We start from the raw sequence: 62,851 nt of genomic DNA on the forward strand, positions 1-62,851 counted from the left end.
GGACTACTGTGTCCAGTTCTGGGCTCCCTGGTTCAAGAAGGACAGGGAACTGCTGGAGAGGGTCCAGCAAAGGGCTACAAAGATGATGAGGGGATTGGAGGAACGGTTGAGGCACTTGGGCCTTTTTAGTCTGGAGAAAAGAAGACTTAGGGGGGATCTCATCAATACTTATAAATACTTAAAGGGAGGGTGCTGGGGCAATGCCATCAGTCTTTTTTCATTGGTGCCCAGTGATAGGACAAGAGGTAACGGGCACAAGCTTGAACATAGGAAGTTCCATCTAAACATGAGAAAGAACTTTACTTTGAGGGTGGCAGAGCACTGCAACAGGCTGCCCAGGGAGGTGGTGGGGTCTCCCACTCTGGAGACATTCAAAACCCGTCTGGATGCTGTCCTATGCAGCTTGCTGTAGATGACCCTACTCTGTCAGGGAGGTTGGACTAGACAATCTCCAGAGGTCCCTTCCAACCCTGACCATTCTGTGATTCTGTGGTATGAATGCTGAGAGACATCCTGGAAAGTCACCAGAGCTGTGTCTGCACTGCAGGAGATGAACTGAGAGGAGCAGCTAGGAGAGGTTATGTTAGAGAGGCATGAATGTAAACAGCAGAGAGGAAGAGAAATCCACTAAAGTTTCTGGAGCGTGAAATTGGTATTTGAAAATAACACCTGAAATGTTCATGTTGGTGATCAGAAACTGCTGTGTAGTGCTGACACTTGAACAGCCTCTTGAAGGGAATGACTAATGCTTTAGCAGTCCAGCTACTATGCCGGTGGTAAATGATCCACAATAAATAATCTGGGATGCAATCCCCAAGGAATACACAAGTCTCCAGAGGGGACCAAACTAGGAATTTGTGGACTTTTTGCTCAAATCAAAACACTGTTATGGGACTGTGATTTCTTATTTCAACCTGACTGTCATTGTTCTACAGAGATGTGGAGGGAAATATTTTGTTCATTAACACTGCTTGGGGCATTTTCACTATGGTTGAGTTTGTAGACCCTTGCTCAGCACATTAAGTTAGTAGTATGGTGTTCCAGGAAATACCCTACAAATACATAAAAGGAGATTCTGTTCATGCCTCTGACAGAACCCTAGCATAACTCTTGCAATAGATAAAAAAATTATAAAATTAGGAAAGTAGAAAAGAGAAGCAGAATTATTATGGGGATGGGGTGGTGGTGGTGGAGAATTAAAAAGAAAAGAAAAAGAAAAAGGTGAATCAACACTACCAGAAGAAGTATAGAGCCTGGAAGAGAGCTAGACATTTATAGCTGAAAGGGTATCTTCTCCGGTGACACATGCACAAGTCCTTACAAGAACTATGAATCCCTGTGCTCCAGAGAAAATATGATTATTAATACAGTTCAGGAACACTTTGTCTCACTTTCTGAGGATAACTGTGTGTATGGTATACTCCAGCCCACTAGTATATTAAAACAGTCAGATCAACAAGACATCAGAAGCGTCTCCTGTATGGAAATGTTTAATTCTCATCAGTTGTGTTATGTTACAGCTGTACAGTTACGAACTGACAAGTGGTATTAGGACTGTATCAATGGATGCTGGGAGAGGATCAGTATCTTTACATGCTTGCCTTGTCACTGTGCTTTTTTTTCCTGGACGCCTCTTCCGGCCATTTTGTCCATCATTTGTGTTGGTTAAAACTGAGTAATCACTTGGCAGTTTTGGATCTGCAACGACAGATTTGGGTTGCTCCTGGAGCCTGTGACCATACTCATTTCCTTAGTATGAACATAATTTTACATATGTCTAAAAGAGAATGAAAACAGGAAAATGGTACAGGTCTGATCCAAAATATTTATTTCTTATGTGATAGTTCTGAAAAAAAAAAAAAAAACAAAAACCAAAAAACCAATCCAACCTTGCAGAATGTCTTCTCACTTCTCATAATCATTTTGGGCTGACAAACCAGTCCTCCCACCAATGGTTGTTTCCTCGCTGTAATTGGATGGTGGGCTTTTCACAGATATAGTAATGTTGTTCTTCACATTTTGTGCTATATATGGCAGTATAATAAAAATATCCACATTTTCTGATGGAGTTTATATCTTCTGTCCTAAGAAAGAAAAGTATTTATTATTGCATCTCACTCCATTCAAATGGTGCATCCTTGCCCCTTCCAAAAAGAGCCATCTTTGCAAGAATTATGTGGCTTTCATGAAGAATATGTACACCCAACAAAGAAATAAAGCATTTAGTGACATTGTGCACCAGCTCCCAGGAGTCTGACCCTGTCCTGAACATGCCAACAAGCACTCCCAGCAGACTCTAAGGGTGGATCCTAAGCCATTTCTTGTACATGACAGTAAGAAACACTAATTCTTGAGTACCGACTGGAGGGTGTCAGTGGCTGTTTCAACAGAAATATAGAGGAGACTGCCAAATAATGAAAAGGAAAATTGGCAAAACAGGTTTGAAAGCAAGAAGAAAAATATATCGTATTTCTGAAATAACATGCTAAACCCGAGGGAAATGCTTCTAGCGAATAAATAGTGTCTTATATAAAAATAAAAAAAAAATATAAAATCAAAAGCATGAAATGAAACAGCTTTCCATTGGAGTTTTTCCTTGTGTCCTCACTGAAACAAGATGTCCAATACAAGAGAAACATATGACATTTATGGTCAATCTGAAACTACAGTGTGGAAATAAACTTCCTGGGTTTTGCCCAGTAATAGCCCATAGATCACCCTCCAAGCAATTCTGGGTAAGGCCAAGAAAAATCTGAAATGAAAAAGTGAAACCCGAAATCCAGAGAAAGCTGCATAAAAGGTGGCTGTTTGATGTGGCCTTTGTGTCAGAGAAGCTGGGAGTTGCATGTGGGTGAGGACCAACTTTATGTAGCGTGGGAAAGCTGCCTGCTTACCAAGACTTTTGTTCTTTCGTAAGAGCTGTGTTGTCCGCCCAATACCAGTCTCTCTGGTCAGTTCTAAATGTTAATCCAAGCCAGTATACTCTTCTATGAAATGTTTTTACCAATTCCTATGCGGAGTAAGCACAATTCAAAACAGAATAAATATTTAGGCTCAGAAGTTGAAAGCATTGATGGAAATTGCTTAAAGAACATAAATAACACAAACTGTTAACCCGTCAAGACAAGTTCTGCACTTAAAGGAAAAACCTAGCATCAAAAGAGAAAGTGCAGTAAAGCTGTTTTTAATCGGAGAGAAGATAGATACACTTCTCACTCTGAAGAGCAACATCAGCCTCATCAACCTGATTTAGGCCCCCTGGGTGAAACACTGAATAGTTTTCCCCACTTAGTCATGAATCATTCCTCCCCCTTTACTCTGTTCTTAGCATTTGTCAACAGCAAAAAGGAAGCCTCTGCAGGGACCTGTTGAGTTTGATTTGTTGAACTTTCACACTCGGCTCTAGCATCGTTAACTTATTCCCAAAAGCTGCACCATGACAAGTAGAAGACGTCTTAAAGTTAAGCATTTAGTGATATGCTGTCCTTAAAAAATGCTCTGAGCAGAACAGGTAAGAATGTAAACTTTAATAATGCTGCCTTTCTCACTGCTGCTTGAGGGAATCTCTAAAGATTTGAATTCAATTTTTCTGTTCTCTTCCTTCCTTCACTTATCATTGCCACTCCCAGTGCACTTCTGAGTTTTCTCTTTTTCCTCATACCTCTCACTGCTGTGATTAAGGCAGCTAGAATAGACTGCACTTCGCAATCTTTGTTGTCGTCAATTTGGGAGGGTGAGAATAATGCTGTCCCCCTTTACTTCTGGGAGAAACCTTATGGCCTGCAGCTCAGGGAGAGGGGAACTGGCATTTCAAAGAACTACAGAATGGTCGGGGTTGGAAGGGACCTCTGGAAATCATCTAGTCCAACCCTCCTGACAGAGCAGGGTCACCTACAGCAGGTTGCACAGGATGGCACTCAGGCGGGTTTTAAATTTCTCCAGAGTGGGAGACCCCACCACCTCCCTGGACAGTCTGTGCCAGTGCTCCGCCACCCTCAAAGTAAAGAGGTTCATTCTCATGTTTAGATGGAACTTCCTACATTCAAGTTTGTGCCTGTTACCTCTTGTCCTATCACTGGGCACCAATGAAAAAAGACTTACCATCTACTTGGCATTCTCTCTTTAAGTATTTATAAGTATTGATAAGATCCCCCCTAAGTCTTCTTTCCTCCAGACTAAACAGACCCAAGTGCCTCAACCTTTCCTCGTAAGAAAGATGCTCCAATCCCCTAATCATCTTTGTAGCCCTAAGCCACTAAGCACTTTGTTGAGCGCTGGAGAGCAGGCAGGCTTAGCCACGACTGCTAGCCCTGGGGACATCTTTCCTGCCTTCAGTCTTCCAATATGCCTGCTGGCATCCAGAGGCAAAAGCATTATTTCACTCTACACCTAGCATTTTCTTTTCCCACCTCAGTTTGTTTTCATTTACTAAAAGATTAGGCCTGATTTCAGCAACTTGCTGCCAAAAGTGTTTTAAGTTTGATTGAAAAGATGAGATCCACTTTTGCAGAAAGAACTTCTACAAAATGGGAAGGACTATGATTTGCCTATGGGGAGGCCAGGTTAAAAGAGGTTTTTGCACTAATATCTTAGCAAATCCTTGTATGGATCTGTATAACTTGTTAAATTAGTGAAATCATTACCCACAACTAAACAGCTATGAACCCGCTTTGACCAGTCATCCCAGTAAGTAGCCAGATATGGCAAGCTAAGGCAAGATGGGCTGTCTCTCAACACCAGCCGCTCAAAGGGCCGCACTTTGTGTGGCAACGACCAGCCCTATGCCTTAGCACTACCCAGGACACCCAAATCACTGTAGAAAAACTCCTGCTCACAGTGCCATTTAAGAAAATTATGTGTGGGGTGAGTAGCTGATCAGGTGCATGAACTTCTGCCATGAGTGAGAAACAGAGTGAGAAACCAGTCCATACCAGCTTTGCTGCCTGTTTTATCAGAAGAAGAGTGGAGTTTTGTGAGGAACAAAACTGGTGACTCTGTTCCATAGACTTCATTTCCTCAGAGTGGTAGTAACATGTATCACCACCTTCCCACTTCCAGTTCACGGGGCAGAGTGCACAGTTCTGGCCTGGAAAAGGAAAACCATCACCTCGTTTCTGTTCCCAGACTGTCCCTCACAGAACATCACTGTTGGCCCGTGATGACAGGGTCTGTAGGGACTGAGAGTGTTTGAGGTGGCCCTCATTCAATCAAAATCCCACTGTGGTCCCAGAAGGTTTAGATAATGACAGAGATAAAAGCGGATTCATCCCCCTACCTCTCCCATTCCTTTAGCACTGGGAAGAGGTTGAGGTGTTGCAAATGGGATTTATTTAGCCTAGTTTTAGGAGTCTTCAAAGGCGACATGAGTCAACCTATCTGGATTCCCATTTAGTCAATGAACAGAAGTCGGAGTGTCTCATCCATGCTTTTTCTGTCATTTCAGGTGTCTTTCTTGTATCCTCGCACTACCAATTTCTCTTCATTGACTAGAAGGGAGACCTAGACAGTTAGCCTGTCTGTGGAACAATATCCAGACAAATGACAGTCACAGTAGGATCCCTTTGCCCAATGCCCCTACTCCTTAGAGCATAATTTCTGAAGAAAACTATTGCTCTGGCTGGCTCATTGTCAGGTGCCAGTTAAATAACTGAGATGTGGCAAACTAATTTCAGAAACAGCCCTGCACTGTACACCGTCAGGAGACAAGGAGTGAACTCCCAGACAGTTTTAGCTATGCTTCACCACACTTCACTTCTGACTTTAGGAGTTTCCTGTCTTATCTGGGGTCAGTTCACTGTGTCCTGCGTGTGGACTGCTGCTCACAAAGAATGCAGTAAGGTGTTTAATTCTCAGGCACCACTGTGAAATTGTCTATTAGATGCAGATGAGCATGTTGTAGAGATCCCTGAATTAGCGCTGATGGGACCTGGCATGTCCAGAAGGCACCCCAAAGAACCCTTTTCTTCTAGAAACTAAATCCTGCAACCCTGGCATCACTGCCAGGTCCCACACTAGTGCACATACGGCCGGGCTGGGTGCCGCTCTCCAGGCACTGCATGAGGCAGACATGCTCATTGCCTACTTTCTAGGTGGTCACGTCTGAGAAGACACAAGCTCACCTGAGGAGACAGACCTGAGCAGACATAGAAGACACATCATTTACCGTTATTTTTAAATTTTTTTTTCCCTTCCAAGCACAGCTGATTTCCTATTGCTTGCAGCATATTTGAGAAATTTGTGCGCAGCTCATTCTTTGTTATGTTGAGTTCTCTAAGTTGTGTCCTGTAGTCCTTGGAAATCTGGAAAACTGAAATTCACAATAAAACATCTTCCAGTGCTGTTCTTCAGAAAGGGTGGGACACAGATAGGGAATGTCTTAGAAGATCATTAAGGATAAATAAACTATTTGGGATAAATGTTATTCCTCCTTGAACAGTTGCATGTAAGGGCTGCTGAGAACATTTGCATAGTGGATTTCTTATTATTTGGCTATGAATGAACAAAAAAATTAAAGTGTTACTTTTTATCATATATTTCCATTGTGTATCTTTCTCTTATGTGCGTTTCCAGGCTGTGCTTTTTTCCTAAAAATGTGAACTTCCATTCTGGATTGCAGTGGAACTGTTGCAGATGGGAGGTAATGGACACAACCTGTTTACTGCGACACAAAGCTTTTCCCTTCCCTTCAGGCCCAGCATTATCAAAGAGAAATTCCCTCCATCATTAGGCGGTACAGCAGAAATGCAGATACAGTTTTTAGGAGACCAGACAATGGCAGCCAGAGCGAGCAGTGAATCTCCTGGTCCACCCCTTTCCAGCTCCCCTCCATGTTGCTCATTTCTAGCCTCATCACACTGAGGACAAAGATGCTGCGGCAAGGGAAAATATCTTATTTGCCTGGTTGCCTGTTTTCAGCTGAACCAGAAATTGCACCTGAAGGACATGTCAGTCTGATATTACTCAGTAGCTTGAGCACCCCAGCAAACAGAAATGCATTAGTACTTACATAAAACTGCGAGGGTCACCAGCGCCATCAGCAATGCCAGGCACAGCGTGAACAAAACCAGGACTACTGGCCAGCAAGAGCGGGATGAAGTGGGAGGCCCTAGGAGGAATTCAGTCATGAAATGGTGGTGCGATACTAAGGGAATGGTGAACACATTAGCCTCATTATATTGCAGCCATCTTTGTCAATAAATAATTGCTTTTACTTTACAGTTGTATATCCCTGCTGTAGAGTCTTTGCACACAGCAAAAGATACCCAAAGAAAGTAAGAGAGTGAGAGATCACAACAGCTCAGTGGAGAATGTGGACAGCTTTGGTCCTTTCAAAGGCCATAGACTGTGGCAAGAAATATATTAAGAAAGCAAGATATTCAAAAAACTAGAAAGTTGGTTGCTCAAAGCTGAAAACAAATATGCACTGTATAGTTCTGGTAATTTGTGATGTGTGGCATCTATCTGTGGTAATCTGGTTAACTTGAGTGCTACAGTAAACTCCTCTGGTATTTTATGGTAGTTTGAGACTTCTAGCTAGCAATTTATAGAGAACTTTTTGGTAATAAGTGTTAAGCCTAGATACAGAAATGAGTGCTCAATGACAAGAAAAAGGAACAATCTTTTCCTGAGCAAAGGAAATTTTAAGCATGTCGGTCATCCAGAAGAGACCTTATTTATAGGAGCTGGAAGATTTCATGGGTTAAGGTGCATTGAAGGAGGAAGAAAAAGCAATCAGTTTGTCAGGGAAGCACTAAATCTAAGGCAGATATTAAAGTTGTCACTATACGGGCTTTGTGGAGAGCTGCAACCAGCTTGACTTAATCCAATAAAGGCAGTGGGAATGTGGAGAGGAAATTGCTAGTCTAGAAAAGGGAAAGGGGTAGTCAAAACTGGGGAGCGAATTGCTGAAGGAGTAGGAACTGAAATTTAGTGTGCCAGGCTGAAGGAACAGGAATGGAAACTATGCAGTGTGCCTCTCCCACAAATAACCCGCGGTCAGCTTCTGTGGTGAAGAATGTTGTACAAGACCTCACTCTATAGAGATAAGAGTTGATGAATATTCAGGTGAAAGAAGACTGAGCCATGGATGTTGTCTTGAACTGGTACACAGATCACTGCTGGCTTATATTCAACTGCCCATTCACCGTAAACCCCAGGTCCCTTCCAGCTTCCCCAGCCAGACTGCTCCCAGTCTCTACCACTGCCTGGTATTAGTCCAGCGTCAGCGCACGACAACTTGTGGAGCTTCATGGGGTTTCTGCTCACCCAGTCTTCAAGTTTCTCAAGGTTCCTCTGTTTTGAAGCTCTACCACTTGGTAGCATCAGCCACCACCCCTAGTTTAGTATCATTATAAATTTCACGGAATCACGGAATCACGGAGTTTTCAGAGTTGGAAGGAACCTCTAGAGATCATCCAGTCCAACTCCCCTGCTAAAGCAGGATTGCCTAGAGCACATTACTCAGGACTGCATCCAGGCGGGTCTTGAAAAAAAAAAAGGGGACTCCACAACCTCCCTGGGCAGCCTGTGCCAGTGCTCTGTCGTGGTTTTTTTGCTGAAGCCGTGTCATTTTTCAGGCCATTGATGAAGATATTAAATAACATGGGCTCTGCATCAACCCCTGAGGGACCCCTGGGGGACTCTGCCACCAAACAGATGTTAAGCCGTTAGTTACTCCCCTTTGAGCCAGGTAGCCAGTTTTCAATGCACTTCACAGTCCGCCATCTAGCCCATAACTTCCTCAGTTTTAAAATGACAATACTGTAAGAGACACTGACAAAAGCCTTGCTAAGTATGTATTACATCTGCCGCACTCCCTGTACCTGCATTTCATCACAGAGTGCAACCCCAGTCTAAGGAAGTACTCTAACTGCTTGGTATTGCATAAAAGAGAAATACCCTGGCCCTTCACAAAAAGAAAGAACTTCTGCGTTATTTTCCAGAGTCTGATCTCACAGGCATACGACAGATACACTCGGAGATCAAGCCTGCACAGGAGAATTGCATACCTTATAGATCCTAATAAAATTTAAGAACGCGTTGACTGCTGGTACATATGAATATTTTTAAGGTCAAAGTGCTTCTGTGCATGCTCCGAAGCTGAATATTAGGTGCCTGGAGAACTTCAGTAATAGAAATTTGAATCCATAAGGCAGGCTGGTAAATAGATTCATATGAGTTGGAGTGAAAGGGCAAACATAAATTGTTCCTACCCCTACAGAGTCACAGCCCCAAGCTGAAGACTGAAAGCATTCTAGTCTACACTTCCTGGAGCTTTTAGATGAGAAGAGGCAAAGATTTTGTAGTTTGAAAGTGTGATTTCATAAACAAATACAAAATATTTTGGGGGCAGCAATACGAATCAAGACCAAGCAGTAGTTTTAGCTTTGGCTGTTTAAATTAAAGTATTGCCTCAAGAGTTTCTTTAGATAATGGTTCCCTGTACTGTACTTTGTAAACTCACACTGCTTCTGCTACATCCTAGCACAGCTGAAGGGACATTGGGCTGGCTTCTCCTTCTTGTACAGTACTGCCATGGAATGGATATATTTATTCATTGTGATTGTTCCAATTTGATGTTTGCGAAATAATGCACAGACTGTGCTATGCACTCTCAGAATGGTGCTTTCTCATCACAAGATATGTGGTGCCTACTCTGGGACATAGAAGCAGGACATCTGGAGTCGTATGAGGATACTGGTGTCATTGGACATTAAAGGAAAAGAAGCCCAGAGCTTAACACAAAGACAGTTCAGATTTTTACTTTTTTGTTTTTTTTTTTTTAAGCCCCTGAATTATACTTTGGCAATGCTCAAAACCACAACTTAGCATATCAATGTTCAAAAAACATATTTGCAAAAAGCATAACATACATTCAAGAAACATAACAGCATTTGAAACCACTGTTCTTTGATACAGAATTCCCCAGAGAATTCCCTCTGAATCACAAGCAAGTTGTCCTCATTTGTAAACCTCTGCTCCAGAGCCTGACCCCACAAACAGCTAGTGCTTTTTATGTTCTTTGTTCCAATGAGTTGCACCACTCAAGTCTAGTATTCACCTTCACAATTTAACACAAATTAAGCAAAATCGATTTAAAATTAGTATTTAAAATGCATTCAGCCCTGTAACAGAGATAGTAATTTCAAAGACCTATGCCTTAACTCAGGCTAGAACTTCAGAAGTGAAATAAAGTGTGTCAGTTAAAGCTAACTCAGTTCTAAGCTTTGAATGCAAATGCTTGAAGACATTACATGGAACTGATCCACTTTAAAAATTAGTTCAGGTTAACTCTTTTGAGGTTTAAACAATGAGGACTATTTGTGGAGCTTAGTATAACTCTCAATAACATGCTTTTCTGAGAAATAATATCACTATTTCAGATATACCTTTCAAACTGCAAAAAGTTCAGGCAGAAATGACAGCAACAAAAAACTGGATACATTTATAACTAGCATAGCTTTTGTGACATTAACAAAGCTAACAAAGGCCCCTCGGGCATATAATTAAAAGTATTTCCCATCTCATCTACTTTAGCAAGAATAAATCATAAAAGCGTCATAGATACTACACCTTTTTCCTTAGTAACTTCAGGCTCTGTGATATTATCCACTTCATAGCTGTTTCCAAATTTCAGATTAGCATATGTTACTTCTTCTGTCATAGCTGGTAAAAAGAAAAGCGTCAGAACAAAAAGGCAGAAAAAGATATAGCATTTGCAGCTAGTAAACTAGGAAGAAAATCTACCCCTTTGAGGCGTTTCCTTATATCAGCAGATGCAAATGAAACAGCAGAGACATCAAGATACGTCTGAGCTTCCTCAATCACAGCACTGCCAAGCAAATGTTGCTCTCTCACTCGTTGCTATATTCTCTTTCTTCCTCTTTACCTCACTTCTATCCTCCCTGACTGGCATATATTTCTTTCTGCCATTATTGAAGACAACACAGCCACTTTTGCAGAACTCTTCTCATTAGAACTCTTCTTATTTTGGACAGACGACATTTAATTCCTGATTACACCAGGTTCGGGCTTGAAACCCAGAGTTGAATGAAATGTTTTACAGCTTTGAGGCTGTGTTTTAGTTTGGGCAGCTGTGTTCAGCAGCAGATTTGAGATCACACTTCAGGTTCTGTTTCCTAACAGAATCTGCTGAAAGCAAACCAGACGGTGGACTTACATCTTAAAGCTGGCAAATTGTGCTCTGATCCAAAAGAAGTAAGCACTTGTGCTCAAGGTTGGCACCTCAGCTGGGATATGTCAGGGTGTTGGCTCTTGCCTTCCATGCCACCTTCCCAAAGTGATTGTTTGGCCTGGGAGCTCTAAGTCACCAAACTAGAAGGACCTCTTGACAAAGGCAACATCTCAGAAGATATTTTCTTCCACTCATTTTCCTGGCATTTATGTTTTATTTCCATTTCTGGAATAATTTTCTCTGTTCTTCATTTCTTCTCCAGACTTATGGCACAAGGAAAAGCATACACTAAGACTCAGTTTTTGAGACTGCACAGTAAAGTAAGTCTTCAAGAAAACAAATGTCACATATCTCCCTCACAGAGATGGACACAGCTGTAGAAACTACCTTTCTCTGAGGTGAATAAACAATCCTACAGAGGAAAAGAAATGACAGGGAGACTTGGTTAGCCAAGGAGGGAATACAGATTTCATTGCACGAGAAATTGGCTACCTGCTCTCCTGCTGTGTCACTGCATTACGCTGGAGAGCAGCAGTTCTGCTTTGATGGACTGTTGCTATTATGCAAAGAGTTGTCTAGGGTAAATTTTCTAACATGTCACAAATTTTGTAAATGGCATAACTGACACCATGAGACAGGACCTTCTAGAGCAAGAGCAAAATATTCAGTTGGTGCCGAAACATCAGTGATTCTATCTGGAGTAGAAAGGCAGTCAGATACACTCCTTAATGAAAACAGAAGCAAGAGAATAGATTATCTGGGGAGTTTTTCGCCCCTCTTCATGATGTTTTTTAACACTTCCACAGTTGTGAAACCTTAAATGCGCGTGACATAAACAGGATGTCTGGAGTTTCTGGTACAAATTTTGCAATTTAGGAAAAATGATGAATGGAACAGAAATAGATTAGACATGCACATTACCACCTGAGTGATTAGCATAAGGCTTATGTACACTATTCTACCCTGTGTTAGAGTGTAACGTATTCTGAAAATAAGCAGGACTATAAACTAATCCTCCTTTGCACTTTTGGACCTGCATAACTGAGAGGCTTTAATTTTTTGCTTTACTGAGAAAATTAACCAAGCATTCTTTATATCAATGCTAAAATCAAAATGACTAGTCTAAATTAACAAAAGAAATGTTGATTGTTAAAGTACAGGATTGGCTATGTAGATGGAACATAAAAAAATACATTTAATACTAAATATCAAAAAAACAGCTGAGGTTTCAATAAATCAAACTCTACTAAAAATCAACTTGACCTGTTTTTTGGGGAATTTTTTTTGTTGTTGTTCTTTTCCCACAAATGTGCTTGCTTAGGGAAGCGTCATTGGTAAAACATGTTTATTTGTAAATACCTAAACTGATTCATTAGTTTTGTTCACCAAAATAACTCTGGAGCTTTTGAAAGTCCCACTCTACATCCCCTGCTAGGCATCTCAACTTTCAGAGTATCTTTATTAACTTAAAGGAGGCAAGCCAGCACCGAGCACCTCTGAATGCTGTAATGTTTTCATGTAGGCGTTAAGAAAAATAAACATCTGTATAATTATATCCTTTTAATTTATTTACTGTGTATTATAATTTAGTATTTGTCGATTGCTCCAGACAATCAGAAATATAACAATTTAAGAGAAACTATACATAAGGTCTAAAATGAAAAAAGTAAGATAAGGCTCTAACAGAAAACCTATATAGTCCTCCTATTGTAGTATGACTACATGTCAGCTGAGAACTCTTCTCTGTTTCCTAACTGACCCTTATACAGAGTGAGGAAACTTCTGGCTGTTTGAAGTATTAAAATATTTAAAAGTGGCATAAATGTGAGAATTTCAGCATTTGTTTTATCTAGGCAGCGGACTCCCACAGACTCCTGGACTTACAGGAAGAAGCCCTTGCTGTTTATTTAGTTGATACATAATTTGTTGTGCTGCATCTCAAAATGTGTTGGGAAGCTCTGGAAGGCTACAAACATCATTTGCAAGTTGACAGTGCTGAAGGTAAATAGGAGAAAGATTTTTTTGACTGAATCTAAAACAAAGGCTGTTTCTAATTTGTTGTAAGCAAATACGGCTACAGCTCATTCTCCAGTTCATTCTTAAGAGACAGAAAAATCAAAATGGGGTGAAATACAATAATGCAAATGGCAAGGCCACATATATGGGAACTGGTAACCAGAATTTTCAGAATCAGAAAGGGCTCAAAAAGAGAAGGACCCAATACTTCCCGTGACAGCGAGTAGGAACTAGGAATACACTGTGGCTGTGAAGATCTCATATCAGTTACATCAGAGGAAGTATCTAGAGCCAAGGTAGTGAAATTTAAGTGCTGGTGCATAAAGCAGTAGTGACACTATGTCTAGAACACTCTGTGGCATTGTTCCGATCACCAAACTTTAAGTATATGATCTGTTCGGAAAAGTTGAAGAGAAGGGCTATCTGTAAAAACAGTCAGATAAAGTTTCTGTCATACTTCAGGAGACTAAATGATCTTTGATTGTTTATCCTTGCTAGTTAAGGACAAGTAAGGTTATTGTACTCAAGTAAGGATATTGTGCTCAAGAATGTCTGGCCAAGAGTAAAGAATTATAGCCTAGCTTATGAATATTTTAAAGCTGTAAATTAGAACAAAATTTTCTTACACGGGATAAGTGAAAATCTGTAGTAGCTTTCAGACAAGAGTATATGTTGTAATTCAACCCTCCAAGTAAGCTGAACATACACTTTCATCTTCCCTTTTGGAAAAAGGAACCTACAGGTTGATAGTCATAGATAAGGTTCATTAATTACCTCTGAACTCATAAAAAACCATGCAAAGTCAGATATCATGGGAAGGATCCTTTCAATTATAAGGTGCCTTTTTTTTTTTAACTAAACCACAAACTCATTATTACAAACAGAAAAGCAAGCAAACAAGGAAACCAAAAGAATCCTCAAACCCGAAAAAGCTATAGCAGAATTAGCTGCATCCCTAAATCTCACAGCTGCTCGTCTAGGCATGTAATACACCAGAGTTGAGGCAACATGTGCCTTCAGAAGAGCTAAGGAACTGAAAGAAATGTATCAGACCTGCGGGAATATACTTGGATCAGCAAGCTAGAGTGAATAAGATCAACTAGTTGACTGTGCATAAGCACTTCTAAAACTCAACAGAACAGAAAAATTCAATAGCGCAAAATAGAAGACCATGAGCTTGGAAGACTAATAGCTGAAAGGACTGTTTGGAACAATAAGTTAATCTGCTGGAAATGACTGTGAAAGCTGTTCACAGGATGTATATGGACCATTTGCATCCTGTGAGCATGATAAACTTTGGGAAATGTGTTCCTAACAGAAACAGAGACAAACTGGTGCTCAAGCTCTGCTTCATCTAGAGTCCACTTATGGTTAAAGCATCTTTGGTCAGAAAAGGCAACCCAGAACTAGAGTGCAGGAAAAGGCTATAGTGATGATGGGAACGGGAGGCCCCTCTTTACAAAAGAAAGTCTAAAAACTTTGTCTCATTTTGTTTGGCAGAATGCCATCTGGAAAAGGAAGTGGTTGGTTTCTTATAGATAAAGAGGGGCTAAACATCAGTGGGAAATGAGTTGTTTAGATCTGTGTGATCCGACATATTCTACAAAGGCAATGACCGCAGCTGGAGGAGCGGGAGAGGACACCCACAGTTCTTCTGCTTCCCACTCCCCATAAGGGCACCACAATGTGACGCAAGCAGTTTATTAGAGAAAACAGAGCCACCATTATTTGGGGTTTATTCTATTGCATGGAAAAGAATCAATGGTAGAAAGAGAGTTTTAGTCTTTTCTGCTAAGGCTGGCCTTGTATTTCTGAACACTGCTGAACAGCAAGAACATACTTCCTGCTGATCTTTGGTTCCAGAAGAAAGTTCAGCTAGCATCAGACACTCGTGCAATGTAAAGTAACCCTGTTGCAAATTATCAAATCACATTATAACTTTATGAGGTTCAAAAAGGTTGAAGCCACAGCTCTAATAATGCCCAGGTCTGAGAAACCAACACTAACAATCAAAGGCTGGGTCTTAACTGTTGGAGAGTTTGAGGGATTCCAGTTCTGATGATCGACCTGTTGATTAGTTCAATTGATATTTTCTCTTGTACATCTTCTCTATTAGCTAATGCTGGTCTGTTTAATTATTTTTTTCTCTCTCCCCTTTTTTTTATTCTTTCTTCTACTTCTTCTTAGTCTACTTCCCTTTGTCCTCTCAAGGCTTCTTGTTTCTCCAAGTTACCATACCTCCTAGTGTAGAGTAAATATAATGTGTCATAAGTAATTATAATGTGTCATATTTGGTTAGAAACCTCTTCCATATTATTCAGTTCAAAGAACAAAATAATTACAGAAGTGGTATCTGATGCAGGTTTCAGAGCAGCAGGATAGGATAAATTTCTGGTTATCTGAGCACTGAGTCATTAAAGTCAAGAAATTAGTTCAGGATGTTATACTTCTCAGAGGAACAATGAGTTTCTGCAGCCCCTAACAGCTCTTCTTTGGGAAATTAGTTTTAAATTCCCTTTTCTGTCACTTCTTTGGAGAAGACAAAGATCACAGCCAACATTATTTAGAACACTTTTTATTAATTAACAGTTATTTTTGGTAGATACAAACTGTTATTACTAAAATCAGAGAGCTATTCACAAAACATTCCCTTGCTCTCCTCGTGCAGTTCACACACCCGTTCAAAGCCACCCAGTTGGAGCAGCAGCAGCAAGGCCAAGCGCAGCAGGGCACTCAGCAGCAAAAGGGTGCATTGACCCACTGGTGGCTTCTAGGAAGGTGTTCAGAAAGCCCCTCAGGGGGCCCTGAGTTTCATCAGATGTATGCAAAAACCTGTAGCCTTTGTTTGAAACAGCAGCCACTGCTCAGCAGCAGTCTGGGTTATCCTGCATGTTGTAGGTGCTGGTGTGCGCTGGCGGTATAGATTTGGCAGGCTGTTGGTATTCTGGGCTGACCAGGTCTTGCAGCTCCAGCAGAACTCCTGGGCTCCAGAACTTATCAGTCCTTGGGAGGCTTTTGCGTAGTACCTCTCAGCACACACTCTCCTTCTCCTTGTCTTGCTGTTTGCTGGTAGCTTTTTCTCCATCAACAACAGCCAGTACCTATGGGATCCATGCACGCAAACTCCCACAATAGGCCACTTAGAGCCATCCCTTGAATTTGTGTCTCTTGCTTTATTCTTCACCACTCTTTAAATTAAAAAATACATTATGAAAAAATAGTGTGGGTTACTAGGTAACATTCTTAGTAAACCTATAAGAAAATTTTACTCCCCTAAACCACGTGAATCAGAGGAGTACACAGCAGAGAGTGTGTCAATGCCAACAATGCAATAAAAGGATGAGCTGCTTCCTGTGCTTGAGTAATGAAGACTACAGATTCCCATTGGTTCCTATCCCCCCAGTCAAAAGGGACATTTATTCCCTTATTTAAAGACAGACTTCACAAAAGAAGTCTGCAGTGCCCAAGAGTTGCTTAAACCTGTTTTACAAGGCTAGGACAGAAAGAAAACGAAGAAAGCATTTCACGGGTAGGTAAGAATGCCAGGCAGAGAGAAATGAGCTACCCTCTAAAAAGAAAAATGCTTAAAGCAAATCAGTTATGCCAGAAAAGAAAGTTAAGAAAGACAAAAAAACCACAAAGAAACATCAATACAAGCTAAAGAAAGTATGATTACAGAGCACTATCTTGCAAAATGCCTGAGAAGGAGACAGGACAGGAAACTGTCTTTTGTAGATCATTTGGAAGAAAAAGAAGTGAAGACCAAAATGAGTTGCTCTTCCAGGGCTGGGCTGGCCTTCTCTGTGAGCCACAAAGACAGGCAGCTGCGCAAAGGGAAACAGGCAGCATGTACTGGGGCTGAAGCCCCTGCGTATCTGGTTCCTGTGCTCCAGTAGTTGACATATGAGACTGTAGACCTGGACAAGGAAATGTAAGAGCAGCACATTTCTCCATTGCATATTTTCCAGACTGCCAGAAGGTACTCTGAACTTAAGAAACTCCTCTCAGGCATCACCATCTGCAAGGCAGGGGAACACCAAAGAAAGAAGTCAGTTGCCTCACCTCTCAAGAAGAGGAATATTAAAAAATCAGCAACAAGATGGATTGCACATAGCAGTGTCACCTTCAAGTGTGATGAAGGCAAAAGCTCTTGCCCCACACTGGCAAGGAAAGGGCTGTCCCTTGTGCAAGGCTCTTGCCAAATCCAGCGCTATGGTCTAACAGTACAATAAAAGCCCTTGCAAAGCCATGCTGGGGCACGCCTTGCAGGTTTTAGGCAGCGAAGTGCAAAGAGGGAAGTTGAGAGACAGCAACTGCCTCTTGCCTAGTGGGAGAGAGCACCCTGTCAGTCGAGAGAGAGTTTTGTTTAAATGGCAACACCCAGCAATGCCCCAGCGGGGAAGAGTCTGCGGAGGGATTGCTCAGGGCCCCTGGCTGCATTTTGGTATTTGAACACTTGAGCCCCAGAGCTGAAGCAAACCTCTTTTGCTCTTGGACTCCTGCAGTTTGTTTTGCCATCTGGAAGGTCTTATTTGATGTCCTCCAAGTTGCAAGCCAGCTGAACCCCATAGCAAGCAGCTGCCTTGGGCCCGGGGGACAGGCAGGAGGAGGGAAGGCAGGATATGGGCAGGAAACATCCTGCCAGACCAAAGATAGATGCCCTCCTCGGGTCGGTCAAGCTTGCCAGCCCTGCTTGGGGCTGACTAAAGAGTGTTCCGTTAGCCACTTCATTTACAGTTGGTGTATCAGCATCAGATCCTCCCCAGATCATTGTTGACACTGTGTGGGACTACATCGATGGTGCACTCTGCACAAACTTCTGCAACATAGGTCATTAGCATGGCATTTCATCAGCATCTATAATCACTCACCAGTTGCTATAAACCACATCTTGCACAGCCAATTCTCTCAGGAACTTAATACCTTTCTCCATGGTGGTCCATTTTCTTGGGCTGCATTCGATATCATCATTATTGGGATACCTGCACCTTATGGCTGACAAAAGTCACCTCCAGAGATTGAGATTTTGTAGCTTGCTCCCAAGCACCTTGTTGATGCCTTCGTCTCTGGCCAGGTTTCCTAACTGCCTGACTTCTTTACCCTCCTGCCTGCACATGGGTCAGGGCAATCCCAAACACAAGTACAGGTGGGGCGAAGAATGGATTGAGAGCAGCCCTGAAAAGAAGGACTCGGGGGTGTTGGCCCAGAAAGCCAACCATATCCTGGACTACATCAAAAGAAGCATGGCCAGCAGGCTGACGGGGGTGATTCTATCCCTCTGCTGGTGAGACCCCACCCTGAGTATGGTATCAGCCCTATTATCCCAGCATCAGAGCAACTAGGTGGTAAGTGTCCGTCATGACAGATAAAGTCCTTTCTCATGTTTTACAAGTCCTTCATAGAGAAGAATTGAACAATTACCTCTGTTGTCCGAGTAGCCAGTGATCAGGCTAGGAAAGCTAAAGCCCAGATAGAATTAAATCTGGTCAGGGACATCAAGGGCAACAAGGAAAGCTTCTACAGGTACGTCAGTGATAAAAGAAAGACTATGTAAAATGTGGACCCTCTCTGGAAGGAAATGAGAGACCTGGTCACCCGGGATATGAAGAAGGCTGAGGTACCCAATGACTTCTTTACCTCAGTCTTCACTACCAAGTGCTTTAACTACACTGCTCAAGTCGCAGAAGGCAAAGGCAGGGACTGGGAGGATGAGGAACTGCACACTGTAGGAGAAGACCAGGTTCGAGACCATCTAAGGAACCTGAAGGTGCACAAGTCCAGGGGACCTAATGAAAGCCATCCGCGGGTCCTGAAGGAACTGGTGGATGAAGTTGCTAAGCCACTAGCCATCTTATTCAAGGAGTCGTGGCAGTCTGGTGAAGTTCCTGCTTACTGGAAAAGGGGAAAAACACCCCCATTTTTAAAAAGGGAAAAAAGGAAGACCCGGGGAACTACAGGCTGGTCAGTCTCACCTCTGTGCCAGGCAAGACCACGGAGCAGAACTTCCTGGAAACTCTGCTAAGGAAAATGGAAAACAAGGAAGTGATCAGTGACAGCCAACATGGCTTCATTGAGGGCAAGTTATGCCTAACATATTTGGTGGCCTTCTGTGACAAGGTTACAGCATTGGTGGATAAGGGAAGAGCAACTGACATTATCTACGTGGACTTGTGCAAAGCATTTGGCACTGTCCTGCATGATATCTTTGTCTCTAAACTGGAGAGACATGGATTTGACTGATAGACCACTTGGTGGATAAGGAATTGGCTGGATGGTCACATACAAAGGGTTGCGGTCAACGTCTCGATGTCCAAGTGGTGACCAGTGATGAGTGGCATTCCTCAGGGGTCGGTACTGGAACCGGTGCTGTTTAACCTCTTTGTTGGCGACATGGGCAGTGGGATGGAATGCATCCTCAGCAAGTTTGCTGACAACACCAAGCCATGTGGTGCGATCAACACAATGGAGGGAAGGAATGCCATCCAGAGGGACCTGGACAGGCTTGAGAGATTGGCCCATGCCAACCTCATGAAGTTCAAACAGGCCAAGTGCAAGGCCCTGCACATGGGTCAGGGCAATCCCAAACACAAGTACAGGTGGTGTGGAGAATGGATTGAGAGCAGCCCTGAAGGGAAGGACTTGGGGGTGTTGGTTGATGAGAAGCTCAACATGAGCTGGCAATGTGGACTCAGCCCAGAAACCAACCGTATCCTGGACTACATCAAAAGAAGCATGGCCCGCAGGTTGAGGGGAGTGATTCTGCCCCTCTACTCCACTCTCTTGAGATCCCACCTGGAGTACTGCATCCAGCTCTGGAGTCCCCAACATAAGAAGGACATGGACCTGCTGGAGCGTGTCCAGAGGAGAGCCACAAGGATGATCCGAGGGTTAGAGAACCTCTCCTGTGAGGAGAGGCTGAAAGAGTTGGGGCTGTTCAGCATGGAGAAGAGAAGGCTCCGGGGAGATCTTATTGCGGCCTTCCAGTACCTAAAGGGGGCCTACAGGAGAGCTGGGGAAGGACTTTTTAATAGGGCATGTAGCGAAAGGACGAGGGAGAATGGCTTTAAACTAGAAGAGGGCAGGTTCAGATTGAACATTAGGAAGAAGTATTTCACTTTGAGGGTGGTTAGGCACTGGAACAGGTTGCCCAGAGAGGTTGTTGAGGCTTAATCCCTGGAGGTGTTCAAGGCTAGGCTGGACATGGCCTTGGGCAACCTGGTCTAGTGGGAGGTGGAACTCGATGATATTCAAGGTCCTTTCCAACCTAAACCGTACTATGATTCTATAATATCCTCCGCACCTCTGCTAGAGCTAACCTGGAAAAAGGAAAAGCAAGTCCAGCTTCCTCCCTTACACAGGCACAGCCTCTGCATCTCATCAGGCTGCCCACGTGCACTTACAAAGTTGTTCCTGAATCAAGGAGTGCAAGAGCTAACAGTGGACAGTTTGAAAAGATATGGGAGAAAGATAGGGCCAAGGGGAAGACCTGACTTTACTGTTTGAGTTGACAGTGTGAAACCACTTTGAACAATGTGAGCACAGAAGTGGATTTCCACAGTACCTAAATGATATGATGGAAGGAATTTTTAGTAAAAAAAAAAAAAAGTAGGAACAAAAAAAAAAATGACTCCTCAATGCCATCTGACAAACTACCCATAGTGCTACAAAAATCCCAGAAGGCCAATGTGAAGAAATCAAAAGCAAATGCCTCTAGCACAGTTATCTTGATGGAAGGCACTTGAAGAGACCTTGGGATACAAATCCAGGCAAAACACATTGCCTGAATTGCCTCTGGGGTGAATTACAGGGGCCACAGTGTTGCAGACAGGAATACTCGTCAGTCCTTGAGATGTTCCCAAGGCATTTCTCCTCCGCAGCCTTGCCCAGACACACCTGCCCAAGGCAGTCACACACCGGGTTCCTGTGTGTTTGTTCAGCACAGCAGGTGTCAGTGCTGGTTTGGGATTCCTTCTGCCTGGGTCACTCTCCACCCTCCACCCTGCCCTGCCCAACAGAGGCGGAGAGGGCAGGGGAAGGAGAAGGGAAGGAGGCATTGGAAGATGAAGGTGGCGGCTTGGGAAAATATAGGCTTTAGTTGGAAGGAAGAGCTGAGAGACCTGCGGCTGTTCAGCCTGGAGAAGAGAAGGCTCAGGCGTATTGCCCAGAGAACTTGTGGAGTCTGCACCCATGGAGCTCTTCAAAACCTGATGGGGCCCGTGTCTGGGCAGCCTGTGGCTCTGGTATCCCCTGACACGAGGAAGGAGGCCCTCTCCCCAAGCGTGGCAAGGTGGGTTTGGGTTGGAGGGGAGAGGGAAGGGGTGAGGGGAAAGCTATCGCAGGGCAAGGAGGAGGACACAGAGGAGAGGAGAGCGCTCGGCCTCGTAGCGGCTCCCCCCATGCCAAGCGCTGGCAAAGGCTCTGTCGTGGAAAACAGGAGCGGAGCTGCGGAGCAGAGCTGCTCCCTGAGATCACCCACAGGGTCGGAGCCAGCGGGGATGATGTCAGAAGCAGAGAGGTGAGGTCACAGAGGAAGTCCCCGGCAGCCAAGAGGGGCCCTGGCTCCCGCTCGCTGCCCAGGAGAGCAAAGGGCCAGAGCCTGCGCAGGAGAGAGGCTGAGCCGGAGCCCTTCTTCGGAGAGGCTCAGCCAAAGCGGGACCCGTCCGAGCCAGAGCACGTGGGGACGCCCTGCCAGGACAAGGCTTGGCCAGACGCAGGCAGCATGTTCGGAGCAGAGGAGGTTTGCACGGCACCGGAGCAGGAGAGGGAGTTGGAAGCGACATGTGCTGGGGGCCCCTCCGAAGACAGCGCAGCAAAGGCCAAAAAGAGCCGCTTCTCCCGGTCCTCGCGCGCCGGGCTGCTCTTCCCTGTGAGCCGCATAGACAGGCAGCTGCGCAGAGGCCACTTTGCTGAGCGCTTTGGAGCCAGGGCCCCCGTCTATCTGGCTGCGGTGCTGCAGTGGGTGACGCACGAGACCATGGACGTGGCTGGCAGGATCTGCAAGACCAGCAAGCAGAAGCGCATTTCTCCATCGCACTTGCAGGCGGCGCTGCGAAAGTGCTCCGTGCTCAAGCGGTCCCTGCGAGGGGCTGCAGTGCGCAGGCGCCGCAGAAGGGCCGGTCCCCGAAGCCAGCACGGGGCCTCAGCCTCCAAAAAGAAGATGACCAAGAGTACGAAGAGGTGTCCCAGGCAAAGGGCTCCACCTGCCCGTGCCACTGCTGCTGTCAAGTGAGAAGAAACCAGAAGCTCTTGCCCCACACTGGCACGGCAAGGGCTGCCGCACCTGCAGGGCTCTTGCCAAATCCAGCTACGGGGTCTAAGGGTACAATAAAAGCTCTTGCAATGCCGTGTGGGACATGGGGCCTCTTGTGCTGTGTGTTGCGCTAGCGTCTCCTGGCTGGCCAAAGGCAGCAGCTGGACGCAGGCAGCAAGCTCTGCAAATGGAGGCTGTAGCACAGCCCTTGCTGAGAGGGAGGGCAGCAAGCTGCCTGGAGGGCAACTGGCCCTGACGGGCAGCTCCATCCTCCAGCGCACATTTGCACTTGGGCTGCGAGCAGCTGCGTGGAGGAGGCATCTGCCCCCCAAACCATGGGTGCCTGCTCTGAGGAGTGGTGTTTGTGAATGTTTCTGGAAGAGCAAGGAGACCTCTTCTTGTCTTTCTTATGCTGTCCCAAGGGGAAATACGGGAGAGAGAGTACGTGCCCCACAGTACCTCCACATTTGCCCTTCCTTGGTGGGGAGGGCAGGAATTTCAATCTTGTTCTGCTAACTCATTCCAGAAGTGGTCTCCAGTGGAGACAAGGAGAAAGGTACACCCTTCTTCCATTGTCTTTAAGCCTCAGAGACAATATGTAGTGCATAAACACATAAGACATGTAGGAAATGATCTGAGTGGCACCACAAACTTCTTGTGGCTGATGTAAATGATACTGATATAAATACTGACACTACGGGTCATTTATAAAAAAAATCCCAGCTATTCCTGAGTAATAATCAGTGCTCCAAATGCTACAAAGTCACCTACTGCAATGCTAGGAAATTTAAAATATTTTCAGTATGTTAGGGCAATCAAAGTTCAAAAAAGGACAGCCCGCCCCTGGAAATCTGAAAAGAAGTGGAAATAACCAGTGTTTTGGTTCTCCCCTTTCCTGGTGTTGAGGCGTGTGGTAGCAGATAACCTGGCATAAGAAAGAGATACAGGAGAGCGTGTCCTTAAGTTTGACCCCTACTGAGGTGTCTTAAACAACTGCATTACAATTTCTGTCTTTAAAATGGATTTTCAGATTTTTCAAGGGTGAGGTTCTCTCTGACCATTTCTTTCCAACAAGGATTTGCTTTCTCTTTTTGTATATAACCATATTCCCTGTTTGTTTAATCGCAAGGTATTTTTTCTAGCTATGGGACAAGATTGCAGTGGAGGAGGGGAGAACGGATGCTGACTCGGAGACTTTCCAAGGCCAGGCCTTTTTACTGCTTACAATTTCTCTGCCAATGGGCCGGTTGACTCAGTGTCTTCCAGATGTCGCTGCCTATTCTTCCTGACATGAGAAGAACAGCACTCTTTCTCATGCGTGGGCATGACGGGGGGCAGCTGGCATCTCTAAACGAGAGGGTTTGTTTCCACTTTGTGGGGCACTGTGGGAGAACCCTTAACAGCAGGACTGAGCTGCGAATGGCGGATGTGGTCACAGGCAAGCTTTGGCAGAGCGGAGGGACTCAGAGGGGGCACGTCCATACCTGCTGTAAATGGCCTCAGGCATTATCAGAGCCTTCAAGGCATGTGGAAGGAGAAAAAATGGATGGAAAGGAAGAAAGGAAATGGGTGCAGAGAGGAAAAGGGCTCAGGAATGCTTCGGAGTTGCAGATTCGACATTTTGGACAAAAGGGGATGCTGGCGCTATAGAGAGAATTTTCTGGGGCAACGTGGGAGAGCAGGAGGGAACAAAGTGCCATGTTTGCTGGGGCAAGACAGAGGAAGAACTAGAGGTAGTGACCGGGAAGACCGCTCTGTGTTGTACCTTTCATGCATAAAGACGTGAGATGGGGCAGTTTTGGTTTTTCCAAAAGGGTGACCCTTGTTTCTTGATCCTGATTGCAGTTTAGCAATCCCAACCACAGTAACACATTTTCGGATTCAGCGTAACACCAGCACACTTTTATTCCCGACAAGCTGACATTGAAATAAATGCATAGAAGCATTTGTGTGTGTGGCTGCAAACAGGAGAAGGGTGGCATTTATTATGGACATGAGAGAGCACCAGGCAAGTGATGAGGTGTGTTCCTCCCGTACATGGGTGGTACCAGCCTGCTGAGGGTCCCTGGGTGGGTAGGCAGGTGGGAGTCACAGGTAAAGCCTGGAGCCCCCTTCTGTTAATGCAGAAGGGGAGAGCTGCAGACAGGGTGGTGCTGGCTGCCCATGGCCAAGGAAGGCAGAGAAAGCAGAGGTCATCATCTGTCTTTGTCTTGGCAAGGAATGGTCTCTTGTTGCACTGGCTTTGCTCACGGCCCTGGGGGCTTCACCAAGTATTCCCTGGGGGCCCTGCGCAGACAGCCCCTAACATCATCACCAGCAGACATGTAAATGTTTTGCAAAAGAAGACTTCTAACAAGCCCCACTGTGGCCTGCGTTGCAGCACAACAACGGCACTGGGAATCAGCCGTGCCGCTTGCAGAAGCCCCATCAGACTTGTTATCATTGAAACACTTAATGACACCTCGTGCGGCTCCTCTCCGGGCACCATGGGGCCCTCCCCTGTGCCGTTTGGGCAGGCAGAGCCTCGGCCCGCTGGCTCCATTACCCAAAGTACTGAGTAGGACCGTGAGCCCATACGCTCGGTTCAGGCTCTGGCAGGGTGTTGCCTTCATGAGATATTGGGCACAGCCACCGCTGCTGCTGTAGCACTTGTTGCCCGATTGCTGTTAGATAAAAATTGGGATCTCACCCTTTACTTAGGTCAGGTTCAGTTCCATTCTCAGCCATCTGCAGAGATCTACTGCTCCCTCAAACTCTACCATGGCTATGCGCGGCCGGCCCACCCTTTAGGTATGACAGTGTTTTGCTGGGTGGCGTAACTAGGGCAGATACTTTTGATGGAGCAGAATCAGAGACGGGTCAACTCCCTGGCTGGACATAACAACAGCTTTGTCTCTTTCCCATCAAGACAATAGGTGTGGTCTCAATAGCAAGAGCAAGTCACAGTCATTGTTTTCCTCTTCTCTGGCCGTGCTTCAAGTTTTTGACTAACTTACCGACACAGAGTGGAAGGCTGTTTCCCTGCGTTCACAAAACTGGTACCCTGCAGATGAGCAAGGCATTCCTCAGTCTCACACCAAGGTCTGGATGAAACTCCAGGAGCTTTGTTCCCGGAGGACAGGCCATCATCAGCTGGGCTGAAGGAGGCTCACACTTCATTGAATGGTACTATAACCACCTAGGTCGTAAAGACAGGACCATTCTTCTTCTTCCTTCTACAGTGTGGGACGAAATGAGGAATGAAGGAATGTTCTTCAGGACTGCACTAGTGAACTCAAGGCCTGGCAAGAATGATGCAGTTGTGCAAAGGAGCAGAAAGCTTCAGAGATGGGGTGCTGGGCCAGGTGACCCCCAGAGGTCCCTTCCAGTCCAACTTCTTCTATGAGTCTGTGTGTGCAGGAATTATCTCTGGCTCTCAAGTGAAATCCAACGTGGGGATAACAAAGGATGATAAATGCCGTGCAGCTCTCTTACAGACCAAGTTATCCAAACATTGAAGATACCATGCTAATCCTTTAACTCTTCAGTATATCTCTATGGTCTTTGCAGCTCCCTGACCAGCTCTAAACAGTAAGCAACATAGCTGGCAGCAAGCGGTGGCTACAGGTCAGCTTTCAGCAATGCGGTTTCTCCTATCACGGATTATCATAGGATTATCCAGTTTGATATGCAGCATTACTCCAAATTGAGGTGCACTCTGCTTTTTCAGTGCCAAACTACAAGAACAGCCATCTACCTGAGGGGAGAGCCCATTCACACCAGAACTTCAAGGAGCATCCTTCACCTCACCCACGTGCACAATTTTCTTCCCAGGCTTTTCCGAAGGGCCAAGTGCACATCCTTGTTCCTCAGGCTGTAAACCACAGGGTTCAGCAAGGGAGTCACCACAGTGTAAGTGACAGAGATCAGAATGTCTTCCTGTAGGGAATAGGTGGATTTGGGCCTCAAATAAATGATGGAGGCGCACCCAAAGTGCACAAGCACCACAGTGAGATGGGAGGCACAAGTGGAAAAGGCTTTACGTTTCCCCTCAGTAGAGGGGATCTTGAGGATGGTGTTGAAGATCAAAATGTACGAGAGAAGAATCAGTAAGAATGAGCCAAACACAACCACGATACAAAAAATGAAAATTACGGTCTCAATTCCATTATTTTCTGTGCAAGCTGCCCGAATGACGGGAGCCATGTCACAGAAGAAGTGATTAATTTCCTTCCCTCCACAGAAAGGCAATGTGAAGATAAAGTAGGTAACTGTCAGGGACAAGGTGAAGCCAGTCACCGTTGCAAAGGCCACTAGCTGACTACAGACTCTGTTGTTCATGAGGACTTTGTAATGTAAAGGTGTACATATAGCCACACATCGGTCATACCCCATTGCCGTTAGAAGCATACAGTTAGTGCCTCCAAAGCCAAGGAAGAAAAACATCTGAACAGCACATCCAGTGAAAGAAATGGACTTTTCTTCTGTTATTAGATTTACCAGCATCTTGGGAACGACAGCAAAGGTATAGCAAGTTTCTGAAAAAGAGAGGATGGAAAGGAAGAAATACATGGGGATGTGAAGATGGCGATGAAGGCTGATAATTGTCATTAGCAGGACATTTCCAGTGAGGGTGACCAGGCAGGTCACCAAAAAAAGGACAAATAGCAGAATCTGCAGATCCGGGAAATCTGAAAATCCAGTCAAGATGAACTCCACCATCTTGGTTTCATTCATCATAAAGCTTCTGATCTAGAAAGAGCTCCTTGACAAGAAGAAATATGACATGAATGGTGAGAAAAGTAACAAACCCACTTCCCCTTCATAGTCCCCAAAGCGTGCGGGATTAAAAGCACGGAGTGGTCCTCTGACACAAATGGACAGTGTTTCTACAGTCAAGGAATAATAACAGAGAGCAAGAGAACTTTGTTTCCTTTGAAGTTCCCTGCTTCTTTGCAAACTTGCCTTTCAGTTTAGGAATATTATTAAATGTAGTATGATGAAGCATTTCTTTGCTGTTCCTTCCACACGAAGTAAAAGACTAAGAAAACCAAGTTCGGCATGTCATTCCAAAGTCAGTGTAGCATCTCAGCGTAAAAGCACTGAACATTCAGTGTAAAAATCACTTGGGGCTTTTTGAGGGTGAATTCGCAATGTTTTATCTCAGTACATAATGAAATTCTGGGACTAGAGGGTCTAGAAGTGCAACAGTACTCAAAACCAGACAGTTAAAACACAGGGGAAGGAAAAGACGATTTTATGCTTGGACAAAATCTTCACTGTTCATCTATCACGGCAAACTAAAATCCAGCAAGCCTTTCCACATAGGAGCCATTTCTTGCTATGGTTCAGTATTCAAAAGCTAGCAATATTAGATAAAACAAGCCACTGATTCAATCGATTTCAGTATTAGTGCCCTTTGTGCCATATATTAACACGTTTAAATACATCTAAATGTTTTAGTAAAACCTGGCTAAAATTAGCAGCTTCATCACAATGCAGAGAAAACTGTGAGGAAAGGCAGAACCAGGAAACTGTTTCTTTCAAACCAATAGTGGTATAAAAGACAGAATCAAGTTTAAATCCTTCATCACTGACACTAGTTGCACTGCTCTATAAATCACTGGGAACTTTGTCTTTCTCAGGACCCTACGATTCCGCTTAGCTGCATATGTAATATCAGAAACTGAAGGCTGACTTGCAGAAGTCAGCCTTCTGACTTGCTGGAATTTCTTACCTAAAGAAACATACCTTTGATGACAACTCTAAAATCACAGATTGATGCAAACTTTGCTCAGTCTTGCCATTCCTCAATGTCTTTCCTGAGAGTTCAGTAGCAGTCTTTCCTATCTTGCCGACAAGGACTGGAAAAAAAAGGGGGATAGACATTGTAACTACATGGCTATTAGGAGAAAAACAAGCTGTTAGAAATGCAGGGTACAGAACAAGTCTTCTGAATACCTGCAATTCAAACAAGTCACACCTTTATACATCCTATGAGACCTCTGGGGCATAGGTTTTGTTGTAAATCAAAACCTAGGACTAATTGGTAACAGTATTGTCAATAGGGCAAATAAAATACTACAAACTTCACAGTTTTGTTTCATAAATTAAAGCAAGCAAATGAAGGAAAGCTTCACTGCAATTATAATTAAAAGCTCTTCTCCCTGAAAAGGGGGGAAGTTTTGTTCAAAATTATCAAAAGTGTCTTTTCTAATATTATGACTGGAAAACTGTTTCATTTTCAAGTGGGGGCTGGGGAAGTTTCCTCCCACACAGTCTAATGCACAAACCCAAATAAACGCATTCTTTTCAAGAATACATTAACATTTATTTGGAATTATTTGTAAATAGCAAAGTACATTAACATGGTAAATTCTTGTTAGTGCAACTGGGGTTGTGAGTCACAAGGCAGACTTCTGGGTCCGGAAATAAATGAGTCAACTAAATGCAATATGCCATTACGACATAAAACGGAAACCCGTGAGTTAGCTTTGTCGGAACTGTTGTTGAAGGGCTCAGAATATAAAGAAGTGCCATCTTTGAGACATTGTTATTTAGATTTGTTTGACAGTTCATTATCTCGGCCTTCCCTGTTAAGCTTAGACCTGGTTTCATTAGTAATTTCTTGGTTAAATTTTCAGAAAACTACATTTTTCCTCACTTTTCATATTCTAATTTTCCATATTCCGAAACTGAACACAGTGAAATGGAAAAAAAAAAAAAAAAAAAAAACAAAAATCTAAGCATAGAATGTCAAGCATTGTTCTCTGGGTTAATATAATTCACTAGCAAGAAATATAAGGATAAGCATTACTTCAGAGCTCCTACAACTGGGGAGAATTCCACAGGCTTTAGTGGCACAAAGTGGGAAGGCATTGAGGGAGATGAGATAACTGAGAAGTTTGTTCTGAACCAAGAAGGTGATATGGCAAATGGGGAATGGCAAAAGACAATGAACAAACTAAATCTCCTATAGTGCCCCAAGCAGAATAATAAGTAGACGAAAGATTTCTAAGAGGATGGATGTGAAAACAAATCTTTCCTATGAACTTAGTGGAATGAGGACCTGGGCTCCAGCCCTGCAACCAGGTATGCAAGGAGTTAAAATGACTCCCACGAGAAAAAGTATGGACTGCCCAGATATAAATTTCCACACATGTAGTGTGCCCAGAAGTAACAGGTTTAGGACTCAGTAGTGTGCCTTTCACAACATGCAACACTGCAGTCAAAAATGTGACTTGATTTGGAATAGGATGATGAGATTCAGTAACCTCCCCTGCCACCAGCTGAGTTTTCTTGATATGAGGATAATCATTCAATGCGCATTGGTACATCTGTGAATGACAGTTTGTGTTTAATCCAGAAGGCTGACCAAGCACCAGACCACAGTGTTACAGTTCTAAAAGTCCTGCTGTGCTTTTAGGCTTTAGCTTTCTGTCAGAAACTATTGTGCAGTGTTGCTACACTCTGAGGGACTGTAGTCCAGAAGAAGCTTCTGAACTGGGTGGGTGCATGCTCCAGGCATTATCTCCAACGCCCTGTGTCATGGTCTTCCTTTCCCCAAACACAAGGAGACTGTCTTAAAACCAGGAGATGTGTTTTCCAGGAAACTTGGGAGAGTTTAGCAGGCTTTCAGAAAGATTTGCATCATGTTTGCAAGCTTTCCGGTCCAACCATGAGCTCAAGAAATTGTAATTTAGCTAAGATTGTTAGGAAATCCAGTTATGACATAAGCTTAGGCTTTAAGAGAACCACAAATATGAGAAGACTTACAAGAGAAAAGAAATACTCCTAACACTGATTATCACCACAATAGTGATGGAGCTGAGGTCTGAGGCACTCTTGAGCCTCACCTGTCTCATGGGTTCTTCCAAAATATCCAAGTGAGGGTTAGAAACCAGTCTGGGAGGAAGGCACACATCATTTTCCACCTCACCTCTCTCACCAGCCCTGGCTCTAGGCACTTGAAAACCCTTCAAAGGCAGCTCAGCTTGCATTCACCATACCAGCTCACATGACAGCATTGACTGTCAGAGGGGCCTTGTAAGGCCTTGGTCAATCTTTGCCTGTAACAGGATGTATTCTGGGTGGGGGTCATTGGAGGGGTGTGAGTCTCACTGCTGGTCCCTTTTGGGAGGGTGAGGGCTACGCTGAGTTGGTTGCACCACTGGCAAGGCCGAGGGGGTGTCAGCAGGTAAGTGGGACTCTGGGGCACGAGTAACTCAGCAGAAGTCTCAGGTAACACTGTGTGCCTGGGAGCAGAGGAGCTGTAAAGCTCAGCACGTTGTGAATAATTGAGCAACGGGGTCACTCTGATTGTAGGACAGAATAAGGCCAGGATACTTCAAAAATGGAGTTAAATTGTGCTATGGGCATGCTCCAACAGACTGAAGGACAGGACGGGACTAAATATCATGGAAGGTGATGTAGGATCCTAGAAAACCTCACCTCTATCACAGGTACTTTTCCATCACTGAATTAGAGTCTGTGTAACAGCAAGAAAGATGGATTTCCACAAGTCTAGCCTCAGTCTTCACCTCTGCACAATGAGCTGGTCATGTCTTGCTCTGTCCACTATGCGTGCATGGAATATCTTCCTCTTGCTCATGGCAACATTGCAGTGACAGTGGGAGCTGGCCAGAGCTTTGAAATCAAATTTTCTCCCCTCCCACCCTGCAGACAGCATCCCAAAAATTACTCTTGGTAGGTTTCACTAGAACAGATGTGTTCTGCACTGGGGAGGGGAATGAGCTGAGGGATGAAGATGGTGTGGGGCTCTTTTTGTATGTCATTAAGAATGACTCAATAAATGACTTCATAAAACTGCTCTTTTAGTAAGATAGAATAAGAAGAGGCATATAGGTAGCAAGTAAACCTTATGTCCCTTCAGATGCTGGGAACCCTGCATTCTTGCAGCATTGGGCAGACCCCAGACGGATTTTCCCTTGGCACACTGTATAGATCGTGTCTGTGGAGAAGCCCCTGCTTTTTGGTCATTCAAGATATTACACAATTTGGTCATTCAAGATATCACACAATTTCTCTTAGAAGAAAACAACTCTGTTCATAAAGGTTGTTCACATGAGGACTTCTGGCTGCACACGTAGATAACGGCAGGGCCACAAAGGTGGTGTAATTGCTGGAACCAAGCAGGAGCTGCCTGTCAGCTCCTTTCTTAAAATCCACTAGCTAAGTTCATCCTGTGACCAAGGGACATGTAGTGACACAGCCTGAAGGCCGCACTGTAGGTACAGCACAGCACAGACCTGCATCTGCTCAGGTTGACTGTTACACAGATCACTGACTCCTCCATGTACAGTGATCTCGCAGTCAGGAAGGACCTCTACAACAGGCTGTTAAACTGCAAGGTTACTTAGTAATTAGAGAAGACCCAGATCTTGAGGGGATGGTTAACCAAAGGGCCTCCTCTAAGCTCTTCCTGTGCTAACAGGGTTCTTGATCCTCTCAGGCATTTCCCAGGCTGCCCCATTACTCCCAGCACCCTCATTCCTGCCGTTTCCCTCCCTCCTTGCCCGCCCCACTTTGGCCCCCGCATCAACGCGCAGCTGAGCATCCTCACTTGCTCTTGGGGAAGAAGCATCCTCCTTGCTCTCCATGGCATTGCCCCAGCACTGCCACAAGGCAGTCAGACACAGACACAACCTATTTAACACAGCATACTGTGCTCCTTATAGAGTAGCTCAGGAGCAAGCAGGTGAACTGGGTCTCCCGACTCTCACAAACAGCATTTTACATCAACAACATTCAACAATGGACCCTCTCCATTGGCGCATTTCCCCCGTTGTCGATGTTAGGTTGTGTGGTTAAGGGTTCATCTCCACAAACACAAAGAAGTACAAAGGAGCAATGGCAGGCAGAGGAACCCTGGTAACCTAGGCAGAGGCAACGGAGCACCCTGATATGGCTGTCACAGGAGAGGGATCCCAGGGCTGTCACAGGAGGGGGATGGACCACATTGTCTGCATATGAGACCTGCTCACCTCACAGACTGGAGGGAGGAATGTACTTCTTCGGTCATGCCCTGTGTCCGAACACATCATAGGCAAAAAAAAAAAAGCTTAAACTGTGAATGTTAACAAGCAACACATGACTGGGTGCATGTGTATGGCAATTTGTGTGTGTGTGAATGTCTGAAACTGAATTCTGTCAAGGAGAACCCTGCTATATGCTAGCTGCAACCCATATGGGCTGGGTTCGAATTTTGTTAACACCTGGAATAAACAAATGTGACATGTTCGGAATCCTACAGTTAATAGAGAGATAGGAGACAGAACCATTAATTAGGAGGCTGATCATGCATTGTACTACTCACACTGACAATTTATTGTGAAAACTGGGACCCTGGGGTTCCAGAAAGAAGTGGTGGAGGGTTCCCAAAATGAAGGTATCTTGAAAAGAAGAAGGGGACACAGAAAGAAAAAGATGAAGATCCCAGCTGGATGAAATATCCTGAAAGTGGGGGAAGATCTTGGAGAGCAGAGTTGCATGGAGACAAATGCCAGGGGATGCCCAGCAACCGACAATCTCTGAAACTGGTAATGGTGAGCGACTGCACAGCAGGAACCAATGCGACTTTCTGCCTGACCTTCTTGGACCTGCAGTAACATCCCTGCTGGGAAGGGAAGCTGCAGTCTCTAGATTGTAGCACTGTGTATGTGCTGAGCTTCATCAGCTCACTCGTATGAGTGTGTGCATGCATGTGTGCATGTGAGAGAGAGAAGTAGGGTCTAATCTTGTCGGTTGTTAAATAAAACCCATAATCCAGATACACTACAGGTTGTTGTTTATTCTGATTTGCCCATGATATCACCATAATCTGTTCCATCTTCTTTTCAAACTCCGTATCTATTTTCCTGAGTGAGGACATCTCTAATTTGTGTGTAAGGTCTAAGTGCCAGCAACTGGAAAGGGACCACAGGCCATATGGGACCACGAACCTGAGGCACCAGCAGCTGTGGAGACCGCAGTGTGCGCATATTGTGAGGGTGAGTATGTCAGTTTGTACAACAGCTAGTGAGCATCAAGCTGGGCAAGTCAGCAAGTAGAATAAGGGGCTTGTGACACAGGCACTGGAGTGGCCATAGGTCTGGGACAGATACTGAAGAGACCCAGGGGGTCTGAGAGTCAGCTACCAGAGAGACTGGGAGGCCCAAGCCAGCTGTAGGAGAGACCAGCAGATCTGGTAAGTTTGTAGGTCTGGAACAGCTACTGAAAAGACTTGTTTGCATGTGTGTGGTTTGTACCTGAGGCAGCTGAGAGACCATGGGATCCTAGGGCCAAGTACTGGATAGGCTGTCTAAGGTGAGCTACTGATGGGACCCATATGGCTTCTGTGTGTACATATGTATGTATTTTCCACCTAGTGCCTTTCATCCTGATTAGCCTGACAGGGAAGGGAATCAAGGCTCTTTGTGCTGTTTGTACTTGTGCAAGAGCTTTGCTTTCAGTCAGTGTGGATCTATGTGACAGGGCGTATGTATGTGTGTACGCACGCATATGTATGTGTGCCAGTTGGAAAACACACGCTCAGCCTCACTACTTGGCTGAACATGGGGACATGGAGCTGCAGCAGTGTTGTACTGCAGTGAGATACTGGATTTAGCAACTCCTAACAGTAGGATTTACCCTATGCTAGTATCTCAGAAACAAAAAGTTCTGTATGCTGTGGGAGGCAGGGAAAATATGGAAGGCAGGGAAGGCATAAAGGGGAAAGTGATGGAGGATACTGTGTTTAACAGAAAAGAAACCCATATGAATTAGGGTCAGTAAGTACAATGCCATGTAAGTACAATGACAAGTCAATTTCAGAATACAGTGTTTACTTTCTGGAACGATCCCCAGAGTTAAAGTATGGAGCTCCAGGGATTTATACTTGGGATTAATTTTTGTACTGCCAGTTGGCAATCAAAACAGTGTCCCTTCAGACACATTGCACAGAAAACTTTGTCTTTAAAAGCAAATGAATGTGGGGAGCTGAACAGTGTGGAATAGCTCTTTGTTTTGCCTATTGTCTGAGAAAGTACACAGAACTTTCTAATGTTTCCCTAATCAAAACCACAGAGCAGAACAAATCACATTCGTCCAGATGCTACAGGTAAGGAAACACTTGTGTATAAACATTAGTAACATTCTTTGAGCAACAATTATCTGCTGTACATCCGAGTGCATCTCTCAGTTTGTTCAGATATCTGAAGAGAAGTTAGATATAGAGTAACAGGTCAAGCAACTGCAGGATTCAATATGAATGCATTTCACTAGGGTAAAGAGGACACAGCAATAGATTAGAAATGTTAATTGGTTTAATGGTAAAACTGCAGTTATGTTTTGAACTGTGCGTTCATTTTAATATGGACTTAATTTAAAAGAGCTGCTTTGAAGACTTCACCTTAATTGACACCTGCAATCTTCATCAAAATAGAGAGCCATTATTTTCTCCAACGAGGAAACCCCGCCCCCCCCAAAAAAACCCAACCCAGAAAAAGAAAGACATCAAGGGGAAGCTAGGCAGTAAAGTTGTGTGAGATTGCTCAAAACTGCTCAGAGTTTGTGCAGAGATTAGAGCTTGCTATTCAGATCTACATCACTCAGCATCGTGAGTGTAGTACACACCTTCCACTGGAGTCAGAGGGGGAAACAGGGAGAAGGGAGCTGCAGTATAGAGGACACAAAATTCTTAGGAAAACTCTCAATTTTCTTTCCTTTTCCTTGCTCTTTCCCGTCCAGATCTCCATGGTCACAGTTTGTGCTGCTTCACCTGCCGGACAGCATGCAAAATGAAACGACTGTCACAGAATTCATCCTGCTGGGGTTCTCCAGCAACCCAGCCTTGCGGCTTTGCCTCTTTGGTGTTTTCTCTGTCCTCTACTCTGCCACTTTGATGGGAAATGCACTTGTCTTTGTGCTTATCTTCCTGGACTACCGCCTCCACAGCCCCATGTACTTCTTCCTTTGCCACCTTTCCATCGTGGACATCTGCTACGCCTCCAACAATGTCCCACATATGCTGAGGAACCTCCTTGGACAAGGCAGAACCATCTCCTTTGCTGGGTGTGGGACACAGATACATCTTTATTTAATCCTTGCACTTACAGAGTGCGTCCTGCTGGCTGTGATGTCATATGATCGCTATGTGGCGATCTGCCATCCTCTCCGCTATACCCTCATCATGAACCAGAGGGTGTGCCTCACTCTTGCCACAGTTTCATGGGCTTTTGGGTTCATATTTGGTACACTGCAAGCATCTCTGGCTTTACACCTGCCTTTCTGTGGCCCCTGCGAGGTTGACCACTTCTTCTGTGAAATCCTTGCTGTCTTAAAGCTGGCCTGCACTGACACTACTGTCAATAAAGTTCTAATCTTTGCTGTTTGCGTATGCTTCCTCCTCTTCCCTTTAGCATTCATCCTAATTTCCTATCTGCACATCCTGGCCACCATTCTGCGTATCCGCTCTGCAGCGGGATGGCACAAAACCTTCTCCACCTGTGGTTCCCATCTGACTGTGGTGGGTCTGTTTTATGGAAATGCCATCTTCATGTACATGGGGCCTGGGAGCGGTAACTCATCTGGAAGGGAGAAAGTTCTTTCCCTTTTCTACAGTCTTGTCAGTCCCACTTTGAACCCTCTGATTTACAGTCTGAGGAACAAGCAAGTGAAGGAAGCCTTGCTGAAGCTTCAGAGAAGGAAAAGAGTCTTTCATTCCATGTAGTTTGGGCTCTAGGCTTTCACTTGTCTCCTGTCTTTCTGCTTTTTCTCCTTGAGCTCTTTGGGTATTTTTCACTGAATTTCAAGTGGTTAAAACATAACACAAGAGGTTATTCAAATACATTTGTATTTGTTTATCTGTACAGTTGAATGAATATCATAACACAACGTGACTAATTATTATTCCTTTTATTAGAGATAGCGAATTATTCTTCCTCATATGCAGCCATCCTAAGCAGGCAGTATGTTTTAACAGAACTATTGACCCAGCTGGAAAACATAGTTTGTCTTCTCGGTTCTAACTAGTAGTCAGAATAAACTACTGTGTAACAGGTTTTTTTTCTGAGTATGTCAGTTGACCTAATAAGGTATTGTTTTTCCCTACCATATTTATATTTCCTATATACTTAAGATGCTAGAGGTTCAAATCTCTTACGAGAAAGAAAAAGAGAGAAAACCTGAAGCTAATGGCTTTGATTTGCTTCTCAGCATGGTGAATGAGACTGTGAAGGGTTTTGTTTCTGCACAATTTTGAGCCTAACACCTGTCATTAAGCAGGTGACCATGATGACCACTGCAGTGCAGAAACTATCATTGTGTGGTTTTGCCAGGCTTCAATGCAGAGCAGTTCTTTGGACTGACAATCTGAGGTATCTTCGCTCTGCATTGCAGTTCTTGCATTGACCGTGACTCAGGTTGTAGGTTCTTAGCACCTACCCATTTTTACTTCGTGTGGAAGAAACAGCAAAGAAATGCTTCATCATACTACATTTAATAATATTCCTAAACTGAAAGGCAAGTTTGCAAAGAAGCAGGGAACTTCAAAGGAAACAAAGTTCTCTTGCTCTCTGTTATTATTCCTTGACTGTAGAAACACTGTCCATTTGTGTCAGAGGACCACTCCGTGCTTTTAATCCCCCACGCTTTGGGGACTATGAAGGGGAAGTGGGTTTGTTACTTTTCTCACCATTCATGTCATATTTCTTCTTGTCAAGGAGCTCTTTCTAGATCAGAAGCTTTATGATGAATGAAACCAAGATGGTGGAGTTCATCTTGACTGGATTTTCAGATTTCCCGGATCTGCAGATTCTGCTATTTGTCCTTTTTTTGGTGACCTGCCTGGTCACCCTCACTGGAAATGTCCTGCTAATGACAATTATCAGCCTTCATCGTCATCTTCACATCCCCATGTATTTCTTCCTTTCCATCCTCTCTTTTTCAGAAACTTGCTATACCTTTGCTGTCGTTCCCAAGATGCTGGTAAATCTAATAACAGAAGAAAAGTCCATTTCTTTCACTGGATGTGCTGTTCAGATGTTTTTCTTCCTTGGCTTTGGAGGCACTAACTGTATGCTTCTAACGGCAATGGGGTATGACCGATGTGTGGCTATATGTACACCTTTACATTACAAAGTCCTCATGAACGACAGAGTCTGTAGTCAGCTAGTGGCCTTTGCAACGGTGACTGGCTTCACCTTGTCCCTGACAGTTACCTACTTTATCTTCACATTGCCTTTCTGTGGAGGGAAGGAAATTAATCACTTCTTCTGTGACATGGCTCCCGTCATTCGGGCAGCTTGCACAGAAAATAATGGAATTGAGACCGTAATTTTCATTTTTTGTATCGTGGTTGTGTTTGGCTCATTCTTACTGATTCTTCTCTCGTACATTTTGATCTTCAACACCATCCTCAAGATCCCCTCTACTGAGGGGAAACGTAAAGCCTTTTCCACTTGTGCCTCCCATCTCACTGTGGTGCTTGTGCACTTTGGGTGCGCCTCCATCATTTATTTGAGGCCCAAATCCACCTATTCCCTACAGGAAGACATTCTGATCTCTGTCACTTACACTGTGGTGACTCCCTTGCTGAACCCTGTGGTTTACAGCCTGAGGAACAAGGATGTGCACTTGGCCCTTCGGAAAAGCCTGGGAAGAAAATTGTGCACGTGGGTGAGGTGAAGGATGCTCCTTGAAGTTCTGGTGTGAATGGGCTCTCCCCTCAGGTAGATGGCTGTTCTTGTAGTTTGGCACTGAAAAAGCAGAGTGCACCTCAGTTTGGAGTAATGCTGCATATCAAACTGGATAATCCTATGATAATCCGTGATAGGAGAAACCGCATTGCTGAAAGCTGACCTGCAGCCACCGCTTGCTGCCAGCTATGTTGCTTACTGTTTAGAGCTGGTCAGGGAGCTGCAAAGACCATAGAGATATACTGAAGAGTTAAAGGATTAGCATGGTATCTTCAATGTTTGGACAACTTGGTCTGCAAGAGAGCTGCACGGCATTTATCATCCTTTGTTATCCCCACGTTGGATTTCACTTGAGAGACAGAGATAATTCCTGCACACACAGACTCATAGAAGAAGTTGGACTGGAAGGGACCTCTGGGGGTCACCTGGCCCAGCACCCCATCTCTGAAGCTTTCTGCTCCTTTGCACAACTGCATCATTCTTGCCAGGCCTTGAGTTCACTAGTGCAGTCCTGAAGAACATTCCTTCATTCCTCATTTCGTCCCACACTGTAGAAGGAAGAAGAAGAATGGTCCTGTCTTTACGACCTAGGTGGTTATAGTACCATTCAATGAAGTGTGAGCCTCCTTCAGCCCAGCTGATGATGGCCTGTCCTCCGGGAACAAAGCTCCTGGAGTTTCATCCAGACCTTGGTGTGAGACTGAGGAATGCCTTGCTCATCTGCAGGGTACCAGTTTTGTGAACGCAGGGAAACAGCCTTCCACTCTGTGTCGGTAAGTTAGTCAAAAACTTGAAGCGCGGCCAGAGAAGAGGAAAACAATGACTGTGACTTGCTCTTGCTATTGAGACCACACCTGTTGTCTTGATGGGAAAGAGACAAAGCTGTTGTTATGTCCAGCCAGGGAGTTGACCCGTCTCTGATTCTCCTCCATCAAAAGTATCTGCCCTAGTTACACCACCCAGCAAAACACTGTCATACCTAAAGGGTGGGCCGGCCGCGCATAGCCATGGTAGAGTTTGAGGGAGCAGTAGATCTCTGCAGATGGCTGAGAAGGGAACTGAACCTGACCTAAGTAAAGGGTGAGATCCCAATTTTTATCTAACAGCAATCGGGCAACAAGTGCTACAGCAGCAGCGGTGGCTGTGCCCAATATCTCATGAAGGCAACACCCTGCCAGAGCCTGAACCGAGCGTATGGGCTCACGGTCCTACTCAGTACTTTGGGTAATGGAGCCAGCGGGCTGAGGCTCTGCCTGCCCAAACGGCACAGGGGAGGGCCCCATGGTGCCCGGAGAGGAGCCGCACGAGGTGTCATTAAGTGTTTCAATGATAACAAGTCTGATGGGGCTTCTGCAAGCGGCACGGCTGATTCCCAGTGCCGTTGTTGTGCTGCAACGCAGGCCACAGTGGGGCTTGTTAGAAGTCTTCTTTTGCAAAACATTTACATGTCTGCTGGTGATGATGTTAGGGGCTGTCTGCGCAGGGCCCCCAGGGAATACTTGGTGAAGCCCCCAGGGCCGTGAGCAAAGCCAGTGCAACAAGAGACCATTCCTTGCCAAGACAAGGACAGATGATGACCTCTGCTTTCTCTGCCTTCCTTGGCCATGGGCAGCCAGCACCGCCCTGTCTGCAGCTCTCCCCTTCTGCATTAGCAGAAGGGCGCTCCAGGCTTTACCTGTGACTCCCACCTGCCTACCCACCCAGGGACCCTCAGCAGGCTGGTACCACCCATGTACGGGAGGAACACACCTCATCACTTGCCTGGTGCTCTCTCATGTCCATAATAAATGCCACCCTTCTCCTGTTTGCAGCCACACACACAAATGCTTCTATGCATTTATTTCAATGTCAGCTTGTCGGGAATAAAAGTGTGCTGGTGTTACGCTGAATCCGAAAATGTGTTACTGTGGTTGGGATTGCTAAACTGCAATCAGGATCAAGAAACAAGGGTCACCCTTTTGGAAAAACCAAAACTGCCCCATCTCACGTCTTTATGCATGAAAGGTACAACACAGAGCGGTCTTCCCGGTCACTACCTCTAGCTCTTCCTCTGTCTTGCCCCAGCAAACATGGCACTTTGTTCCCTCCTGCTCTCCCACGTTGCCCCAGAAAATTCTCTCTATAGCGCCAGGATCCCCTTTTGTCCAAAATGTCGAATCTGCAACTCTGAAGCATTCCTGAGCCCTTTTCCTCTCTGCACCCATTTCCTTTCTTCCTTTCCATCCATTTTTTCTCCTTCCACATGCCTTGAAGGCTCTGATAATGCCTGAGGCCATTTACAGCAGGTATGGACGTGCCCCCTCTGAGTCCCTCCGCTCTGCCAAAGCTTGCCTGTGACCACATCCGCCATTCGCAGCTCAGTCCTGCTGTTAAGGGTTCTCCCACAGTGCCCCACAAAGTGGAAACAAACCCTCTCGTTTAGAGATGCCAGCTGCCCCCCGTCATGCCCACGCATGAGAAAGAGTGCTGTTCTTCTCATGTCAGGAAGAATAGGCAGCGACATCTGGAAGACACTGAGTCAACCGGCCCATTGGCAGAGAAATTGTAAGCAGTAAAAAGGCCTGGCCTTGGAAAGTCTCCGAGTCAGCATCCGTTCTCCCCTCCTCCACTGCAATCTTGTCCCATAGCTAGAAAAAATACCTTGTGATTAAACAAACAGGGAATATGGTTATATACAAAAAGAGAAAGCAAATCCTTGTTGGAAAGAAATGGTCAGAGAGAACCTCACCCTTGAAAAATCTGAAAATCCATTTTAAAGACAGAAATTGTAATGCAGTTGTTTAAGACACCTCAGTAGGGGTCAAACTTAAGGACACGCTCTCCTGTATCTCTTTCTTATGCCAGGTTATCTGCTACCACACGCCTCAACACCAGGAAAGGGGAGAACCAAAACACTGGTTATTTCCACTTCTTTTCAGATTTCCAGGGGCGGGCTGTCCTTTTTTGAACTTTGATTGCCCTAACATACTGAAAATATTTTAAATTTCCTAGCATTGCAGTAGGTGACTTTGTAGCATTTGGAGCACTGATTATTACTCAGGAATAGCTGGGATTTTTTTTATAAATGACCCGTAGTGTCAGTATTTATATCAGTATCATTTACATCAGCCACAAGAAGTTTGTGGTGCCACTCAGATCATTTCCTACATGTCTTATGTGTTTATGCACTACATATTGTCTCTGAGGCTTAAAGACAATGGAAGAAGGGTGTACCTTTCTCCTTGTCTCCACTGGAGACCACTTCTGGAATGAGTTAGCAGAACAAGATTGAAATTCCTGCCCTCCCCACCAAGGAAGGGCAAATGTGGAGGTACTGTGGGGCACGTACTCTCTCTCCCGTATTTCCCCTTGGGACAGCATAAGAAAGACAAGAAGAGGTCTCCTTGCTCTTCCAGAAACATTCACAAACACCACTCCTCAGAGCAGGCACCCATGGTTTGGGGGGCAGATGCCTCCTCCACGCAGCTGCTCGCAGCCCAAGTGCAAATGTGCGCTGGAGGATGGAGCTGCCCGTCAGGGCCAGTTGCCCTCCAGGCAGCTTGCTGCCCTCCCTCTCAGCAAGGGCTGTGCTACAGCCTCCATTTGCAGAGCTTGCTGCCTGCGTCCAGCTGCTGCCTTTGGCCAGCCAGGAGACGCTAGCGCAACACACAGCACAAGAGGCCCCATGTCCCACACGGCATTGCAAGAGCTTTTATTGTACCCTTAGACCCCGTAGCTGGATTTGGCAAGAGCCCTGCAGGTGCGGCAGCCCTTGCCGTGCCAGTGTGGGGCAAGAGCTTCTGGTTTCTTCTCACTTGACAGCAGCAGTGGCACGGGCAGGTGGAGCCCTTTGCCTGGGACACCTCTTCGTACTCTTGGTCATCTTCTTTTTGGAGGCTGAGGCCCCGTGCTGGCTTCGGGGACCGGCCCTTCTGCGGCGCCTGCGCACTGCAGCCCCTCGCAGGGACCGCTTGAGCACGGAACACTTTCGCAGCGCCGCCTGCAAGTGCGATGGAGAAATGCGCTTCTGCTTGCTGGTCTTGCAGATCCTGCCAGCCACGTCCATGGTCTCGTGCGTCACCCACTGCAGCACCGCAGCCAGATAGACGGGGGCCCTGGCTCCAAAGCGCTCAGCAAAGTGGCCTCTGCGCAGCTGCCTGTCTATGCGGCTCACAGGGAAGAGCAGCCCGGCGCGCGAGGACCGGGAGAAGCGGCTCTTTTTGGCCTTTGCTGCGCTGCCTTCGGGGGGGCCCCCAGCACATGTCGCTTCCAACTCCCTCTCCTGCTCCGGTGCCGTGCAAACCTCCTCTGCTCCGAACATGCTGCCTGCGTCTGGCCAAGCCTTGTCCTGGCAGGGCGTCCCCACGTGCTCTGGCTCGGACGGGTCCCGCTTTGGCTGAGCCTCTCCGAAGAAGGGCTCCGGCTCAGCCTCTCTCCTGCGCAGGCTCTGGCCCTTTGCTCTCCTGGGCAGCGAGCGGGAGCCAGGGCCCCTCTTGGCTGCCGGGGACTTCCTCTGTGACCTCACCTCTCTGCTTCTGACATCATCCCCGCTGGCTCCGACCCTGTGGGTGATCTCAGGGAGCAGCTCTGCTCCGCAGCTCCGCTCCTGTTTTCCACGACAGAGCCTTTGCCAGCGCTTGGCATGGGGGGAGCCGCTACGAGGCCGAGCGCTCTCCTCTCCTCTGTGTCCTCCTCCTTGCCCTGCGATAGCTTTCCCCTCACCCCTTCCCTCTCCCCTCCAACCCAAACCCACCTTGCCACGCTTGGGGAGAGGGCCTCCTTCCTCGTGTCAGGGGATACCAGAGCCACAGGCTGCCCAGACACGGGCCCCATCAGGTTTTGAAGAGCTCCATGGGTGCAGACTCCACAAGTTCTCTGGGCAACACCCCTGAGCCTTCTCCGGGCTGAACAGCCGCAGGTCTCTCAGCTCTTCCTTCCAACTAAAGCCTATATTTTCCCAAGCCGCCGCCTTCATCTTCCAATGCCTCCTTCCCTTCTCCTTTCCCTTCCCTCTCCGCCTCTGTTGGGCAGGGCAGGGTGGAGGGTGGAGAGTGACCCAGGCAGAAGGAATCCCAAACCAGCACCGACACCTGCTGTGCTGAACAAACACACAGGAACCCGGTGTGTGACTGCCTTGGGCAGGTGTGTCTGGGCAAGGCTGCGGAGGAGAAATGCCTTGAGACCATCTCAAGGACTGACGAGTATCCCTGCCTGCAACACTGTGGCCCCTGTAATTCACCCCAGAGGCAATTCAGGCAATGTGCTTTGCCTGGATTTGTATCCCAAGGTCTCTTCAAGTGCCTTCCATCAAGAGAACTGTGCTTGAGGCATTTACTTTTGATTTCTTCACATTGGCCTTCTGGGATTTTTGTAGCACTATGGGTAGTTTGTCAGATGGCATTGAGGAGTCATTTTTTTCTTGTTCCTACTTTTTTTTTTTTTTTTTACTAAAAATTCCTTCCAACATATCATTTACATACTTTGGAAGTCCACTCTGTGCTCACATTGCCCAAAGTGGTTTCAGACTTTCAACTCAAACAGTAAAGTCAGGTCTTCCCCTCGGCCCTATCTTTCTCCCATGTCTTTTCAAACTGTCCACTGTTAGCTCTTGAACTCCTTGATTCAGGGACAACTTTGTAAGTGCACGTGGGCAGCCTGATGAGATGCAGAGGCTGTGCCTGTGTAAGGGAGGCAGCTGGACTTGCTTTCCCTTTTTCCAGGTTATCTGTAGCAGAGGTGTGGAGGAGATGAACCGTGCTGCTTCATCTAAGAGCAATATGTCACGGACCCAGATCTCTGCCTTTCCTGGTGTTCTGGGAAATGTTGTGAAGTTTTGGAACCACTCTCTGGGATGACGGCAAGATGAATATCCCCTGTGCATGGGCTGTGTCAGAAACAGAGTGTTTTCAAATGCCTGTACCCCTACCAGAATGTACTCAACTTTATATTTGGCTTCTAGCATTAATAGTAAATACTTGTTGCTTTCCAATTTCCCCAGCATTCTTACTATGGATATAATCTGATTTTTACTGCCTCAGTCTGTCTAAGCAGTCACAGATCCAAATTAATATCTATGAACCCTGCTACTTTTGTGGCATTGTTCCTTATACGTACTCCACGAATCGAGGCTCCTGATATTCACGATCTTCTCTCAAACAGCAGGAAATTCTTAACAAAATCGATACTTGAGTGTCAGTATTTTACAAATCCGTTGGATTCAATTTTCCTGGCTTGCTTTAGTATACTGGAAACTGGAAATCTACCTTTAAAATTAATAGCTAATATTCCCAATATCATATGATTGAAAGAGCTTGTTTAAAATACTATACAATTTAGGAGACTTCATATGCAAATACTATTGAAGCCACAACAGAAATTGAAATTTTTTTCTTGAGGTGTTCTGCTCAGAAAGGTCACCTGTCTATTAAATGTATCACTAATTTCGAGTTAGACCCTAGATAAGGGTCTGCAACTTAGCTTTTGCCCCTGTTCTCATGCAACTGAGTCCATTTGTTCATCAAAAAGTAGCTTCTTCAGCCTAATTAGAAAGTGCAAGAGGGAGCCTGTGCTACTTCTCTGTATAAGGAAGCTGGGGCCCAACGACCCCGTCTTGGAGAGTGAAATCCCTTCTAATCTAGGGCACGAGGATTAAAATTTCCCATTTTTCTAAGCATTCTGAAAAAACACATGCCTTAAAAATCTGCTTGCAGAGACAACACAGGGGAAGAGCATTAAGGGTGTTGTGAAATATGAATGGGACGACAGCACCCACAGCAATGGTTTTGAGGAACAAACCTTGTCACAATTCATGCTTGCAAAGTGCCTGTTTGTGGCACAACGACAGGAGGAAACAGCTTCAAGTTGTGCCAGAGGAGGTTTGTATTAGCTAATAGAAAAAAATTCTTCCCTGAAAGTATTGTCAAGCACTGGAACAGGCTGCCCAGGAAAGTGGTTGGGTCACCATCCCTGAAGGTATTTAAAAGACGTGTAGACATGGTGCTTAGGGGCATGGTTTAGTGGTGGATTTGGTAGTGTTAGGTTAACGGTAGGACTCGATGATCTTAAGGGTCTTTTCCAACCCAAATGAATTCTATGATTCTATGACCAGAAGGTGGCAGCAGGTCAACACTGAGACTACCCAGGGTCCCTCCATTTCCTTTATGAGATTCACGGTTGTTTTGCTGTCCTACAAAGGCAAATTTTACTGATTGCAACGCTACAGGCAATTAGAAGGAGGACACAGGCAAAAATAAAATGCTTATCTTAAAAGTTCAATGCCTATTTCATCTTTCATACACTCTTTGTCTTATCTACATATGGATTTTGCACTGATTAGCAATGGAGTAATGTACACTGGTTTAAAAATCAGCACATGAGATTTCATACTACATTCAGTTTCTGTTTGATAATATTCTAGTTAGAAACTTTAGTATCCTAAGCTTACTATATTATTATACTGTACCATAGTGTAATTTTAAAATCATTAAGAATAAGTATAGGATGCGTTTTTATGTATAAAATCCCGCTGGTTTAGTTGCTATGTCACAAAACATGTATTTTCTAGTAAACACTGCTTTTCAAGTGTGTTGCTCACAGGTCCTCTACATATTAGCTTTTTATAGTTGGGATCCAAAGCAATGAAAAGTTATCCACGTGTGCCCTATGTATTTTTCTGAGGCAAATACTGCATTAAACTGCAGATCATTGTAACAGAAATCTTGAGTTTGGAATAAATGGCATCTGAATGGAAATACGTATGAAGAGGCATTTGAATAAAGAACGGAACAAGAGATAAAGACATGGCATGCCTTAATTGGTGCAGAAGGTTGTCATTTGAATAACCAGAGAACAGGGACTGCAGCAATTTAAAGCCATAAAGATAAGGTGACAAAGAGCTGAAAAACAGGATTGCAGCTATAAAATACTCAAGTAAGAAAATAAAGAACACTGAGACTCAGGATTTTTGCCTCAGACTTGCAAGGGGCAAGAGAGGATATTCAGACAAAAGATGCCGGTAAATCTCTACTCATGAAAGGTGCAAAAGGTACAACCAAAGTTCAGTTAATAATAATTAACAATGATTGCCAATCGAGACACATGATGAGAACTCAGCAGCTGCTGACAGCTCTCCTCTGCAGCACTATTATACCTTCCCAGATTACTTGGATAATCATGTCTCGGCACTTGTGAATATGACTGAATGAGTAAGTGAAATCCATGGCAGAAGAAGCGTGAGTGAAATCAGTTTTGCTTAAAACAAAAATCACCTTCCCCTTCCAGAAGGGTTCACATTGAGCCTTCCTACAAAAACTGTTGTAGAGAACATAGCATTTTTTTTCATGTCTAGGAAACTAGGAACCAAGCATAAAAATTTAATGGACAATTTTTACCCCATAAGTTTCTCCTGTTTTCTTTGTTTTGTTTTGTTTTGTTTTTTTTTTTTCCATTTGAACCTACACCACTACAAGGACTTACATTTTAAAAAGCTACTTGCCAATATGCAGGTTTATAAATTAAAATGGATTTTTCCTGCAAGAGAACTGAGGATAACCTAGTGCTTCTATCTTCACTCTCTTCATTTTACCTATTTTCTCCTTCATGTCTCTGTGCTTCAGTGCCCAAAATTCCATGAAGTCAAGGAAAACCAAATGTAAATAACAGGAAAAATCTCCTCAAAGCAAAGGTTTACTCAACTATACAATTGTCTTCTGTGTGAAAATAGTGCAAGACCCAGCCTCAAAGGCAGTGCAAAGTATTGAAAACTATGGGAGAATAAATTCCCTAGTCTGTTCGAGCTGTGGGAGAAGACAAGCAAGGACACCAGATAATATGGTGAATTTCATTGATAGTTTCTACAGTTTCTTCTGAGAGAAAACATGGCCTCAGACTTTGTATTGTCTTCCTCCTACATAGAGCTGTGCAGATGATGTGACTAATAGTTCAGTGGACAAAACGTAGATCCTGCAATGGGATCATGATATCATCCCAACAAAACATCAAGTCACCTGGAATTGGTTGTTACATTTAACAGACTTCTTCAAAATAGGTGCTATTAAGTAATCTGTGTTGGAAAAATCTCCCCACTGCATAACCCAGGAGTCAAGAGCTGGAAAGTGGACACACATATAAAAAGGTGCTTAATCTCAACAGCCAAATTTCTACTGGGGACTCACACCTGAAGGATGCCATTCCATGACCAGTTTAAGCCACTAAAAGCGGTTGCCGCTGCTCCATGTGTGCCACCACAAGCATTTACAAAGCTACAAAACAAACTGGGTGCTGTACTGGTGAACTGATCCAACCTAGAACTAGCCTACAAGACTTCATTCTACCCTAGATTGCTCCATCTGGCTAACTGCAGGGCTTATGCAAATACACAAGCAGGCACAGGAGGAGGACGTGGGATCAGTTCTGGCCGCAGTGCTCACAGAAACTCCATGTAACTTGCTACCCTAGGTTTCATTTCACTAGAAACTCTTTAATTCTTGAGGGCTAAAATAATGTGATAGAAGAGTAAAGTGTATGTCTGGGGTGCAGCAGACATTCAGCTATGCAGACATAGCTGAAACAAGCAGCCAGGAAAGAACAACATACTACTATAAAGCAAACCACTGAACAAAGATGGATGCACATTTGGAAGTATAAATTTGGGGTTTCATGAAAAATAGTCAGAATACTCAAGGAATAACAAAGCATCATTCCCTTTGGGTTAATATCTTTTCCCTCTGTTCCAGAGCCACCTGCTCTCTGTAAGTATTTGGCTTCTCCTTCAGTACTGAGCACATCTGTGTCTGGTGTATATGCAGAATGGTCTTACAGCAAAATTCTGAATTGTTAATGGCACAATCCTATTGCAGATCCCCAAAACAACACAGTATTTGGAGACTGAAATAAGAAAGCTCATTAATCTTTTGGAGATTTTCCCTGTCTCCATGAAAACTGGAAGTTCATTAGAGAGCACGTGCCTATGTGCATGTGCACAGAGATGCGCTGACTTGAACACTTGCAGCAGAAAAGGAATTTTGCATCAAGTCCAAAAGAGCTTTTTCCACCCCTGAAAGAAATGTTAAAAAAAGTTAGCACTTGACCTCTACATTTTTTTTATTTTGTTTTATTTAAAATCATGATCCCAGCTAATTCTAATTGGTATAAAACATGCACTATCATGCACATACATGCACATATGTGGCTTTTTTTTTTTTTTTTTTCCATCTGAAAATGAAAAAAGCAGCATTGAAGCCCAGAATCAGCCTCTGAAATTCAGGGGAAGTGTGTCTTGGTCACCTTTCCAAATTCCTCAACCCACAGTAATACTGCAAGACAGGCCCATTTGATTTGTCTACGGAAACCAAATGCCCCTGATACTCCTTTCAGCCTAAACCATTGGCAGCATTCAGTGTTTGACTGCCAAGAGATGCCTGGAGCAATCCAGAGCAGGACAAGCCCAGTTCTGCCTCAACATTTCCTGAGAACAGCTGCTTCAGATGGTAGCAGTACATGCATGTCCCCTGCCAAGATTTTCACAATAACATTCAGAAAGTAGACACCAAGGACAGCAGTTTCTTGAATACTATAATGACTGAGACGCCCAACTCCAATTTCAAAGAAATCCACGTCACTTACAAGTATCCTTGCTAAAAGTCTGTCAGAATCTTAAAACTGGGACAGTTGCTAGATAATTGCCATATATGCTTATTTAATGCTCTTTAAATGAATGGTCTCATTTTCAAATAGGAAGAATACCCAGAGGTTGGAAAAGTTGGAAAACAATATTTTCCTTTTGTCTTAGGGGCAGGGGAGGAAGGGAGAAGGTCAATAATGGTAGACAAAAGTCAATAATAATGAAATTTTCCATCCACTTAGCACCAAGACAAAAACTCCACTTAGTCTGATCTCAAAAAGAGCCTGGCAGACACTGCTCCCACATCTTACTCCCTGCAGATCATGCTTATTCAGAGCCAATAGTCAAATACTGGAGCACCTACCTGTACTGAAGGATCTTATATTCCCAGCTACACTTCTCCTGCCGTGTAAACACAAGTGCAGCTCAGACTACAAGCTCTGGACAGTAAGCATCATTCAGGTTTCAGTCTAGATCCTCCCAAAGGGCAAGCAGCAGAACAGTGGAACAGCCTTCCTTGTTGGATGCTAGTGCTTTACGACAGTGACAAAGTGACAAAGGTAACTCATAGAATCATAGAATACTTTGTATTGAAAGGGACCTTAAAAGGTCATCTAGTCCAACCTCCCCTGCATCTTCAACTAGATCAGGTTGCTCAGAGCCCCATCCAACCTGGACTTGAATGTTTCCAGGGTAGATGGGGAATCTACCACCTCTCTGGGCAACCTGTTCTAGTGTTTCACCACCCTCATTGTAAAAATTTTCTTCCTTATATTGAGTCTAAATGTATCCTCTTTTAGTTTAAAACCATTACCCTTTGTCCTGCCGCAATAAGTCCTGTTAAAAAGTTTGTCCCCATCTTTCCCATAAACCCTCTTTAAGTACTTAAAAGGCCGCTATAAGGTCTTCCTGGAGCCTTCTCTTCTCCAGGCTGAACACCCACAACTCTCTCAGTCTTTCTACACAGGAGAGGTGTTCCACCCCTCTGATCCTTTTTGTGGCCATCCTCTGGACCACTCCAACAGGTCCATGTCTTTCCTATGTTGGGGGCCCCAGAGCTGGATGCAGTACTCCAGGTGGGGTCTCACGAGAGCAGAGTAGAGGGGGAGAATCACCTCCCTCTACTTGCTGGCCATGCTTCTTTTGAGGCAACCCAGGATGCGGTTGGCTTTCTGGGCTGCGAGTGTACATTGTCATTTCATGTCCAGCTTTTCCTCCACCAGTACCCCTAAGTCATTCTTGGCAGGACTGCTTCCAATCCCTTCATCACACAGCCTGTATTGATACCAGGGTTTGCCCTGACCCAGGTGCAGGACCTTGCAGTTGGCCTTGTTGAACCTCACAGGGTTGACATGGGCCCACTTCTCAAGTTTGTTCAGGTCCCTCTGGAGGACTCAGATGATTACTGTTGCACTTTTCAAAGCAGACAATCAAGTATGCCAAATGCAGAAAAAAACAAACCTGTCCGTGCCACAGGTGTTGAAATGTATAAAGCAGCTCTGCAACCAGCAAGAATAGACAACGTACATAGCAGATCTCATTCACTTATTTATGGATATGAAGGTATTCTAAAGACAGGTAGACATGGTGCTTAGGGACACGGTTTAGTTGTGGCTTTGGTGGTGATAAGTTGATGGTTGGACTCTATGATCTTAAAGGTCCCTTCCAACCTAGACAATTCTGTGATTCTATAGAACACTAACAGTTTTATATAAATGGCTATTTTAATTAAAATTTAAAACAGGAGGGAGAATTGCAAAGCCAACACCAGATCAATGAGCTGTGTGTTTCAGAAGTGTATTTCCTTTCCACCAATATCACAGGACCCAGCATGTGGCCCCTACCCCTGCTGCAGTTACTCTCAAGTTCACAGATCCTTATGTAGCTGCATAAACACAAAACACCAAAAAATGTTTCATGCTTTTTCATCCAACTCTTTATGCAAGAGAAAAGTTTAACAATGTGGCTATCAGATCACAAATTTCTATGGTGTAAGAAAAAAACAAATAGAGACATGGTTACATGAAAGGGAGGCAGAAGGAAAATAAAATGTAATGTTGAGGAGCCGTCATCACTCACCAGAGCTCTGTATGAAAAAACAGAGCAAAGTGCGTCCTAGTGAACTTCACCTCTCAAGCATCATTATTAGATAAAAAGACTGCTTTTCAGTGTGTAAAGTTTTAATGCTGACATTGGTCTTCTTTTCTGCTCAGGGAAACACCTACTATGCAACTCTCAAACCTACTAAGAAGCATTGGGCTCAGACTACTTTGACATTGCTCTGCTGATGTTTGCTTTTGGCTCTCAGAGGATAATGCTACAGTCCAGCAATAATGCAGTGCATTAAGTACTGACTGATACAGCTTATTTTCTGAATATAAACTCAGCAGAAACAATTTCCTGTGTTCATCCTACCTTTCAATTCCGTTTTAGAGAGACACTAAGGCAATTACTTTTGTGTGGTTCTATACTCCCAAGGAGCACAAGTCCATTGGACCTGATGAGATTCATCTCTGGGTCCCAAGGGAGCTGGTATATGAAGTTGCTAAGCCACTATCCACCATATTTGAGAAGTCATGGCAGTCTGGTGAAGTTCGCACTGACTGGAAAAGGGGAATCATAACACCCATTTTTAAAAAGGGTAAAAAAGAAGACCCCGGGAACTACAGGCTGGTCAGTCTCACTTCTGTGCCCAGCAAGATCATGGAGCAGATCCTCCTGGAAACTCTGCTAAGGCACATAGAAAATGAGGACGTGGTTTGTAATGGCCAATATGGTTTCACTAAGGGCAAATCATGCCTGACAAATTTGGTGGCCTTCTATAATGGGGTTACAGCATTGGTGGATAAGGGGAGAGCAACAGATGTCATCTACCTCAACTTGTGCAAAGCATTTGACACTGTCCTGCATGACATCCTAGTCTCTAAATTGGAGAGACATGGATTTGACGGATGGACCACTTGGTGGATAAGGAACTGGCTGGATATATATAGAGGCCTTCCAGTATCTGAAGGGGGCCTGCAAGAAAGCTGGAGAGGGACTTTTTACAGGGGCAGGAAGTGATAGGACGACGAGCTTCAAACTGGAAGAGGGTAGATTTAGATTCGATATTAGAAAGAAATTCTTCACTATGAGGGTGATGAGACACTGGAACAGGTTGCCCAGATAAGTTGTTGAGGCCCCATCCCTGGAGGTGTTTAAGGCCAGGCTAGATGGGGTTTTGAGCAACCTGGTCTAGTGGGAGGTGTCCTGCCCATGGCAGGGGGGTTGGAACTAGATGATCTTTAAGGTCCCTTCCAACCTAAACCATTCTATGAGTCTATGATTCTACTTGAAGCCTAGCTTGTCTAAAGCTGCAAATGAAGAAAGAACTCAACCAATGCCACAAGTTTTGAAAAGAGATACAGTGGCTTCATGTATAAACATCAGAGCTCAGCTAACCAACATGCAAGTTCTCCATCTCCAGCAAGATGAAGATAGCAAACTCCAATATCAAGTCCCTTGCAAACCATCTTTGCAGCATCTTTTTGCTGCATGTGTAACAGATTACAGGTGCAGCTTTTGCCAAAACACACTTGAATCAGCCTTAAGAAAGCACATCAGAATCCAAGCTGGCTGAAATGCAGAAGTCAAGCGCATGTTTTAGCGACTGCAGAGAACTGGTGACTTGGAAAGAGAATTTTTCATCTTCCCTCAGAATGCTGCAAGTAAGAAATGCTGTGCTGTAAATCTTTAGAGAAATTAATTGCCCTGGTTATTACACGTACCCTTTCATGGGACCAAAAGCGTATTATGAAGGCACATATCACTGCTCACTCATCCCATGTAGAAGTGCATCCGACAGCAATTCAGCAGGATAGAGGAACACTATGGAATAGCTTGTGACAAACTACAAGTTCAACATTCAACTGAAATTTCAAACCGGGCTGAGCAAAGGCTGCAGCATTATTCCGTCTTCTCTGAGACACACCACTGTCTTAACTCCTAACTCAGGAAGAAAAGAGGGACACCACCTGCAAGAGACAAAAACTAAAATTCAGGGACTGTGCAAGAAGGTTTAATAAAAAAGCACCACTACAAAATACAACATGTAAATTTCAAGGCAGCATCAGCCTGGAAAAACTCATTTGCTAGGATCAATCCCCACCTGTGAAAAGTAAAAGCAGAGGAACTGTCCTGCCCCAGAAAGGACCAAATGTCCTTTTAAGTAGGCCCAACAGTAGAGAGCGAGGCTTTAGGAAGAAATGCACACATGGAAAGATTAATTGCCTGACTCAACTAAAGTTTATTAATTTTGGTAGACTGCAGTAGAGACAAGCCTACGCATCAATTTTGTTTTTTTCTAATAATGACATGCTTTTAATGTGCCAGCAGAGTTTAGCGCAGGACTATGAATTAATAATCAGCTGCATTTGCCTGAAAGTAGCTGACATCTGGGATGTCTTGTGAGAGCCTGAATATGCTGCCAGGCATTTTTAAGAGAAAGTCCTGGTTTCAGTTGAGATAGAGTTAATTTTCTTTCTAGTGGTCGCTGTGTTTTCAGATTTTGTATGACAGGAATGTGAATGATGCATATTGTTTTAGACGCTACTAAGTGATGTTTATACTAGTCAAGGACTCTTCAGCTTCCCATAGAAGCTAGGAAGGAGCATAGACAGAACAACAGAATGGACAATGGAATATTCCATACCATACACAAGATGCTCAGTATATAAATGGGGGTTGGCCGGGGGGGGGGGAGGGGGCGTAATCTGCAATCACTGCTAAAGTCAGGCTGGGAAACCAATTCACCAGGTGATGAGAGTGACTTGTGTCTTATATATGCTTTTACTATTATAATTATTATTATTATTGTTGTTATTATTATTATTTTCCCTTCCTGTTACAGCTCTATTAAACTGTCTTTATCTCAACCAATGGCTTTTTTTTCCCTTTCCAATCCTTTTCTTCCTCTTCTCCCTACTCTTCTGAGGGAGGAAGGGCAAGTGAACAAGAAGCTGCATGGTCCTAATTGCTGTCTGGGGTTAAACCACAACAATTAAATTATGAGAAAAATGTGTAAATTATCTGAGGGGTGATGCTTCCTACCTCACTCACAGCTTTAGAAATTTTGGTCTGCTTAGTTCTCAGGCCTGTCATTTTTCACTGAAATGCTCACTAGCTACCTCTCTAGCATAGATTAAATTTACTTAATTCTTGCTTTAGTGCCTCGTGTCATGAGTTTGAAGAGCATTCTCATGTTGGGTATAACATGCTGCTTGACCACTGATTCCAGAAAGATGCATTGTAACTTTGCTAGCAGCAACTCTGGGTTTTCATGCTGGTTTGGCTAGAGGACTATTTTAGATTTTCTCACGGCAGATTAGATTTTCTCATGCCTTTGAAATCACAGTGTGATGCTTCCACTCCACTGGCTGGTGCCCATGCTGCAAGCCCCCTTCTTGGCTCTCTTCAGTGACCCAGACACCCTGGCTCACCTTGCAAAATCCAGTGTCCTCAAATTTTCAGTGATCCTGCTGAAAGAGTTCCCTGTAGAGGCTGACAATGCAGCACAGTCAGTGCAAGGAGAGGAAGAAGGAAAGCCAACAAGGAGATGTTCAGCAGCATGAGACACACCAACATCATCACCAAAGCCCAGCAAGGGGACTAGGCTTGCCTTGTTGCACTGCTGCACTGACTGCAGAGCTTTCCAGCTGGGCTTTTGCTAGGATCCTCAAGACACCAGTGCCCCACCATGAGAGCTGCTTCCCCCTCCTGCATGAGCCTCACCTCATCATGCCAGGGCCTGGTGGTGCAGGGGGCAGGTGGCAGGGAGCAGCTTAGGGACATGCCGGATCCAGAAGATCTCATCCCCTCAGCCATGCCGAGGACCAGGGCACGTGGGGCATAGACCACCTCTCAGCAATGCTGACACCCAGCCCAGGCCCACCGTGCCCTTCCCCACCGGCCGAGTCCTGGGCACCTCCCTGCAGTAGCAGTCATGACAGCTTCCCAGGGACCCTTGGCTGCTCCCCCGGGACCTCCATGGGGGTCTGTCCCCTCAGCTCTCCTCAGCTGCCAGAGGCCAGACAGGGAGGATCAGCATGTCAGGTCTGATGGCTCCCTGCAGCCCAACAGCTCCCTTTGGGGGCAATAAGTAACAGAGAAGCAGATAAATTACAGAGACTACTGACTCCATGTACTGCTGCGGTAAAACATGCACTTCCCCCCTCTTCTGGCCAAACAGCTTTGCCTTCTGCCTGGAAAGCAAAAGCCTCCCCACAGGTGTGCAGTAGGGAGGTTGCAGGTGTCATGGTCTTGCTGAGGAGGTCTTCAGGTTGCTCCCGGTCTCCCCGAGACATCAGTTGCCCCATGCCCACTTCTAGCCTGCTGACAAGACACGTGCTGGTCCGTCTCCTCTCTCTCCTCGGCACACTCCCCTGTCTCTCTCCTTAGCCGCCACTGTCTGCTGCATTTGTCAGTATTTGTCCTGCTCTATTTGACGCAGGAACATCTATCCAGTGACAGCTTTGCATTTAGTTTCCCTTTGCTTCCTGATTGCTTGTCTGTGCACCTCATGCCGCACCCGTGGCCGCCACTCCCGATTTCTGGCAGTCCCAGGACAGCCAGGGACGTCATTTGAAGAGCTGTGCGTGATTGCTCCTTAATTACTGGGTAATCATCCCTAGATTATGAAAACTGTAATCATTGTTTATAACGATGCTATTCCTGCACATCTTGTAAGGGTGGTTTGGCTCTGTTGTCCAAGAGACCCAGGGGAAGATCCTACTGCTGCAGCATCATCTCCGTACCAGCTCTGCTTTGGACTGTGGTTGGAGGGCCTCATTCCCCTCTGTGCAGGAGAGTCCTGAGCTATGTGGCAGGACTCGTTCTTGTGTTCCCTCAGGAACTGCTATTTTTGTTTCCTCCTATGCAGCTTTAACAAGGGTCAGAAGGCTGCAACACAACAGGGTAATCCAGGATTATAATGAATATACATCTGACATTCACAGTAGCATGGGAAAACCACATAGTGGCTGGTGAGACTGCAGTGATAAGGGTTTATTCCCTCAGTTTCAGGATGTCTTTTTACTATCTGACTCCTGCCAGAGGGGGTCTAAATTCAGTAGTCTCCTTATCCACAGCAGTGCCAATCCCCAAGCAGATTGGTTGTAGACTGGAAGGTGACACAGCTTATTTCTAGGGATCTTAAGATTTTCCTTCAGCATCACTGATCAAACTGTATTCACTGCTTCAAGACAGAGATGATTTGTTCGTATCAGATTCAAGCAAACTGAAAACTAGAGCAACTCCTAACCTAACAAAGTAAAGGGTTTGGGTCTTGTTTATACAATTAAAAGCACTTCTACTGAAAATAAAGATGCAAACAGATAGGTGATGCTCTCTATGGTTTAAATCTGCTATATAAAGATAGATAAAATTCCAATTTTGACTTTGGGATGTAAAATTCACTTTTGATCCAACTCTGTCCATTGGTGGCAGATCTCACCAGCAGAGAGAAGCTTCTTGTTCTTGTAAGAGTGAAAACATCCAGCTTCCAATATCAGATGAGTTTCAGCATTAGGCTGCTGTTGTTACCTGGTCAGAGGAGCTACTCGTCAAGTTCTTGCTGCTGTCGTTAATCTGCTGTCGTTAATCTGCAGCCCAGCGCTCCTCTAACATCAGGTCCCAACTACAGGCTGACTGAGAAAGAACATTCTGGTAATTAAAGCATGGAAATGGGAATCTGCTTTACACTTTATATTTGACACATTTTGATCAAGATCCAGACTCTCGACTGAACTGTATTTCATTTTCCCCGTCTATAGGCTGATTTTTTTTCCTTTTAGACAACAAAATTAAGATGACCTATATTGCTCTTCAGAGTTTGCATGTCTTATTTAAGCATTTCCCACTGAGGTCGTTGTTGGTTAGTCACTACCCCACAAGCAGACCTGCAGAGCTCAAATTACTCAGTGTGAACTGCATGTTTTCAGGTTAGTAACAGGAAATAGTGACTCCACTGAGGGGTGTAAATATATACCCCTGATTGCTGCAGAGAAAACTAACCTTCCTGAATATCGCACATCATGCTCCCATATTTCCTACTGTTACCAAAGGACAGTCAAAAGGAGACAGCACAGACAGTATCTCTATTGCTAAATGCACCCTCTTTAGGGAGGGATCTCTGATCAGACCACGTGATGCTAAATGTCCTGAGTCCACCAGCTTAGGGGTCTGGAACAGATTGGAGAGGCTGATTTGCACAGTATTAGGCCCAGGTCTTCTCTGTAAACGCAGAAGTAACATGAGGGCTTTGCTGTAGTCCACAAGGTTCAATGTCGCATGTCCTGAGGTGCACAGTGGAGGCATGTGGGGGTGAATGCAAGTGCAAAGCCTACTGATGAAGCAAAAAAGAGATGTACAAGACTGTGGTCCAACCCATCATAACTGTCAGTAGTGCCATGCCATGGATTCCCTGCCATGTAGTAGTTCCCTGTCATCAATTATCTCCAGAGCTGTACCTAGATTTCTTCCTGGAAGGAACTGGTTGGTTCATTCCAAAATAGTTCCCTGTGATGAATCAACATCCATGCAGGAAGCCAAGTGCTCTGATAGTGCAGATAAAACCCAGAAGTTGAGGTGTTAGCTGAAGGGGCAGGGGTTGGCCATGTGAGCTCTACCTGTGACAGTGGTGTTGCATGAAGGTACACAGGGGTCGAAAGGTTGTAAAACCCTCTCAGGGTTTTGTAGCATCTGAGGTGTTTCTCCTGGAGAATGCAAATTATTCAAGGGGATGAGCTGCAGGTCGATCCCGCTCATTGGAAAAAGTGATGTGGACATACAAAGTGATTTTAGCTGCACAGTCTTTGATCCCTCGTCCCTGCAAGAATGATTGGCTCTTTAGGCAGAATAGGTAGGGATGCAAAAGCCTTGGTTTTGCTGTCTGAAGAGTCACTCTTGAAGGCTTCTCCAGCTCCAGTTGCTTACAGATTAGCTCACTGAGTGCTGCTCATTGCAAAATTACTGTTGGTACAACAGCAGGTGCATGTGGCTACTGCGGTTGTTTCATATAACCAGGAATAGGTATTCAGCAGCCCATAAGCCTTTGTTAGACGAAATAACACACCTGAAAAATGTCTCCTACTAAATGGAAGTCTTGGAGTTGCAGGACATGTGTTGGAGCCATTACTCATGCATTGCTCAAAAGACTGGGAAAACCAGGTCTTAAAATACAAAGAGGGATGACTTAACTTTATACGGTATCTCTTATGTCTTTAAACTACTGATACTCCTGAATCACTGGCAGCCCATAAGATCATATTAACTAGTTCTCAGCTTACCCATGAGATCATCTAGTCTTTGTAGTGTTTTCAATTAGAAGTTTCTTGATCAAGATTCCTGGTTACCTGCATGAGGTAGTCCACTTGTCTTTATGATTGTTTGGTAGTGGTTCGTTGGACCATGCAACTAGGGAGCTGTTGCTCTTAGGCATCTCTTCTCACTCGATTCTAGCTGATGCTATAGTGAGCAGTGGGAGTCTTTCCTGGCTCATGAACCAACTGCAGCTTCAACCTTAGCATACCTGGTGAAATGGAGCATACGTCTATTGGCAAAGATCATCCCAGCGCAGGAAAAGCAGCAGTATTTTTAGGTGTCAAGCCTGGTTTTCCTGTGATTGTAAAATATACTTTTGACTTACAGATTTTGGATGTTTCCAAGGGGGTAAAACCAAGGGGATCACATGAAATGGGAGATTTCTGAGTGGGCTAGTGTAGGGACTGGTGTGTTGTTCTCTTTTCTAAAAAAAAAAAACTAGATATGACACCCAAATGAACTACTTTAACCTTAGGGTCTGGGAAGCTATTTAGAATCTGAATCTGGAGGGAAATGATTCAGATTAATTTTCTTTGTAATAGAATCCAAAATTTGAGATGCCGACATTTCAAAAAGGAAGTCCTCAAATCTATTTATTTTAATTCAGTTACTTTTTGCCTTTTCTAAAGCCCAGTCTTCCTATCTCCACCTAAAGTAACAGAACAATATGAATAAGGGAACAAGGAAAATAATGAAGACAGGAGATATTTTCCACTGAAGGAAAAATTATTTTTACCCTTTAAAAGGGTCCCTGACACAAGTTTTGGTCCCTTGTGATCAAGTGAAATACATGTTCATGGTGCCTTAAGACAAAGATCTGTAATAACCAAATCTTAGGTTAAATCAATATGACATTTGTTCCAGAATTTGAGCTAGTTCGGAGTGGCAGCAATATAGTTACTGCATCAGAATTACATTGCCCATAGATTGTTGGGCATTTTATTTTTTTACAAATTAAATTTTGATATCCAATGGTTCATTTAAATACAGTAATATTTAATACTTATTAGATGGACTAAAACAGTAGGGAATCATAGTTTTTTTTTTTTACTGCTCCTGCACACATCTTCCATCTTTCTCATGACATGTCCCTGTGGGTTCTTTGGCAGGCTTGCTATTCCTGTTGGTTTTGAAGAAAGATTGATTATTAGTTTTGATTGCCTTTGCTAGTCTTTTTAGAATCTTTTTTGATCTGCCTTGCTATGTTTATGTCCTCCTATTTTTATCATTTAGGCACAGCAGGGGTTTTTCATGGACATCAATATAAGTTACACTTTGTAGATCAAGAAAAATGGATGGGATTTCAAGTGTTTCATGACATATGAGGTTGTAATACTTCATTTTTCATAGGCAGGGCTAAAATGTGTTCCAGAAAGATGATGTTGACAGCACACTAGTTAGTTTATTATCAGTCTATCTGTAACAAAGATCTTGCAAGGACTGAACAGTGTGCTGTTTAGTCTTCTCCATGTAACAGTGTCACAAAGCTTAATAGTACCTGATCTTTATTATCACAGAAAATGAGCAATATCAGAAAAATGTTCCATCCATTCAACATGAAATGATACAGCATACTCTACTAGCTGCACTATGAGCCACTTGTTCCAGCAAACATTCTGAGAAATATCATCACTTGCAAACCTAAAAGCTTGCAGATGGGGATATGCCTTGGAAGAGTGAAAGATTGTGCAGGCAAATTAATTCAAAGTATCCAAACTCTGAGACATATCCAATACTATTCAGAGATATGTTGTTTTTTTAAAACAAAATGTCAGAGTGGGTTTGATAAATGTGTTGTGAGGAAGGATTTCTCAGATTACAATACAATTTCCTGAGAAGGTCACAGGCTAGCAAATAGCCTGGGACTGTTGATGAAGGTTTTTGTGTAAGTGAAATGGAAGCTGAGGCTCTGGCTCTACTTCTACCTGTTTTAGAAGAAGAAAACGGACAATAAAAGAGGTATTGTAGTGTGGGGTGTATTGTTTGTGCTTCATCTCAGGTGAAGTCATAACTTAGAAAGTACTCACAGTCCTTAAGTGTTATGCAAATATAAAGTGGAGCCATAGAAGAGAAACAAGTAATTATGTATTACTCATTGTTCTGGAAAATCCAAGGCTTCACTGCTGAAAGCCGTTCAATATTTCTCTTGAACTTCCTGCTATTTCTCTTACACAAAGGAAAACAGGTATGACTTAGATCTGTATTGTCTGAGAATCTGAATGTCTCAGTTCCACTTTCAGATTATGCAGTGTTCTGCATTGCAAATGGACTTTCTTTGATGTTTTTATTGTCTGAATTGTGACTGTATCTGGTGTCTAGATTCTGCACATACAGCTATGCTGGCCATTTTGGGACAGAGTAGGGGCATCTGAGATGCTCTATGCAAGCTAGCTGGGGTATCGGAGGTGTGCTAATCACAACCTCATAGAATCCTCTGTTGTGAGTGCAGTGTACATGCAAAACAGTGAATTTAACTGCTCCCGGAAAGCGAGTAGGATCAGTGTTAGTTGGAAAAGTTTACATTGCCCTGCCACGTGTGTGCACCCAGTGTAAAAGAGAAGAGGATGGGTGGATCTGATGTGATAAAATGGATTGGCAAATTCAGCTTTATTTGAAAGAAAACTAACTTGTGGAAAACATATGTTTCCAATGCAACTGCAACAATCATCCCTCTGACTCATCTAGAGAAAGAGTGGGGGAAGAAAAGAGATATGTGTATATACAATTTCTTCATAAGAGAGAGCATATGCAGTAACTTTCTGAAGTCAGGACTGAATGAGTTGAGGACATGTTGATTCTCTGCTGTCCAAAGAGCATGCAACATGACTCTACTTTGAAAACCAAGTTTACGTGTGATACTTAAGTCTGAATTTACATAGTTTTGGTCTTGAAGTGCATTTGGCACTCTTCCTCATTTCACCAATCTTCTAGCCAAACTATGATCTCCAATTACATGTTTCCTTACGCCAGTACAAAGCAGTGCCAGGCTTAGGTCAACAGATTGGTTTATATGACATCCAGTATCAAGGTATCTTCTGTGTGTCTGTCTTGTAACAGCTGCTTAGTGTGAGGTTCATTATCTCCCCCATGTTAAATCTTGATCTTCATGCTTCCAGATGATTAGTCTCCCCCTACTCCTAACTTCTGAATCACGCAACCCAAAACTTCTTTTTCCCCTCCTACCAGAGACAACTGGAATAATTTCCCCATTGCACTGTGGTCTTCTTAAGAATTATCCCTGACATAGTAGTGATGTGAATAAAGATCTGAGCTTACTTTTTTTTTTATCACAACATTGCTACAATACAAAGAGGTCCTACTTTTCACTAAAGTAATGAATTCAATAGCTTGTTTCCAGAGAATCACGTGCTCTTTAATTGATCTGAACAAAATGTCTTCTAAGATTTCAATTTTTCAAATGCTTTATCTTTTTCTTTTCCATGTCTGTGTATCAACAAGAAAGCTCTCTTACATTTATGCTAAAGGCATGCTGCACTTAAATAAAGGGTGGGCTTCTGAACCAATTTGCACCAGGTCCCTGGAAATTATTGATATTTCTTTCTTAGTTCTTTTTTGCCTATTACTTAGTACCTATTTAAAGTACTAAGTAATGGGGTCTGAGGCATCTCAAAGCTGCAAATACATGCAGGTCTGTGACATATTCTTAGCTGTCTTCTGCCCTCATTACTACTAACACAGCAGCTTTCTTCACAATGTGACCGCCCTGTTTGCACACCACCCACCTGCCACGCAGCGTTGTCACTTTAATTTCAGGTCATTCTGGGAAGCTTTATGCAATATTTCTCACTAGTAACTCAGTGGGAATAGACAGTAGCTCCAGTAGCAGCTAGGGCAGTTTTCTTTGTGTCCTAACTTGGTCATCAGAAAGCTTCTGGGAAAGGTCGGTAGGTAAGCTGGTTAGGCATGTGTAGTTTAGCGTATCACCTATGCTGATGGAAAGAATGATCCCTGTACAGCTGAATCATTAGCAAGAATGTATTATATCATGAGAAGTGAAATTGATAGAATCTGGCTTTCAACAGTCCTACATCCATTTGTACCACTGCAATAGTCCTCATTTCCATCTCCTACCCCTTATCACTGAAATAACTTCAGGCCCACTCTGCATTACCTAACATCTTTTTCAGTGTCCCCGGCCCACTTTCATGTCCCTAATTGCTCTTACAGTATACTCAGCTTCCTCTTCCCATTCATCACCTGTTTGGCTGAGGAAGAGGAAGGGAAATTGCCTATTACTTCCCCCAGGTTGCAGTAACACACATGCCGATTGGCTACCTTATTTTGTTTGTTTTTTTCTTTTCCTATGTAAGAGGAAAAGAAAAAATGCAGTCCCCCACTACTATAGATTATTTAGTTTCCTGTGTTCAGGCTATATTACCAGGAGCATAACTGACATGTCAAGGAAATGGATTCTTCCCCTCTATTCACCAGTTGTGAGACCACAGATGAAGTTCTGTCTCCAGATTTGGTTTCCCAGTACAAGAAAGGTGCTGACAGACTAGACAGAGTCCACTGGAAGGTCAATAGGATGGTCAGTGACTGGAACAAACCTACACAGGGAAGTCGAGATGGTCTCCTTCATTCAGCCTGGAGATACAAAGGCTAAAAGGGGACATAATTGCAATCTTCTGCTACGTAAAGTGGGATTATAAAGGAGACAGAGACAGATTCTTCCCAGGGGTGCTCAGTGAATGGACAAGAAGCAATGGACACAAGTTATAGTACAGGAAATTCTGATT

At 44.4% G+C, this 62,851-nt stretch overlaps 6 protein-coding genes across 9 annotated transcripts; 3 read left to right on the top strand and 3 right to left on the bottom strand.

Annotated features, from left to right (window-relative positions):
• Positions 1–1,482: 1,482 nt before the first annotated feature.
• Positions 1,483–10,825, bottom strand: LOC309670052 (C-type lectin domain family 12 member A-like). Of its 4 annotated transcripts, none has more exons than XM_082480859.1 (8): positions 10,747–10,825; positions 10,573–10,665; positions 7,007–7,105; positions 6,164–6,307; positions 4,932–5,086; positions 2,895–3,010; positions 1,890–2,084; positions 1,483–1,698 (listed from the first exon to the last, which is right to left on the bottom strand). In XM_082480859.1, the coding sequence occupies exons 2-7, from the start codon at positions 10,661–10,663 to the stop codon at positions 1,919–1,921; spliced, it is 771 nt and encodes a 256-aa protein (XP_082336985.1). In that variant the 5' UTR covers positions 10,664–10,665; positions 10,747–10,825; the 3' UTR covers positions 1,483–1,698; positions 1,890–1,918. The 4 variants fall into 4 exon arrangements, with proteins under 4 accessions (XP_082336985.1, XP_082336982.1, XP_082336983.1 ...); XM_082480856.1 differs by having other exon boundaries at positions 1,483–1,777; XM_082480857.1 differs by lacking the exon at positions 10,747–10,825 and having other exon boundaries at positions 1,483–1,777; positions 10,573–10,724.
• Positions 10,826–21,929: 11,104 nt separating this feature from the next.
• On the top strand, positions 21,930–22,439 carry LOC309674443 (histone H2A-like; the record flags this gene model as incomplete). The annotated part of the gene is made up of 1 exon (XM_082486472.1): positions 21,930–22,439. One exon carries the CDS (start codon positions 21,930–21,932, stop codon positions 22,437–22,439), a length of 510 nt encoding a protein of 169 aa, XP_082342598.1.
• A 3,801-nt stretch (positions 22,440–26,240) lies between these two features.
• On the bottom strand, positions 26,241–27,161 carry LOC309671497 (olfactory receptor 10R2-like; the record flags this gene model as incomplete). The annotated part of the gene is made up of 1 exon (XM_082482737.1): positions 26,241–27,161. The coding sequence occupies one exon, from the start codon at positions 27,159–27,161 to the stop codon at positions 26,241–26,243; it is 921 nt and encodes a 306-aa protein (XP_082338863.1).
• An 8,068-nt stretch (positions 27,162–35,229) lies between these two features.
• LOC309685868 (olfactory receptor 2A12-like) lies at positions 35,230–36,168 on the top strand (the record flags this gene model as incomplete). The annotated part of the gene is made up of 1 exon (XM_082498363.1): positions 35,230–36,168. The coding sequence occupies one exon, from the start codon at positions 35,230–35,232 to the stop codon at positions 36,166–36,168; it is 939 nt and encodes a 312-aa protein (XP_082354489.1).
• A 1,034-nt stretch (positions 36,169–37,202) lies between these two features.
• On the top strand, positions 37,203–38,123 carry LOC309671583 (olfactory receptor 10R2-like; the record flags this gene model as incomplete). Its single annotated transcript, XM_082482856.1, has 1 exon — positions 37,203–38,123. The coding sequence occupies one exon, from the start codon at positions 37,203–37,205 to the stop codon at positions 38,121–38,123; it is 921 nt and encodes a 306-aa protein (XP_082338982.1).
• Positions 38,124–41,924: 3,801 nt separating this feature from the next.
• On the bottom strand, positions 41,925–42,434 carry LOC309683707 (histone H2A-like; the record flags this gene model as incomplete). Its single annotated transcript, XM_082498029.1, has 1 exon — positions 41,925–42,434. One exon carries the CDS (start codon positions 42,432–42,434, stop codon positions 41,925–41,927), a length of 510 nt encoding a protein of 169 aa, XP_082354155.1.
• Positions 42,435–62,851: the final 20,417 nt, after the last annotated feature.

This window comes from Vanellus vanellus (assembly GCF_965231255.1).
Source record: "Vanellus vanellus genome assembly, chromosome: 1".
NCBI lineage: Eukaryota > Metazoa > Chordata > Aves > Charadriiformes > Charadriidae > Vanellus > Vanellus vanellus.

What these genes read in the sequence shown, in the direction of transcription:
- LOC309670052 (XM_082480859.1), bottom strand. Translation starts at nt 10,663, where the DNA reads ATGACAGAAGAAGTAACATATGCTAATCTGAAATTTGGAAACAGCTAT. An exon ending in GGTGACCCTCGCAGTTTTAT is followed by an intron (nt 6,308 to 7,006) that starts GTAAGTACTAAT and finishes TGTGAATTTCAG; the next exon opens with TTTTCCAGATTTCCAAGGAC. An exon ending in ACGAAAGAACAAAAGTCTTG is followed by an intron (nt 2,085 to 2,894) that starts GTAAGCAGGCAG and finishes TTTCTTTCTTAG; the next exon opens with GACAGAAGATATAAACTCCA.